This window comes from Myotis yumanensis, unplaced genomic scaffold (assembly GCF_028538775.1).
Source record: "Myotis yumanensis isolate MYYU_CA2020_CCGP unplaced genomic scaffold, mMyoYum1.0.hap1 SCAF_4, whole genome shotgun sequence".
In the NCBI taxonomy this organism is placed as follows: Eukaryota; Metazoa; Chordata; class Mammalia; order Chiroptera; family Vespertilionidae; genus Myotis; species Myotis yumanensis.
The window spans coordinates 23,894,355-23,966,443 of NW_027223755.1; positions in this window are offsets into that span (position 1 = coordinate 23,894,355).

Consider the following 72,089-nt stretch of genomic DNA (forward strand, 5'->3'; position numbering starts at 1 on the left):
TCGTGACATCTACAGCGATAGTGGGATAGGTGTCAAGAAGTTAACAAGTGTCAGAATGTTTTTTTCATTAGCACATGACCTTCTGAGGAGATGATATTGGTAGCCTTCCTTCTCCAACAGCCAAACTGGGAACCACTGCAGTAGGCCACCCAGGTGAGAGGGATCTAAATTGCACTACTACTTCAGTATTATAAACTCCAGATTACCATCGCAGTCCCAAAGGAAGAATGCAGTAGAAAGCTGTATATATAAAGGCAAGATAAGATGAATAAATGTGGCCCAGCAGTAAATATTGTAGGGATAAAATCCCTTTGGGACAACAGAAATGCAGAACTGTAAAAATGTACAATAGGTTTGATTGATGGTTTTGTTAGCAACAAGGTATGTATTAAAGAGAGAGAGAAAGAAAAGAGGCAACAAAATAAGAAAAAGAAATATAAGACAGCACTTTTAAGAAAATATGATTTGAGAAAGGAAAGGAAATGGGCTCTGTGCAGAGGAGGCTCAGGGACGGATAGATGAACCAGGACCTGCCGGTACCAACTGCCTTAATGAAAGTAGATCGCCTTAATTTAACTACGGTCATGATTGGCCTTAGAATTTAAGATGCAACCACGCTGTCCCTGGTAAATAATTCACCTCTGCAGCAGACATTAGCTAGAGTTTCGCTTCCCATGTGATACACACTTATAATACTACATAGATATCACGTTGTAATGTTTTCATACAATGTCCTATAAAAATAACATTAGAACACTTAATTATTTTAAAATTTTCAAGACTCAAACAGAGAAGGTGACTTTCTATCCTCATGAAATTAATGTGCCTGAGAACTGGGGACTTCACCAGATAACCTTGCAAGGTCTCTTCCATTTCTAAACCTGTCTTTATTTAGTTCATAAGCAAGTTTATGGGGAATCTATTTTTAAACTTATTTTATAGGTTAGAAAATAGAAGAAGTAATGGTAAATGGACTTCCCAAGGTGTTAGAGAGGATATCTATCTGAGTTAAAGTTATAATTTACGGTCTCTTAATTGCCCAACTAATTACCGAGCCTGCTGTTAAAAGCACTAAGTTATATTTTATGAATATAAAGTTTTATGTACATTTTGTCTGATATTAGAATTGCATCAAATAGAAAGCCTGCTCTACTTTTTATGATTATTTAGAATTGAATGTTGCATCAATCACATGTGGTTTTGAGAAATATGCTGCCCACAATATGTAAGATGACTGGTACTGGACTGACGGACACAGTTCTGAATTCTTTAACCTTTGATCTTTCTGTGCCTTTGAAATTCTCATTAGGATGCATTAAGCATCCAGAATGTACTTTCATCAAGGTAAATAAACCAAGAGCTTGGAACACTAAGACACATGGTTATTACATTTTCTAGAGGCCCGATGCACGAAATTCATGCAAGAGTAGGCCTTCCTTCCCCTGGCTGCTGGCACTGGCTTCCCTCCGGCACCCGGGACCCGGGCTTCCCTTGCAGCCCTGACTCTGTCCAGAAGGTTATCCAGAAGGACATACAGTCTAATTAACATATTATGCTTTTATTATTATAGACTAGAAGCCCAATACACAAAATCATGCAAGGGGCTCTGCCCTGGCAGCCACAATGGCTTGCCTTGGCCCTGACAGCCCTGTCTTCATCCAGAAGGACGTCCGGAAGGTTGTTTGGCTGTCCAGTCTAATTAGCATATTACACTTTTATTATTATAGATTACGTGGAAAACAGTGGGCAGAGCTACATTTTATTAAACATGTGTTGCATTAATTTGAAGTTTTAAGAGCACACTTAAACATACATCTGTTCAAGAAGTGCTTCCTCTGTGCCATGCACCAGAAGGGAACGTGCAGGAATGCAAGGGGAGCTCAGACGTGACCCCATATGACTTGTGTTCAGCAAGGATCACTCTGTTTGCTAGTTTGTGAATAGGTTTTGGGCAATTTTATGAGCTGAAATTTTTCTCCCTGAAATTCATGTTAAAGTCCTAAACCCCTGAAGGGAAGCAGAATGTGCCATCCTAAAATATTCCCCTTTGGCATATTGATTATTTTGAGAAAAACATTGATGTAGAGAGAACCATAGATCAGTTGCCTCCCATATGTGCCCCAACAGTGGACTGAACCCACAACCTAGGTATGTGTCCTGACCAGGAATCCAAATCAGAAACCTTTTGGTGTGCAGGACAATGCTCCAACACTGAGCCACCTGGCCAGGGCTTGAGCTGATTATTTTCAAGAAACAGCATACACAGGCAAAGCTCTGAAAACCCAATAAAAGTGACCCTTTTGTAAGATAAATTTACATTTATAAGGGAAATCTCCATTTATTTAAGAGGGCCTCCCTCTCCATACTAGGAAGAGCAGGATGACTCATAAATATTCTTATCAATGAAGACAGTGACTTAAATCTTGATAATAAGATACCCTTGTTCCTTGTTTATTGTTCTTTTCAGCCAAGAACCTAAAAATAAAGAGAAAATTATGTTTTCTCCCTTATACCCCCTAACTCAGAATATGATTGTCTTTGGAGACAGGATCATCAAAGAGGTAATTAATGCCCTGATCAGAGTGGCTCAGTTGGTTGGAGAATTGTCCTGTATACAGAAAGGTTGTGGTTAAAATTCCTGGTCAGGGCACATGCCTGGGTGACAGGTTCGAGTCCCAATTAGGCACATATGGAAGGAAACCAATCAATGTTCTCTCTCACATTTCTCTCTCTCTCTCTCTCTCTCTCTCTCTCTCTCTCTCTCTCTCTCCCTTCCCTTCTCTCTAAAAATCACTAAGCATGTACTCCGGTAAGAATTAAAAGAAAAATGAAAAGAAGTAATTAAGATTAAAAGAGGTTATATGGGTGGTTCCCAGTCTACTGACTAGTGTCTTTATAAGAAGAGATTAGGCCACAGACACAAAGGAAAGACCATGTAAAGACACAGGGAGAAGGAAGACTGGACATTTACAAGCCAAAGAGAGGGGCCTCAGAAGAAACCAACTCTGCTGACATCTAGCCTCCATAACTGTGAAAAAAAATATGTTTATTTTTTAAACCACCCAGTTTGTTATAACTTGTTATGACAGCCCTAAACTAATTCCAGGAGAAGGCCAAAAAAAAGTAATACTGCCCAAGAACCATTTTAATGATTCTAAGACTAAGAGGGTGACGTGGATTCCACCATTTTCTTTGGTTAAAATTCTCTAAATGAAACTGATTTTACTGCCATGCTACACACTGTATAACTGTGCAAAAGAGCAGCACAGGACTTTAGCATAAGTATTTTCTTGCTTTTGATGTGTTTTGTTCATGGGATTAAATTTTTCTGTATAATAAACATTGCATAAATGTTATGAGTAAAATTTTAAAATTAGAAGACAGTGGAAGCAAGAAGTCCTGGGCAGAAGACTGCAAGAAGTTTCAAAGAAAAGTCTACAAAAGTAATTTCTGAGTAGACCTTTAAAGTACCCTGCTCCAAACACTGCCTGCACAGTTGTAGCTGGAAGGGTTAGGTTAGCATTACTCTGGTCTTGCTAATTTTGAATCTACCCTACAAGGAGGGCCCTGTAGTTTATTAATTTGTGAGGTCAATGGAATACTGCAAGGAACAATGGTTCCAGCAGCTGACATGGCTCACAATTTTCTCTCTCACCTTGATTTTGGCTTAGCTTTTTACCCATGATCTTCTGAATCAGGAATTTAAAAAATTAGGGTTAGGAGGGGCAGGATTGTGAAAGTTAGCCCCAGAATGACTCTTCTCTTTGAAGAACCAAGACCTCAAAACTTGCGTCTTCTTTCTCGTTATCCGCATTCCTCCCAAATCAACTACGTAACAAAGAAGAAAGAGGGGTGAGGGAAGAAGATGTCTCCCACACAGCTGGTTATAGATTGATAAGTAAACCCAATTTTTCTCACATGGCAGAATGTGACCACAGGGGATCTTCCTAGTAAAACATTAACAGACTCTGTCCTTATTGAAACAAGGCAATGGATAACAAGGGAGGACTCTAGCTCTAATCCGAAGCCATAAAACAAAGTGTCTGAGGCATGATAATTCAACAGGAAGGAGATTACTGACCCTTCCTAGACTGGCAGCTCTTTCAATTAAGATGGCTCCTAAGAGAAAAGGTGAGGTTACACAGGTCAGGCAGCAGGCTGTCTCATTAATACAGTTGAATATTAGTCCACTGCGTTTCTAAGGAAAACAAAGCAAGTATAAATAAGAAAGAAGAGAATTCTCTGAGTAGCACCGTGGAATATCACAAAATCAGATGGGTTTCTGTGTAAGGCTGAGCTCTCCCACTCTTCAATCGTCCAAGTATGGAAAATTAACGTTTTTGAGCCTCTGTTCCTTCTTATATAAATGCAATGATACTATTCATCTCCCAGAGAAATTGTAAAGGTAAAATAACATGTAAAAAGTTTAGTTTAATGCCTTGCATATAGAGGACGCAGTACATATTACATTTTTATTTCTTCCTTTCTGCCTTTCCCAAGAATCTATTTATACTATGGCTTGCTATGAAGTAATATTTATTGAAGAATATGAAAACCAGGCGCACTGAAGTTTGTCGAAGTGTTCTCCAAACTCTGTCTTAGCAGACCAGAGTGACCTGCCCACGATTTTAATACACTTTCTCCTTCCTACTTCACCTTCATCACTGTTCCTGTCCTTCCTATTTGCTAGGTAGTTTTCTAGCAATCTGGGCCATTCCGGTGGTTGGGTGAGAAAGTATGGAAGGAAAAAGAAATCTTAGTGGCAATATATGAAGCATTGATGTTAATTTAGTAAGAAATAGGTCTAATAGTCAACTGAACATCAAAATGAAATGTAAACTGGATGAAAATTATTTGTAGTCTATATAGTTTCATTCTATTTCAAATAGAAGTAGCTCTCCTGAAAAATTCTAATGCAGGGTTTTATGTGGAAGTTTCCAGCCCGCAGTACTGGGCCTTACGGATTATAGGTATGCAGAAACTATTTCAAATGAAGATCAGCAGTAATAAAGTTAACTAAAAGCATAGATGTACTCCCAAATTTCAGGGAACCTATATTTTGATTTAGACAAAGCACCCAACATAATGACATGTTGAAATTACCATTTCCAAAATAAAAAAATGGCTTGGTAAAAAAATAAACCCTAGCAAGAATGTAAATCCCACTTAGCTTTGGGAATTATAGGAGATAAATTAAATCTTACCACTGGATTAGGAACAAGAAAGACAAGACTATGAGTATAAAAAATAAAGTAATAGAGCTCAGCAGGCATGGCTCGGTGGTTGAACATCGACCTATGAACTGATTTGATTCCTGGTTAGGGCACATGCTCAGCTTGTGGGCTTGATCCCCAGTATGGGGTGTGCAGGAGGCAGCTGATCAATGATACTCTCTCATCACTGATGTTTCTATCTCTGAAATCAAGAAAATATATATATATATTTTTAAAAAAGAATAAAGTAATGGAACTATGAGACAGAAAGTAGCAGAAGGCAAAATGCATGAAAAGAAAGTGTCAAAAAGCTAGTTGAGTAGGAATAAATCTACTAGCTGATTTGGAATTGGAATTGGCAACAAAGTAAGTGGGCAACTTTTGAAGCCTGCAGCAATACCAGGCACTATTCTAAGAGAAGAACATATTACTGAGAATGAGAAGGAAGTACTAATCTTGGGAAGTGGCTTTGGTCATGCCAGGGGTACTAATATGAAGATTAACAAGAATTCCTGACATTTCATGTCTTCTGACAATAGGGAGACAGAATCATGACTCCAACAGCAGGATAGTACCCAAGGATGTCTTGGCCTTTGTTTCACATGAAGTTGACTTTTAGGAATAGCTACATAATTTGCAGGTCCTAGTCCAAAATGAAAATTTGTAGTCCTGGCTGGAATGCTTAAAGGGAGTTGAGCCTCGTGTTATTGTTGACAAAGCAACTTAAAGATATGAGTATTTTACTTAAAGCTACACTGATAACCACCAGTGGAACAAAAAGGAACTAATTCTACCCTTGGAAGTGATCTAGGGATGGGAATTTTGAAAGATGTATGCTTTTCTATCTTTCTGTATGTTTTGCAATGTATTGCACTATGTAAGTATATGATTTATAATAATAATGATAGCGATAAGTACTTTTGAAAAGAAAAAGTCCTGTGTTCTTTGACATAATATCCAAGAAAGCACATAAAATAATTTTAAAAGTTTTTAAAATTTTATAGGTATTTCAGATTTTTGTTTAAACCATTGAAAGGAATAAAGGCAAATAGTAAAAAGGGACAATGGATGAGGGCATGAGGGAAAGAATTACTACAGTTTAGGAGAATTTAGAAACAAGTGGACCATGATCAGGCATTCAGCTCCTGCACCAGGGAAAACATAACAGTCAGGGTCGGCAGGCTTCAGGGTGTGTGACCCAAGCAGCTGCATGGGGCTCCACGCTCAGGAGCATCCCTTGCTTGGGGTTAAATGCTTTACAGTTGCAGTCTTGAAATTCATAATCATTTTATCTTTGCACTTACATTTTGTAAGTGAAGACCAATGCAATGCTGGAACATGGGCTAGGGGGCTCTGAGCCTCAGAGCCTTGGAGCCTTGGCTCAGTCAGGCGTCATCCCTCTTCTCTACCTCCCCACCTCTCTGGAATCCATTACAGATAATGGCGTTTGCCACTTGGTGCTCTGGCGTTTGCCACTTGGTGCTCTGGCCTCTGCGTGGACTTTCCATCCCTGCCTCACTGAGGCTGCCACCCTCTGGGCTGCGTTGGTGGGAGATGTTTGCATTCTGCCCCTATCTTCTGCTTCTGGGGGGGACTTGGGCATCAGTAAAGGGAGGGTAGAGGTTCGGCAAATGCATTCTGGTGTCTCAGGGTGGGATAAACTGTGACCCTTTTTACTATAGTCTGGCCATGCTGTGTGCATTCTGCAGGCAACTTGTCAGGTGCCTTCAATGGACTGAATGCCTGTTTCCCAAAAGTCATATGTTGGAGGTGGGCTCTAGGTAGGTAATGAGGTCATGAGGGTAGAGCCCTCATAAATGGGATTAGTGCCTTTATAAGAAAAAAACAGAGAGCTCACTAGCTCTTTTTCTACCATTTGAAGATGCAGCAAGAGGACAGCCCTCTATGAACTAGAAAGAGGGCTCTCACCAAGAACTTGACTATGTGGGCACCCTGACCTCAGGCTGTGAGAACTAAATGTTTGCTGTTTAAGCCAATTAGTCTATGGTGATTTGTTATAGCAGCCTGAGGTAAGACAGAACCTTTCCATCCCCTACCCAGGTACAAAGCTCATTCCAGCATAGACATTGGGATACACATATCTGTTGTGGGGTGGGGCTACAGGCTGTGGAAAGTTCATGCCAGGAAGATTGGGAGGTGCCATAACTTTAGAGAAAGCAGCTAAGTCATGGATGGGACAATCCTTCAACATGCAGAAGGGAAAGCTGTTTCCAATGCAGCTGTTAATGGGTTTTTCTATAATTGTCCTTTGCCAGGACTATTTGTACATGCCACTCTTTTTATTGGGTATCTGTTCTTAGAGCTTCTCCAGGCTCATCTGGGGGAAAATTAGGCTTGTCCTTGGTCCCTCTGGATATAGTTCTCTCATTTCTTTTTTTTCCCATCACTCAAATTCCATCTGCTCTCTATCTTTGTGGAATACCTCAAAATGAGGTGTTGTTTTTCCAATGCAGTCTAGATTGCATTCTTTTAAATAAAAAATTTCTATCATTTCAATGAGATCTTTGGCAGGAAGAAAGATGGACAGATATCTCAAATTATGTACTTCTCCAACCTCTTAATTAATTCTAATGTTAATTAGCATAACACCTAACCTAAAATTTGTGCCCAATTTGTAATTGCTACAAAATCCCTATAAAAATCTTCTCCATTTCAGTCAGGAAATAACATCCAGTTATGGTTGTGATTGAAATATTGTATTTCTCATCAATTGAAAAAAAGTTTAAAAATAAGTATAGACAAACTCAAAAAACAATTGAGGTGTTCCATTTTTGGAAACAGGCAAAAATGAAATATGGCCAATAAAACACAATGACAGAAGTTAAACTGACTTGGGGGAGAAAATAAGCCATATCTTTTCTAAGGGTAAAAACATCTGAATGAAGTAGTTATTGTAAGAGATAGAAAACACGTGATTGACTCTAGATCTAAAGAGAGCTAAACAGAGAGGGTGGATTAATAATAAATTATGAAGAGATGGCGATTAGAACTCTGTATATTACCTCATTATCTCATACAATGTGAGGATATATATTAACATCTGATTGTTGTTCAAAATGCCAGACACTGATATAAAGCAGCTACAATTAGCTATAGCCTTATTAATTAATAGCTTACATTTTCAAGGTGCCTCATTACTATAATTACTCACAACAGAACAGGAAAAAAATTTTCTCACATCTTACAGTGAATCAGCATTAGAAAGACAAACTTGAGCTCACAATTCTGTAATTAGTACTATGAACATCTGATTTCCTTTTACTTTAACATATTTCCTAAAAAGAAAAATTGACATATTTCTACTTTAGCTATGGAAACTAATAATTTTTAACATAGTTTATATAATACAATTTAGCATTATAGCTTCCAATAAATGGACAAATACAATATATGTGAAAGAACATAAATTAATAGCTAACAGGTTAAAAATCAGCAAAATTCTGCAGAAGTCTATCTGTCAAATGCTGTACCATTCACTGAGGAATTGTAAATCAATGAAGTGACAAATATCAAGCTGTTAAGTTAATACTTTCTATTACATCATCATGGAAATTGAGTCAGTCAGGTGTCTGTGGATTCAGAAGATCTGTATTTTTTGTTGTTGTTTTTCCTTTTTAATTTAGAACCCTCAGAGGTTTTTCTAGAGAGAGAATTACTTAACAATGAGGATAGAGCATGTGATTTCCAACAAGAGATAGCCATGACCGGAAAAGAATAAACAAAACCATACCTCCAAGTACTTCTAGCTAAGAGAGTTTGAGCTCATTATTTTCTTTAAATTGCTAACCCCATGCTTTCATCTTCCTTTGGTCACATTCCTGGAAAATACTGATGGATTTAAGCAATAAAATAATGTGTATCTGTTGTTTCTGAGGAGTGAGGAAATGACAAAATTAGTCTTTTCTCTGGGTCAACTTGTAGTCTATGAAAATTGGATAAACAGATGATGCCCTGAACAAAATTAGAAGCTGGGCAATGGCAAAAGAAAAAACTCTCTCTGATACATCTGAACACTATTAAAGAGGGGGGAAATGAATAGCTATTAACTCACAGACTTCTTCAATACCATGTTCCATGAGGAATAGATGAATTCTTCAATAATGAAAAGGTGGATCCTATCCATACCTGAAACATGGAAGTCTTTAAGAAATGCAAGACTTGGAGGAAGCAAGATGGCGGCGATATAGGCAGACGCGTCCCAGGTCTTGTCCCGGAGCAAACGGAGTAAGCAGCTGAAACTAATAACACCCACCCCGAATTGGCAAATTTACTCAGCTGGTGAGACGGCTTGCAGCCTGGAAGGGCAGACCTCCCCTGGAAAGGTTAAAAACCAGGGATCTGGGCAGGAAAGTTTGCCAGACCTGAGCCCAGAGGGTCGGAGGGAGACCGCATGGCAGACAGCCGCGTCTCTTGGGACAGACACAGACCCTGACCAGGGTAAGGAGTTCCGCGGGTTTGCTGGCGCCAGGAGATTTGAGATTTGGATTTTGTGATTGCGGAGAACTGAGACTAAAGGGGGCATCCTGAGGAACTGATCAGACCGTGCAGTGCCCATAAGAGAGGAGCGTTTCCCAGACCATGCAGTGCTGGTAAGAGGAGCGTTTCCCAGACCGGTAAGAGGAGCGTTTCCGCGGCCGGCCGGCGTTTGTCTGTTTCTTTGTTTTCACTGAACCCTGCTCATAGGACAGTTCGGATACAGACACTCACCTGTGCTGAAGAGAGGGTGAAGGTGCAGACGAGGGGAATCTGGGGAGAGGCTGAGGAAAGAGGGGGAGCCGGAGGAGGTGGCAGCGAATTGAGTGCTGAGACCCCCCTGGGCCCAGGACTGGGGCAGCCATTCCTCCAGAGGGTGGAATTCCTCCCCCCAGCCCCCCAGGCAAGGAGCACAGCCACACCCAGATTCCACCCTGTATGAGATAAAGGACTAAAACAAGCTGATTAGTCCCTGGGAGTTACCAGGGTCTGGCCTATAGAGGGATTTTCAGTCCCACCAACAACACAGAGCAGGGTAAGGATTAAAAAAGGATAGAGAAGCTGTATAGCCTCAGAGGCCAACCCAAAAACACTGCCACCCAGAGGCTGAGCCACAAACTGACTCTTAGGGGAATACAAATTAAGGCAGACTGGATCACAAATACGGCCTGCTTTAAAATCAGGACTGTGATTTACAACACGGAGGAACAGTGTAATGCAGGCAACACTCTCCTAAATACCTGGCAGGACCAAGGCGAACCAGGCTGAAGAGTAGAAGAACCGAAAGACCATCACTACTGCAAATTTTTTCTTTTTCTTTTTCTTTTTAATTTTTTCACCTTTTTACTAAGAAACCAATTTTTTTTTCTCTTTTTCTTCTTTTTCCATCACCTGATTTTACCCTTTCAATTACCACATTTTTATTTTTAACCAGTATTATTACTCCTACCATTTTACCATTTTTTAAAGTGCCATTTTATTTTCTCTTTATTTTCTTTTGGGATTAGTGTTCTCCATTCTATTTTCATCGTTCCTTTAGCATTAATTTTCCCTATCTCAATTCCACCTCTTTGCTAAAACCCTCTTCCTTACTTTTCCCCTTTTGGTGTCCTGTTTCTCTTACCCTATTCCTGCTCCAGACCTTCCCAATTCCCTCTTTTTACCCCCTGTCTAATTCCACCCTACTTATATATCCTATTTCCAATCTACTGCTCTAAATCCTTATACACCTATTCTTTATCCTTCTTCACTTTCCAACCATTTTTTTTTCTCTCTTATCTTTCTATTGTTTTCTTGATTGTTGAATATATTGGGCTTTTTTTTTTTTTTTTTTTTTTTTTTTTTTTTTTTTTTAATTTGTTTGTTTGTTTTGTTTTGTGTTTTTTCTTCTTTTTTAGGACTGGTTGTGAGGTTGTTTTTCTTTTTCTTTTTCTTTTTCCTTTTTTTTCTGCTGGTTTTTCCCTTCCCTCCCCCACCCCACCCCAGCTATTTTTGTGCTTCTGTTTTCCCTTACCCCTCTGGATATTATTGGTGGTTTGTAGTTTGCATTCATCTCCAGGGATCTGTTGCTGGAATTTGTTGAGATTAGTGGCAGTTCTATTGGAGTTTGCTCCTCATACGGGGAGTCTCTTCCCCACTTCTACTTCATTCTCTTTTTTCGCTCTCTTTTTTCCCCCCTCTTTTTTCCCAATTCTATTTTTGCACTCCTTTTTTGTTTGTTTTTTTCTTATTTTTCTTTTCTGTTCTCTCTTTTATCTTCTTCTCTTCTTTCTCCCTTATCCCCTAATTCTCTTAATTCGGTTGGTCACCTTTATTTGGAGTTATTAATATTGTGAATATACTTGTGTTCAGTGCCTGGTACGTTGTGCCTTGCTCTGTTGTATTTTGTGCCTTTAAATCAACGCAGCAGATCCAAGCAACAGCAGCCCCCTGATCACCGCAGCCTCCTGATCACCACAGCCTCCTGATCACCACACCCTCTGTCTGTGGAACAGCAACTGTACGTGAAGCCTCCCCCCACCAGCCAGAAGAGCCAACACAGCTGTGAACAACACCCACCAGAGGAGCTGCTGCCAACTGGAAAGCAGCTGCTACCGCAACCGTCTGAGCAGCAACCACAACCCAAGGAGCCCCTGCCACCCAGGGAGCAGCCACTGAACACCTCAACATCTACATATGTCAGCGAGATCAAACATGGGTAGGCAAAGAAACCCCCAAAGGAAAGAAAAGGAGGACTCGCCAGAAAAGCAGCTAAGTGAGACAGAGATATGCAACATGACGGAAAAAGAATTCAGAATAAGGTTCCTAGAGTACATGCACCACATGTTCAAGAAGCAAGAAGAAACAGATGAAAAACTCAACTACTTATGCAAGAAGCTAGAAGAAACAGATGAAAAAATCAACAACTTAAGTAAGTCCCAAGAAGAAATGAAGAGTGACATAGCTTCAATAAAAAACTCCATTGAAAGTATCAACAGTAGACTGGGAGAAGCGGAGGACCGAATTAGTGAATTAGAAGACAAGGAAGCAAAACACACTCAAACTGTACGGCAAATGGAGAAAAAAATTAAAAGACAGGAGGAGAGCCTAAGGGAGCTTTGGGACAACATGAAACGAAACAACATACGAATAATAGGGGTGCCAGAACAACAGAAAGATGAACATGGATTAGAAAACCTATTCGAAGAAATAATATCAGAAAACTTCCCTGAGGTGGGGAAGAAAAAAGTCACACAAGCCCAGAGAGTCCCAAACAAGGTGAACCCGAAAAGACCCACACCAAGACACATCATAATTACCATGGCAAATGTTCAGGATAAAGAGAGAATCTTACAGGCTGCAAGAGAGAGACGGAAAGTAACATACAAGGGATCTCCCATTAGATTATCAAATGATTTCTCAACAGAAACACATCAGGCCAGAAAAGAATGGACGGAAATCTACAAAGTGATGCAAAGCAAAGGACTGAATCCAAGAATACTCTATCCAGCAAGGCTATCATTCAAAATTGAAGGGGAAATAAGAAGCTTCACAGACAAAAAAGGGCTAAGGGAGTTTATCACCACCAAGCCAGCCATGCAAGAAATGCTAAAGGGACTGGTGTAAAAAGAAGAAATATCAAGCTCAGAAAGAAAACAGCCACACACACACACACAAAAAGAAATGGCTACAAACAAATACCTTTCAATAATAACTTTAAATGTAAATGGACTAAATGCTCCAACCAAAAGACATCGAGTGGCTGAATGGATAAAAAAACATGACCCATACATCTGCTGTCTACAAGAGACCCACCTCATTAGAAGGGACTCACACAGACTGAAAGTGAAGGGATGGAAAAATATCTTTCACGCAAATGGAAAGGAAAAGAAAGCTGGGGTAGCAATACTTATATCTGACAAAGTACATCTCAAAGTGAAGGCCATAACCAGAGATAAGGAAGGCCACTTCATAATACTAAAGGGATCAATACAACAAGAAGATATAACCCTGGTAAACATATATGCACCCAATGCAGGAGCACCCACATACATAAGAAAACTTCTGGAAGATATCAGGGGAGAGATCGACAACAATACAATCATAGTAGGGGACTTTAATACACCACTGACATCACTGGATAAATCCGCTAGACAAAAACTCAGCAAAGAAACAGCAATCCTAAATGACTCACTAGATCAGATGGACTTAATTGACATCTTCAGAACACTTCACCCCACAGCTGCGGAATATACATTCCTCTCAGGTGCTCATGGGACATATTCAAAAATAGACCACATATTGGGTCACAAGCAAAGTCTCCACAAATTCAAGAAGATTGAAATCATAAAAAGCTTCTTCACAGACCACGATGGCATAATGTTAGAAATAAACTACAATAAAAACAACCCAAAATACTCAAACACTTGGAAGCTGAATAGCATGTTATTAAATATTGATTGGGTTACCGATGACATCAAAGAAGAAATTAAAAACATCCTGGACACTAATGACAATGAAAACACAACAATCCAAAACCTCTGGGACACAATGAAAGCAGTCCTGAGAGGGAAGTTTATAGCTCTACAGGCCTATCTCAAAAAACAAGAAAAAATGGTAGTCAATCATCTAACTCTACAACTCAAAGAATTAGAAAGAGAGCAACAAGAAAACCCCAGAGTGAGCAGAAGGAAGGAGATAATAAAGATTAGAGCAGAAATCAATGAAATAGAGACCAAAAAAACAATACAGAAAATCAATGAAACCAAGAGCTGGTTCTTTGAAAGGATAAACAAGATTGACAAACCCCTAGCCAGGCTCACCAAGAAGCAAAGAGAGAGGTCCCAAATAAACCAAATCAGAAATGATAGAGGCGAAATAACAACAGACCCCACAGAAATACAAATGATTGTTAAACAATACTACGAGCAACTCTACTCCAACAAACTGGACAACCTGGAGGAAATGGACAAATTCCTAGAAAAATACAACATTCCAAAACTCAATCAGGAAGAATCTAAAAACCTCAATAGGCCAATAACTATGGAAGAAATTGAAGCAGTCATCAGAAAGCTTCCAGCAAACAAAAGCCCAGGGCCAGACGGCTTCACAGGGGAGTTCTACCAAACATTCAAGGAAGAACTAAAACCTACCCTCCTCAGACTACTACAAAAAATTCAAGAGGAAGGAACGCTTCCAAGCTCATTCTATGAAGCCAGCATCACCCTAATACCAAAACCAGGTAAAGACATCACAATGAAAGAGAATTACAGGCCAATATCCCTCATGAACATAGATGCCAAAATCCTCAACAAAATCTTAGCAAATCGGATCCAGCAGTACATCAGAAGGATCATACACCATGACCAAGTAGGATTCATCCCAGAGATGCAAGGATGGTACAACATCCGTAAATCAATAAATGTGATACATCACATAAACAAATTGAAAGAAAAAAACCACATGGTCATATCAATTGATGCAGAAAAAGCATTCGACAAAATCCAACACCCATTTTTGATAAAAACTCTCAGAAAGGTGGGAATAGAAGGATCATACCTCAACATAATAAAAGCCATATATGACAGGCCCACTGCCAACATCATACTCAATGGACAAAAACTAACACCATTTCCCCTAAGAACAGGAACAAGACAGGGATGCCCACTCTCACCACTCCTGTTCAACATAGTACTGGAAGTATTAGCCATTGCAATTAGGCAAGAAGAAGGAATAAAAGGCATCCAAATTGGAAAAGAGGAAGTAAAACTGTCCTTATTTGCAGATGACATGATATTATACATACAAAACCCTAGAGACTCCATCAAAAAGCTACTAGACTTAATACATGAATTTGGCAATGTAGCAGGATACAAAATTAACCCCAAGAAATCTGAGGCATTTCTATACACCAACAGTGAACTTTCAGAAAGGGAGATCAGAAAAACAATCCCATTTACCATCGCACCAAAAAAATTAAGATACCTAGGAATAAACTTAACTAAAGAGGTTAAAGACCTCTACTCAGAAAACTACAGGACGTTGAAAAAAGAGATAGAGGAAGACATAAACAGATGGAAGAACATACCATGTTCTTGGATTGGTAGAATCAACATCATTAAAATGTCCATACTACCCAAAGCAATCTATACATTCAACGCACTTCCCATTAAAATACCAATGGCCTTCTTCAAAGATCTAGAACGAACTCTCCAAAAATTCATCTGGAATAAAAAAAGACCCCGAATAGCTGCAACGATCCTGAGAAAGAACAAAGTAGGTGGGATCTCAATGCCAGATATCAAGCTGTATTACAAAGCCACTGTTCTCAAAACTGCCTGGTACTGGCACAAGAACAGACATATAGATCAGTGGAATAGAATAGAGAGTCCAGAAATTAGCCCGAACCAATATGCTCAATTAATTTTTGACAAAGGAGGCATGAACATACAATGGAGCCAAGATAGTCTCTTCAATAAATGGTGTTGGGAAAATTGGACAGACATATGCAAGAAAATGAAACTAGACCACCAACTTACACCATACACAAGAATAAACTCAAAATGGATAAAGGACTTAAATGTACGACAGGAAACCATAAAAATTCTAGAAGAATACAAAGGCAACAAAATCTCAGACATATGCCAAAACAATTTCTTCACTGATACAGCTCCTAGGGCAGTTGAAACTAAAGAGAAACTGAACAAATGGGACTACATCAAAATAAAAAGCTTCTGCACAGCAAAAGAAACCATCAACAAAACAACAAGAAAACCCACCTCTTGGGAAAACATATTTGCCAACGTCATATCGGATAAGGGCTTAATCTCCAAAATTTATAGGGAACTCATACAACTTAACAAAAAGAAGATAAACAATCCAATCAAAAAATGGGCAAAGGATCTAAATAGACACCTTTCAAAAGAGGACATTCAGAAAGCCAAGAGACATATGAAAACATGCTCAAAGTCACTAATCATCCGAGAGATGCAAATCAAAACAACAATGAGGTACCATCTCACACCTGTCAGAATGGCCATCATCAACAAATCAACAAACGACAAGTGCTGGAGAGGATGTGGAGAAAAAGGAACACTTGTGCACTGCTGGTGGGAATGCAGACTGGTGCAGCCACTATGGAAGGCAGTATGGAGGTTCCTCAAAAAATTGGAAATGGAACTCCCATTTGACCCTGTGATCCCACTACTAGGAATATATCCCAAGAAACCAGAAACACCTATCAGAAAGGATATATGCACCCAGATGTTCATAGCAGCACAATTCACCATAGCTAAGATCTGGAAACAGCCTAAGTGCCCATCAGTAGATGAATGGATTAGAAAACTGTGGTACATCTACACGATGGAATACTATGCTGCTGTTAAAAAGAAGGAACTCCTACCATTTGCAACATCATGGATGGAACTGGAGAGCATTATGCTAAGTGAAACAAGCCAGTCAATGAAGGAAAAATACCACATGATCTCACTCATTCATGGATAATAAAGACCATTACAAACTTTTGAACAATAATAGATACAGAGGCAGAGCTGCCTCAAACTGATTGTCAAACTGCAGTGGGAAGGCCAGAGAGAGTTGGGGGGCAGGAGGGAGGGGAGTAAGAGATCAACCGAAGGACTTGTATGCATGCATATAAGCATAACTAATGGACATAAGACACTGGGGGGTAAGGGAGGGTAGTGGTTTGTCAAGGGCGGGGGGGGGAAAAAGGATACTTATGTAATACCCTTTGTAATACTTTAAGAGGAAAATAAAAAAATAAAAAAAAAAAAAAAGAAATGCAAGACTTTCGGAAAACCCGTTTTAATTTAATACTAACATGTTCCTTGCCTTACTCATTCTCATACATTTTAACATTGTATTGACATCTCAGAAAGACCAATTAAATAAAATTTTCCATTATTTGAAGCTTTCTATACTTCTGTTGGTTTACACTCCAATGTGATAGTATAATTTAAATTTTCTTTGTATTTTTTTTTAGTTTGTTCTATGGTATGTATGTAATTAAAACAGTTATAGTTGTTTTATTGGTAATTGTGTATCTCCTTTAACATGGTAAAAATAGAAATTATGCTTCCAAAAATCGAGGTCAAATTATTTTAAAGGGTTCTGATCAGTAATCAGAATTATTTTATAACAACTACTATAAAATATTTTACATGAACTTGCAAGTGCAAAGGGAGAGGGAAAAATTCAATAATAGCAGATAGTTCAAGTAACCCCTATATATCCACCATTAGGAATAATTCTAAATGATGTATCAGAAGTTAACCTTTTTAAAATTTTAACCATGAAGAAAACTGAGGACCAGAGAGATTAAGAAATGCAGCTTAACATCATGCGCTATTTTACATAGTTGTAGAACTGAAATTAAAACTCGAGCCTCTGACTTTTGGTTAGCCTTTCCACAATATCGTTGCATCGTCGCATCCTCTTAATTTACAACGATTAAAATATATTAAATGAGGTGGGAAAAGAAATTCAAAGTAACTAAGAGCTTCTGAGGAAGAGGTAGGTTAGCTTTGAAAGGAAGATTCCCCCCCGCCCCTGTCACTCTACTTCCTATGAAATCATGTTTTAGATTTTAAGTTGGGTAATTATGTTTCTATCTATAAAGGGTCATGATCAGATTGCTAGATATGTGTGTGAGGCATAAAATGATTAAGCCCTGAAAGTCAGATTCCTTTGTTTTTGTTCAGAGAATGGCTGCTCATATCCTATTTTTGTGGTGTAACCCACTTTCTAAATGGATGTTCCTGCCATAAATAGATCAATGAAGGCATTGTAATAAATCATTACCAGGTTTTTCAAAAAATAAATCCCCAAACAGACCATAGGTAGGATGTAGTTCTTAAAGAACTAGACACAGAGCAGCAAGTAAAAGACAAGCCCTTCTCTGAGGATGTTAAAGTGGTATTGCCCCTGGCAGAGCTACTAGCTGATAAGTGACAACACATCTTTAAGATAAAGTAAGCTTCTGATGGAAACCTGAGATATTCCCAGAATCCAAATAAGTCATTCAGTTACAGTCAGAAACGGGGAGCTTACTAGGATTCTGAGCAAAAGAAGGTCTTTGGATAAACAATGGAAATCTGAAAGGCAATTCACAGAAAGAGCTCACAGAAAAGAGGGTAAAGATTAGAATATGGCATGTGACACCTGGCACACCTGCTTTCCTCTCAGGGCCTGCTTTAAATTTCACACTCCCGTATCCGTGTTTCAGCTATTTACCCTCCACCAGGAGATTTTCAGAGAATAGAAAATAAATAATGCAGTGACTCCAACAGAGTCAAAGATCAGCGTGGAGAACAGGAAGCCACAGATTCAGCGGAGGAAACACTAAGAGGGTCAGAGACCCTTTCCAGCTCAGAAAGTCTCTTAGTTCATCGTCTGAAGCTAAGAGGAGATTTTATGAAATCCAGTAGAATTTAGACCATGAAGAAAAGGAGAATAATGGCAATGAAGGTATTTTATCTAAAACACAATATATATATATATATATATATATATATATTATACCTGACGACCAAAACGACCATTCAACCAGTCACCATGTGGTGCTAGCATAGATGCATAGACACTGGTAAAGTCTATAGTGAACTAAGAATGAACAAGACAAATGCTTGCCTTCACGGAGCTCGCACTGTAAGGTTAGGTCAGGGATGAGATTTCAAAATTGCCACCAGCACAGACCTGAGGTGCGGCTTCTCAGAGCGGCCAGAGATACACCCGGTAGTGGACTGGGGGTGTAACTGAAGGGCTAGTGCAGACGTGAAGGCAGGGCTATTTTGGATTTCCCAGAGGAGCCAATGGCTGCCTAGGAGGCAGAGCTTTTGATGCTGACTGGCATAGAAACTGACCAATCAGAACCTAATCTGGGTGAACTGTGAAGGCAGAACCTAAGGTGGGGGCTGAGGAGGGGTTTTAAGGGAAACAGCTGTTTAGTGTAAGGTTTAAGAAAACAGTTCAATTTTTTAATAACTGGTTTGGCAGTATAGTGCATATGGCTGGCTATCAGTCCAGATATAGGGGTTATGTATTTTTGTCTGCCAGGAGCATCTCCTCCTGCTGAAAAAGGCTTTCCCCCCACCCCATTTAAGCAATCCTATCCTATATAATCTATCTATACTAATAAAAGGGTAATATGCTAATTAGACCAGGTTGACTACTCATCTTCCTGACATCCGACTTCCTTCCAGACAAAGCCATGGTGGTGGGGGCCAAGGCAGAGGCAGTTAGGAGCAATCAGGCCGGCAGGGGAGAGCAGTTGGGGGCAACCAGGCCATCAGGGGAGGGCAGTTGGGGGCATTAGGCAGGCAGGCAGGTGAGTGGTTAGGAGTCAGTGGTCCTGGGTGCGGGAAGTCAGACATCCCCCAAGGGGTCCCAGATTGGAGAGAGTGCAGGCTGGGCTATGGGACACCCCCCCCCCCCATGCACGAATTTTGTGAACCAGTCCTCTAGTATATATATAAAAGTCTAATATGCAAAGTGTCCCCTCAGGAGTTCGACCAGGAAACTGGGAGTTTGCGTACATTAACCACCAGGCGGTGGTGTGGAATGAAGAAAGTGGCCAGCCACCAGCAGCTGGGGAAGGGAGGCCCTGGCCAGTAGCCAGAAGGCCCTGATTGGCTCTGATCACCGGCCAGGCCTAGGGACCCTACCCCTGCATGAATTTCATGTACCGGGCCTCTAGTAGAAATATAATGATGAATTTAATTCAGTAAGTCTGTAAAAGAAGAACTATGGCCAATAAGAATACAATAGAGAATTAAGTGTTGAAATAAGAATTCTCTCTCATGTATCTATGATCTGATGAAGGAAATATAATTTGTAACCATTCACCAAGTTTTTTGTGTGTTGTTTTTAAACTTTTAGCCTTTGATTTGTGATAAAAACAAGTATTGGGAGGGAATCTCACACAGTATCTTTGTTCTTCAGGTTTCATTTGAGAGAACAGTGACTTTAATTCCTCCCCCTGATATGACTTTAATATGTAAGTCAATAGAATTAAAATCAAAATTGCTTTAAATAACTGTCTGAACAGTCTAAAGTAGTGTTCACATACAAAATGTTCAGCCACAATGTAAGTTAAGCAATTTAATACCATTGGTTTTTTAATATATTTTTATTGATTTGAAAGAGAGAGTGAGAGAAACATCAATGATGAGAAAGAATCATTGATCGGCTGCCTCCTGCACACCCCCTACCACATATCGAGCCTGCAACCCGAGCATGTGCCCTGACTGGGAATCGAACCCTGACCTCCTGGTTCATGGGTCTATACTCAACCTCAGAGCCACACTGGCCAGGCAATATCATTATTTTTTAAAATATCTTTACTTTTTAACTCCTAGATTACCAGTTTACTACAAAGATTATTAAAGGATAGAAATTAACAGCCAGATGAAGAGATACCTAGAAGGTGGTTGAGAAGGTTCCTAAACACAGGAACTCCCATCCCAGTGGAGTTTGGAGTGCACGCCCCTCCTGGCACATGAATGCGATTTGATTCACCAGCATGGAAGCTCTCCAAACTCCATAGCTCAGAGATTTTTATGGCGGCTTCATTATGTAGGTATGCTTGATTAAATCCACCAGGTATTTATCCAAAGAAATCCAAAACACTAATTTGAAAAAATATATGAATCCCTAGGTTCATTGCAGCATTATTTACAATAGTCAAGATGTGGAAGCAACCTAAGTGCCCATCAATAAACAAATGGGTCAAGAAGATGTCATATATGTATGTAGTGGAATATCACTCCGTCATAAAAAAGAATGAAATCTTGCCATTTGCAACAACATGGATGGTCCTAGAGGACATTATGTTAAGTGAAAATAAGTCAGAGAAAGATAAATACCATATGATTTCATTTACACATGAAATCTGAAATACAAACAAAATGGAAACAAATTCATAGAAATAGAGATACAATATGTAATGGTCATCAGATGGGGGGGCGGTAAAAAAGGTGAAAGGGATTAACAAATACAAATTGCCAGTTATACAAATAGTCACAGGGGAGTTTACTATGTGTTATCTTCCTTTCGTTATTGCCTTCTTTGTAGATACAGTCTACCTCCAGGTAAGAGTAAAGAAACCAGCACCATTACTTCCAGTTTCTAAGTTGCCAGATAGGGACAAGTTTTCTTTAATCAAACCACATTAGAAAAATAAATTAATTATTAAATACAAGAGTTGGAAAACTATGTCTGCCCTCCAAATCTGACCTGAGGCCTGTTTTTGGAAATAGAGTTTTACTGGAGCACAGCGGTACCCATTCATCTGCATACTGTGTGTGGCTACTTTCACATACAATGTAGAATTGAGTGACTGAGACAGATCTAAGCTTGAAATATTCCTATCTGGCCCTTTACCAGAAAAGTTTGCTGATTCCCCGATTATGGGAATCATAGACAATGCAAGACACACCTCACTCATCTGCCCTTCTCTGCCTCCCCTCCCCTCCCCTGGGTTTGATTCAAGCCCTGAAATACAACAATGCCTCCACGGGTCCAGCTGGAGTGCTTGGTTGGTTGAGTGCAGTCCGGTGCACAGAAGAGTTTTATTCCTGGTTAAGGCACAAGCCTAGATTGTGGGTTTGATCCCCAGTCAGGAAGTGTACATATAGAGTGCAACTGATCTATCTATCTATTAATCTATCTATCTATCATCTATCTATCTATCTTGGCATGTCCTCAGATGAGGGCCCTAGATTCTCTCACAGAGGTAATCTAGAATGGCTCTGTTGCTTGAAGCATCAATCCATACAACAAAAAGGTGTGGGTTTGATTCCAAGTCAGGGCACATCCCTAAGTTGTAGGTCCCATCTCCAGGAGGCAACCAATCAATGATTCTCGCTCACATCGATGTTTTTCTCTCCCTTCCTCTGTCTCTCAAATCAATTTAAAAAACACATATTCTCTGGTGAGCATTAAAAAAATAATAGTCACCCAACTGGTGTGGATCAGTGGTTGAGCATCAACCTATGAACCAGGAGATCATGGTTCGATTCCCAGTCAGGGCACATGCCCAGGTTGTGGGCTTGATCCTCGGTGGGGGGCATGCAGGAGGCAGCCGATCAATGATTCTCTCTCATCATTGATGTTTCTATCTCTCTCTCCCTCTACCTCTGTCTCTGAAATCAATAAGAATATATTTTTTAAAAAATAATAAGGGATGTAAAGTACAGTATAGGGCATATAGTCAATAATATTGTAATTACTGTGTATGCTGTCTTATGGGTACTAAACTCATTGAGATGGTCACTTTGTATGGTATAAAAATGTCTAATGACTATGGTATAAACTTAAAACTTAATATTGTATATCAACTGTAATTAAAAAATAATTTTTAAAAAAGTTAAATAAAATATTTTAAATTGCCTATGAAATATCTTTCTTATGAGTCATAGTAACCAGATAGAAAAGCATTTGAAAAATAAACAGGAAAATAAAGAAACTTAAAAAATATTATTTTACCTTGACATAAATTTATTTTGCAATATTAAAAAATAGAAAGCAGCAATTTCCAATGCACACACCAAAAAAGTATGCATAAAATAATGTTCAATGATATAAAATAAACGCAAGAAAAGACTTACAAAAACCATAGAAGTAGATATAAAATTGCAAAAATATATTACTAGTAAATTAACAGTATGAGAAAAACAAGTAAAGGATTAGAAGGAGAAAATTAAGTTGAGTGAAAGAATGAGAAGAGAAAACAAAGATGCAAACTAAAAATAATATACTTCTTTGAAGAAGTTACAAGAGTAAATAATTCAGAAGTGAAAAATAAAAGATATAGACAGAAACTTTCCAGATCAGAACAAAATTTAAAAACATGAAGTTTTGCCTAGGCAAATTTAAAAATTAATTTGAACAACAAGAAATATCCCAATAAAATAGTTAAATTTCAAGGATAACTAAGTAATCCAGAAGTATCCTAGAAGAAAAATAATTACAGTATGCTAGCCTCAGCCTTCTCCTCTACAAAAATAAATGCCAGAATATAATTATACAGGGTGAGGCAAAAATAAGTTTATAGTTGTTTTATGGAAAAGAATACAATAATTAATAAATAATAATACAAGAATAAACTCTGTTTCACATACTTACACCTGTAAACCTATTTTTGCCCCACCCTGTGTGTACAAAACCTTAAATTTCAAAACGAATAGTTCACTGATTAACTTTGACACCTAAACTACTCTTTATATCAAAAGGAAACTGGGAGATATTCTAATATCTAAAAGATTTTGAATATTTATCACCCTATGATTTTTTCTGCAGAAATCATAATATTTCAGTATAAGCATGTTCTATACAATATTCAGGACATACTTATCCTATCTAATAAAGAGGGAATATTCTAATTGACCCTCATGCCATCTCAAAGATGGCAGCGCCCACAGCCAATAAGGAGGAAATATGCTAATTGACTTTTCCACCCTCAAAGATGGTGGCACCCACAGCCAATAAGGAGGGAATATGCTAATTGACTGCCACACGTTCAAAGATGGCAGTGCCCACAGCCACAAGATGGCAGCGCCCAGTCCCCTCAGCCCCACCGGGGCAGCAGGCACACAGCAAGGCCTGGGGGTGTGCCTGGCCACTCCATGCGCCCGCCTCTAGAGTCCTCCTGTCCCCTCAGCCCTCCAGCCCCTCAAGGCCGGGCCGAGGCACAGGCAAGCCTCAGATGGCGGCTGTCCAGCTGCCCAGGGCCGCCCGAGGCTCAGGTAACCAGGGCTGGCCGAGGCTTGCACTGCCGGCAGTGGCAGCAGCAGAGGTGTGATGGGGCATCGCCTTCCCCTGATTGCCAGGTCGCCTCCCGCCCCTGAGGGCTCCTGGACTGTGAGAGGGGGCAGGCCGGGCTGAGGGACGCCCCCCTTCAGTGCACCGGGCCTCTAGTGCTATAATAAAATTCATTGTTTATCTAAACTTCAAATTTGACCTGGTGCTCTGTATTTAATCTGGCAACCCAGATTATGTACAATCTAATTGGATTGGATAAAAAGAAACTAAATTGGCTATACTATAGAATTTTTGAATTATCTATAAATTTATACTACTATGTAGAAAGTACCATATTTTGTTTTTTTATTTTTTTTTAATTAAATTTTTATTGTTTAGATTACATTTGTTCCTCTTCCCCCCCCCCATAACTCCCCTCCTTCCAGTTCCCGCCCCACCCTCCGCCCTCACTCCCCACCCACTGTCCTCATCCATAGGTGCACGATTTTTGTCCAGTCTCTTCCCGAATCTCCCATTCCCCTTTCCCCCCCAAGAATAGTCAGTCCATTCCCTTTCTATGTCCCTGATTCATTATAATCGCCAGTTCATTCTGTACATCAGATTATTTATTCACTTGATTCTTAGATTCACTTGTTGATAGATGCATGTTTGTTGTTCACAATTTGTATCTTTACCTTTTTCTTCTTCCTCTTCTTAAAGGATACCTTTCAGTATTTCGTATAATACTGGTTTAGTGGTGATGAACTCCTTTAGCTTTTCCTTATCTGTGAAGCTCTTTATCTGACCTTCAATTCTGAATGATAGCTTTGCTGGATAAAGTAGTCTTGGTTGTAGGTTCTTGGTATTCAGCACTTTGAATATTTCTTGCCATTCCCTTCTGGCCTGCAAAGTTTCTGTTGAGAAATCAGCTGACAGTCGTATGGGTATTTCCTTGTAGGTAAGTGAGTCTCTTTCTCTTGCTGCTTTTAAGATTCTCTCTTTGTCTTTTGCTCTTGGCATTTTAATTATGATGTGTCTTGGTGTGGTCCTCTTTGGATTCCTTTTGTTTGGGGTTCTCTGCGCTTCTTGGACCTGTAAGTCCATTTCTTTCACCAGGTGGGGGAAGTTTTCTGCCATTATTTCTTCAAATAGGTTTTCAATATCTTGCTGTCTCTCATCTTCTGGCACTCCTATAATTCTGATATTAGTCCTCTTGAAGCTGTCCCAGAGGCTCCTTACACTATCTTCACACTTTCAGATTCTTTTTTCATTTTGCTTTTCCAGTTGGGTGTTTTTTGCTTCTTTGAAATTCAAATCTTTGGTTTGATTCTTGTGCTCCTCTGGTCTGCTATTGGGTATAATATTCTTTATTTCAGTCCGTGTATGCTTACTTTCTAATTTCTTTATCGTAGCATCAAGGGTCTCATTAGTTTTCGTGAGGCTCTGCTCAAGTTTATTGCAAGCCCTCAAAATTGCGATTTTTAGCTCCATATCCTCCATTTCTGTCATGTTTTTTTGTCTCCGCATCTTTTATGCTTTCTTGGTGCACCCCCTTGTGGTCTTTGTGCACAATCTTGTTCTAGTTAAGCCTTAATTGTTGTAATTAATACTAGAGGGATTTGACCACCAGGCCGACTGGCTGTGGGAATCAGCTGTGTGGAAAACTTCAGTCCTCTGGGGAGGTGCTAATCTAGCGTTTGAGGCGATCGGCAAATGGCTCTGTGCAGGGCTTGGGCGGGGCGGGATCAACAGGGCGGGGGGAGGGAGAAGCTATGGCTGCTCTCAGTCCGTCCTCAGGGGCTCTGCCTCTCTGTCCCAGCAACTGCTGCAAACCTCGGAGGGACCGTAGCTAGACAGTCCCGCTTCTCCCGTTTGAGTCTGGGTCCCTAGAGACTCGCCCGGATCTGTAGCCCAGAGTCTGAGACTCCCTCCTGATTGAAAACGACAACCACGCCCTCAGCCACCAGCCCGCTTTGCGCGCGCACCACCGCACCACCGTACCTTTAAATTTTCCACACTGCGCCTCCTCTGAGCCTCGTAATGCTGTTGTTTTTCCTTCTAGTTGAAGAGTCTCTCCTCAGCCAGCCTTCCTGTGGTTCTGGTTGATGTCCGTTCCATCTTTTAGTTGTATTTTTGAAGTGGTTGTTTGCAGCCGCAGTCTCCGGTGTTTACCTATGCCACCATCTTCGATTCTCTCCTAGAAAGTACCATACTGAAGCCACTAGGGTGATATCAATTAGTGACTTCTGCTTAAATAATTGTAAGACATCCAGATCCCCTCAATGGTTCTATCCTGTCTGTAATTTCTGCACATCTAGAGTTCTTTTCAACACGTCCAGTGATTGATTGACACATATGGGTGCACCTTATTCTGTATCATAATCAGCTATTTGGAGCCATGTTTGTCATTTGTTTTTACCTCTAAGGGTCTCTCAGGCTTTACCATTGCCTTATTTCAAACAAAATTCTTAAAAGAACCTATTTATTTATCTAACACATAAGACACCGTTATTCTAACAGTCCAAAGTAGGGCCTATATCCTCTTCTTTTCAAATCAAATATTCCTTAGGTGCTAATGCCTCGCTTACAATTGCATCACCTGGTAAAAACTGATTTTATCATTCTCAACCCCTCCCCCAAGGGACTGAAGTTTTGGCCTCTTTCTCTCATAATTCCCTCTCCTGAAGCTTGAACTCCCTTTGACCCAGCATGCACTGCAACACATTCTCCCTGCTGTTAGAAGTGGTGCCAAACCATAGAAATAAATAAGTAGAAAGTCCAACTGACCATTATGACAAAGCTCACTCCACAGTCCATATCATAACAAAACAGCATCAAGCATAACAAAAGCAATGAGTATACACTAGGCTAAGAAAATAAACCAAAACATTCCAATAATCTAATTTAATTAATATAAAATTAGCTTTTACATTCATATCTTGTTGTACCATAGGAGAAATAAACTTCTAATATTACTTGCTATTTGTATCTTTGTTCCAAGATTGTATTAAAATTATAACTTTCAGCTTTTTAAATGTATAACTATAATTTAACAGGATTTAATAACTCAAGAAAATTAAATGCTTTCAATAACATCATACACTGTTAATCAATTAGATAATGATGATTCAGAAACTCTAAAATTTCCAAGTTTAATTCACTCCATCTATACTGATCCCCTAGGACTGAGATCTTCAGAGATATCAAATACATGGCAATGCAATGCAATCTTCCTTTGAATTACAATCTAATTATCAAAAGAATAGTGCATTATGCAATGAATAAATATGTCCAAATTTAAAGTATCTTCAATGACAATACAACATTTTCGATAATTTTCAACTCCTGCTCTTAATACCTCCCATACCTGTGCTTTAAAAAAAAAAAAGGTGTGATATGAGAAAAATTAATTAAGGATGGAATTAAGAAATAAGTAATGCAGTCACACCCTGCCATGCTTTGTGAGATGAGCTCTTCCTAATCCACATATGCTTTTCTTTCCACCCCTCTTGCATAACCAGGTGTGCTCAAGCTGTAATTACCATGGAGTTTGCTGCATAGCTGCTATATCCGATGTGTCATTTTCACATCTCTCACCTTCTTACAGCTGATGACTTTGTTTTCAAATGCCTGCATTCTCAATTCCATTCTGTTAGTTTCAATTAACTACTGCAGGTGACAATATTGGATCTCATGACCTAGTTGTTTCTCCATCTCCTTAGTGACTGCCAAATGGAACAAATACACATAATCAGAAAATAAAGACTAAAGAAGCTATTTGAGCAGAAGATAAATTGAGGGTTCACCTACTACCAAAAAGGATACGGAAAAGGCATCAGCATGCAGAGAATGCAATGATCCCTTATTAAATCTCCCTCAACCTTTTTGATGGCTCACATGCCCTCCATGTGCCCATGAGGCTCCAACAGTTTCATGCTTAAGAAGCTGCTTTGAGACTCTTAAAATTGGATGACTCTTTTGTTTCTATCACATTGTCTTACAGCCTGTACCATGTACTCAGAGGTCTATAGAAAACTTTAAAATTGAAAAGCCTTCTAAAGGAAAAGAGTTATTGCGAACTGAGTAATTTAATTTTTTTATCCTGGAAAATTTTTAATTTTGAGGACCAATGGAAATGGGCATATCATGTTTCATGGTGTGATAAGGGACATTTGTCTATGTCCTTCAAAAATGTATGTTTCACAATTCAAAAAAGAAAGAAGTTTTTAATAGGTCGTTTTTATTGCACTCTCTCACTATGATCAAATTTCACATTGGTTAGTCCTTATATAAGTGTTCTTAGCCAGAAATGCACCTGTCAAAGTTAATATCCTAAATCAATTAAGCTGTTAGTGAAACTAAGGCTAAACCTTACAGTGAAGCAGGAAATCATGATAATTCAATACAATAAAAATGACATACTTACCTATAAAATTGCAGAATTTTAAATGCTCTGGTTGTTTAGTTAATGTAAATAATCAAACAAACTCAGGCCCAAGTTTTCTCCTTTCACTGAACAGTATGATTTTTATTTAAATTAAAGTCTAACTGTCTCAATCCTCATTTCAAAATGCTGCCACAGAGTTGGACTTAGAAAACCAGTTTTCATACTGAGAAAATTTCTGCATTCCATTGACCATATTTCAAAGCAAAAAAAGGCAAATCTTTTAAAATAACAACTTTTTAAAATTTCATACCATTTAAATAGTTAAAGAAGCATTTAATTTACAGATACATTGATGATATGCCAACATAAAGAGATCCACAGTTTTGGTGAAAACAAACAGCAAAGTCAACCAAATAATTTGCATATTTAAAAATTTCTTTCTTTGAGAAAACTTTAAGGTTATAGACAAAGTCAAAGTTCTGGTGTCCAAGATGACAACGAACATTATTTCAGAGTAATGATAAATGCAAAAGTTTGTACATGGACCTTTTATTTATTGTAGTAAAACCAACTGATTTTTTTTTTTTTTCGCTTAAAGTATTACAAAGGGTATTACATAAGTGTCCTTTTTTCCCCCCCCGCCCTTGACAAACCCCTACCCTCCCTTACCCCCCAGTGTCTTATGTCCATTAGTTATGCTTATATGCATGCATACAAGTCCTTCGGTTGAACTCTTACTCCCCTCCCTCCTGCCCCCCAACTCTCTCTGGCCTTCCCACTGCAGTTTGACAATCAGTTTGAGGCAGCTCTGCCTCTGTATCTATTATTGTTCAAAAGTTTGTAATGGTCTTTATTATCCATGAATGAGTGAGATCATGTGGTATTTTTCCTTCATTGACTGGCTTGTTTCACTTAGCATAATGCTCTCCAGTTCCATCCATGATGTTGCAAATGGTAGGAGTTCCTTCTTTTTAACAGCAGCATAGTATTCCATCGTGTAGATGTACCACAGTTTTCTAATCCATTCATCTACTGATGGGCACTTAGGCTGTTTCCAGATCTTAGCTATGGTGAATTGTGCTGCTATGAACATCTGGTTACATATATCCTTTCTGATTGGTGTTTCTGGTTTCTTGGGATATATTCCTAGTAGTGGGATCACAGGGTCAAATGGGAGTTCCATTTCCAATTTTTTGAGGAACCTCCATACTGCCTTCCATAGTGGCTGCACCAGTCTGCATTCCCACCAGCAGTGCACAAGTCCAACTGATTTTTTAAAAAAATCAAATTCAGAACTCTCAATCAATGAAACATTTCTGTTTTGTAAATTTGATTTTTCATTATTTTAAAAGGTTGAAATATTGCACAGTTCACAAGAAGGATCAAATGGTACTTGAAACTCTAAACCTCTTTGAAAGTCTCCCCAGGAACGGGGCAGATAGGCGCCTGCCAGTACCAGTCAGAGATACCATCCTACTGTGATGTTAATAAGATAAAGGATGCTAGTACAAAAGGCCTCAGTAATTATAGGGGGAGGTAAATACTTTTTTATTTCATGAACTGACTCTCCACGCTGCCTATACTTAAAGGCAAGAGCTTTGTTATACTAAGTGCACATGTTAATTAAACATTTCTTTAGGATTTTGCCCTTCACTAATAGGTCAGAGAAGAGCCATGATAGGAACAAATCACTGTCAGTTGTATAAAGCAATGGAAGATGCTTGACCTCTAAACCTCCTAATTCTTTTGTTCTGCTTTTCAAAAAAAAAGATGTTTGGTCACCAGTTTTTCAAATACCTCCCACAAATGTCAATGCCAATTGGTTACCAGGAATGGCATGTAGATTAAAGGAGTAATAGACTAACTGGACCATTTTATGTACACCTGGAAGTAAAATAGGAAATGTGGAAATAGAATGTAGCCATAGAATCCCTATAAAATTATTTGGCTCTTCATGGATCCCCTTCTGCAGGTAATTCGTGTCAGAAAGGAGACGGAGACAACCTTGGCAATCAGCCAAGTGTAAAATGCTCTATTTAGTTGTTATAAATTGTCATAATAACCATGTTTATTACTCAGCTCAATGTGGTTTCCTGACTACAGGACTGAAAAGGAAAGAAGTGAATTCTGATTTGCTGAATCCAAGAATGTCTGAAATTCTAAAAGGGTGTTCTGGTGTAGAAGCTGGGCGTGAGGACATTTTCTTAAATGTATCAAGTGAGAAGCATGGGGATTATCAGGAAGGAGGGATTTTTAGCAAAGGGAAAAAGCCTGTATTTAGATGCCTACTTGGTTTAACTAATTGGTGTGGAGTGAAGTAATTAGTGGCCCTACTGCAGGCAGTTCAAAGCCTGACCGTATGGGAGCACATAGGTTATAAGCTGATGCTTCATAATAGTGGCTGTGACCTAGACGCACATTCTGGAAAGAAGTTAGATAAATGAGCTTGTGTCCCTGACCTTAAGAAGAATCACACTCCGAGGGCACTGTTTCAGCCCTCTGCACATACGATTTACTTAACACTTAACTGCTTACAGAGCTTAAAAAATGGGATTTTTTTCCCTTCAATGGTAGAGAAAGGTTGAGCCACAGAGATGTAATCTAATACAGATAATAAATGAAAAGAAGCGCTAAATATGCCATAGAGTCTTTCCCACAACTCTTCAGGGATGTGCTCTGTGATTTATAATTGCTTCACAGAGTGAGGCTCCAGGAGAAAAAGGGTGAGGGGTACACTCCTTTAGGGAGAAGAGGTCAAAGGGAACATCATTCTTATGGCAAGTTCCTTATTTCACTCTTATTGCAAAGAAGGCATATCCTGATTGTTCAGATATAGGGAATATCCTTAGAATAGAAATTGTTAAAACTAGAAAAGAAAGTGGTGGCCACCTAACCCAAAGCCTCCCCATGAGGAGAAAATGACCCTAAGCCACCCAGGGTTTTACACCACTAACACCTCCAGTGATGAAGAGCTCTCTGCCATTGACAGGCCCAAACCATTTTTGGACAACTGACTGGGAGACAGTGCTACCTTGTAGAACCAGTATCAGCCTCCCTGTGGCTTCTCTCCATTGGTTTGTTCCCTAGGACTTCATCCAAACTGCTGATAACAGTATTGAACAGGGTAGGGTTAGGGTCCTCCCTCCAGATTTGCAATGATCACTAAATCATCACCTAGGGCTCACCTAATGGTGAGAAAGCGGCTCCCTGAAATTCCTGAGCTGTAGGTAATAACACAATCCAACTCAAAAGCTGGATTTGAGATCATTCTGAGCAATTTCACTTTGGCTGTGAGTTATTAGCACTTTCTCTTTTAAGTGCCAGCAGACAGACCATCTTTTCTAGAATTTGGCTAGGGATGGAGGAAGGGTGCCAAAAACTGACTCATACACATCTCCATGTAGTCAAGGTTAACCTTGGGCTTACCAAAAAATAAAAGTTCAAATATTAGCATACTTATAAAGTTATAACTATGCCATGCCTTGAACATTTGAGAGGACAACTGATTTATTTGATACCCAGCATTTCCACACAGGACAAAAATCTCTTATTAGGGCAGTGGTTCTCAACCTCCCTAATGCCATGACCCTTTAATACAATTCCTCATGTTGTGGTGACCCCCAACCATAAAATTATTTTCGTTGCCACTTCATAACTGTAATTTTGCTACTGTTATGAACCGTAATGTAAATATCTGATATGCAGGATGTATTTTCATTGTTACAAATTGAACATAATTAAAAGATAGTGATCAATCACAAAAACAATATGTAATTATATATGTGTTTTCTGATGGTCTTAGGCAACCCCTGTGAAAGGGTCATTCGACCCCCAAAGGGGTCGTGACCCACAGGTTGAGAACCGCTGTACTAGACTATATATACCTTTAGTGATAGTGTCTTAAAACAATAACAACAAATAAATAAAAATTGTGCTGGAGAACCAATGTTTTAAGATACTGTTTAAGATCTATTTCCACAGAATGTACATATCAACCACTTTTTTGTTCAAGTGCTTTTCTTAGCTTCGGCATCTCTACTCTAGCTTTTTTCCAAACTTCTCTGACTTATCTTTGTTAGTCCCTTTCACTATCTTTACTTTCTCCAACTATCTGTTATTATTGGGGATTTCCTCATTTTCTCTACATTCTTTTCCTCAAATAATGGCTTCCCATGGCTTCAGCAACTACCAAGAAGCCAATACCTCTGCAATCTGTACTTTGAGCCTCAACCAACCCCTGGCGCCCTGGACTCATGAGTCTAAAATCTCACACTGTCTCGCCCCTGCTGTGATGATCATGCTGGTTATCCTGCTGGTCTGTCCATGGGAGGCTCTTTCCTCCCACCTTTCCAAGTGACATAATTTACTCACCCTTCATAGTGCAGCATAAATGTCCATTCACATAGACATATTAATTTAGCTAATACCTTCCATTACACTATATCTACTATAGGCGTGCTATTCTCATTCCTATACCATAAGCTCCTTGAGGACAAGAACTGTATCAGAGCCATCATTATATTTCTATGATGTATCACAATGAATAAAAAAAATATATACCAGGGGCAAATAAAATACAACTTGAATAAAATGAAATAGGAAACGAGTTTCTCATGAAGCGGTTGAGGGGCTGGTGCTTACAACCCAATCACTGAATATATTAAGGCAGTGCTTTTTCATCTGAGTACCTGGCGTGCAAGCCTACAGAGCATGCATGGTTTACTCTGTCAATGGCCTGTGCGTAATGCTCCCTAGGGCCCCTGAGGCATGGTAATCGGTGAAAGTGTGCACCAACGTTAAAATCCTAGCAAGCATGAACAGATAATGGCATTTAAAGCTAGACCCTCGCCTCTTTCGTAGAATAACCTGACTACCACACCCTCACAGTAAAGCTGAATATTTGTCAAAGTGCACATGATTTCTTAGTGAAATGGTCTTCCAGCTATGAAATGTAGCCAACTGTGAATAAACAAATAGTTCATAGCATTTCAAAGTAAAGCAGAGAGAACCATATCTTTTTAATGCAAATTAATGTTGAGCATCTTATGTCCCCAAGTACTTCTTGTGTTTTCTAAATTCCCAAGATAAATGCTCCAAGTGTTTGTGCTCTAGATGTTAGTGCTAGTGCTGCAGGGAGATCCATGATAACACACAGAGGACTCCAGGTCCTGAAGGGGCCACAGAGAAGTGTGTGATGAGAGGTTGCAGGGACAAATGGTTAAGGACAGACGGTAAAGTGATAAGTGGAGACAATTTCCCAGTAAAAAGAATGAAAAGAGAGATTCGTGGAGAGCAGAAGAGCATTAAAAGGAAGGAAACTCATAGGATATCATGGGAGAGAATATCCCTCTTGGGAGTATTATACACAATAGTGGGAAATACATTGGAGTAAAAAGGATGATGGGGTTAGGAACTAAGCACAGCTCTGCCTCAGTGATCTGCTGGGCATGGACTGGGTGCTCTAAACACAGGCTCCATTTTTCTTTTAATGAAAATTTTATTTTGAGAATAGACCTTCCTGTCTGATAAATTTTGTTATAGACTGAATGTTGAGCCCTAACCTCCAATGTGATGGCATTTGGAGTGGGGCCTTTGGGAGGTGATTATGTTTAGATGTAGTCATGAGCATGGAATCCCCAGGATGGATTCTGCCCTGATAAGAAGAGACCAGAGCTCACTATTGCTCCCCCATGTGGGACACGGAAAAATGACTATCCACAAAGTAAGAAAAGGATTCTCACTAAGAACTCAACCACACTGGCACCCTGGTCTTTGATCTCTCAGCCTGAAAACTAGAAGAAATAAATGTCTATTGATTAAGCAGTCTAATCTGATATTTTGTTAAGCAGCCCAAGCTGACTAAGATCAATTTTATGTATCCAACTATATGAATACCATCCTGCCATAAATGAAAAAAACCAGACTAGTGTTGCTGAGTATCTCACACTTCCTATACTGAGGTTCTTGAAAATGATATTCCAATCATATAATTTCTTATCTTTTCTTTAAGTTATGTATATTTGCATAAGATGGAAAGTAAACACCCAAACATGGCAGAGGATGAATCAGTTTATATATGAGTATAAAATATTTATTAGAATCTCACACCTGTCAGAATGGCTACCATCAATAAATCAACGAACAAGTGCTGGCAAGGATGTGGAGAAAAGTGAACCCCAGTACACCACTGGTGAGAATGCAGACTGGTACAGCCACTGTGGAAAACAGTATGGAGATTCCATAAAATAATTAAAAATGGAACTGCCTTTTGTTCTAGCAATCGTACTTTGGGGAATATATCCTAAGAATCCTGAAACACCAATCAGAAAGAATATATGTTCATAGCAGTGTTATTTATAATAGCAAATATTTGGAAACAGCCCAAATGCCCATCAGCAGATGAGTGGATAAAAAAGCAGTGGTACATTTACACACTGGAGTACTACTTGGCTGTATAAAAGAAGGAACTCTTACCCTTTGCAACAACATGGAGGGACCTGCAGATTACTATGCTAAGTGAAATAAGCCAGTCAAAGAAAGACAAATATCATATGATCTCACTTATATGTAGAATCTAACTAACAAAATAGGACCAGAGACATGAAACAGACTGACAGATCTCAGAGAGGAAGTGGGGAGGGTTGGGGGGACACTGGAAGAGATCAGTGAAAGAACATACATGCATATATTCTTAGCCCATAGACACAGACAACAACATGGTGAAGGCCAAAGAGAATCAGCAGTATTAGATGGGGCAGCAAAAATAATATGTACCTATACATGATTAGAACAAGCACTTTCATCTTTCTCAGTTCCTTTGGCACTCAAGTCCACAAGAAAAATTCTTTGAAGTTGATGAGCACCGTCTACCAGATTTGGAAGACATGATGTTGAGAACAATTCAAAGGAGTCCCATTTTTCATATAAATGTCTTAAGAATTAACAACATACAATAGGTAAAAATGAATAATGTAATAAAAACAAACTTGAGTATGCCATTACATGGCCTTGGATTTCTGATAATTGTGCCCTTTCTCCAAACCTCCTTGGGGCTCAGTACTTACTGACGACAGCAATATTTTCCATCATAGACATTTGAACTAGCAGCAGCATAGATGAGAATAAATGTAAAGATTCGTTTGTTAAATTCCACATGATGTTTCATACCAAATAGCATTTTTTAAATCTTATTTTTGAATTATAGTTTACCTTCAATATTATTTCGTATTAGTTTCAGGTGTAAAGGATAACTTTTTAAAAATATATATCCTTGGATCTATAAAAGCAAGTACATTAAAATAGAACTTTCAGTGGAATGTTCCATATGACATTAACAACCATCTCAAATACGATGGCAATGGATTTTTTTAAACTTCATTTTTCCAGCATTTAGTGATCAGAATGGAAGGAAATCCATACTGGCCTGCTCCTACTTTAGACCACAGCCCGGGGGCACGCTGCTCAGCCTCCGGCATGAGGTGATAAATCTGTTCCCCTGTACCCTCCTCCATCTCTTTTCCCCTTCTACACAGGAGAGTTATGAATGTCTAAGACCAAAGTGAGCATTGTCGCCGGCTTCTAATCAATGTGCCTCATTGCTTTCTGAAAGACAGGCTGACCCCGGTTCTCCCTTCAAGGTGACACCTTTTCTAATCCCTTGTCAACCTCTTCTCCTCACAGCTTTCCAGTACAGGTTGACACCATTTCATGGACAGCATGAGTCCCTTAGGGACTGACGACAAACGTTAAAGGATAATATTACCAATGCCGCAAGTGTGGTGAGGAAGTGCAGAAGCTAAATCTCCAGCCCACTGCCATTTCCTTTTATAACAACTTGCAGTTGTGCAAATTAGTATAACTCCCGAACACCTTGAACGGAGCAGATATGAGTTTAGCGGGAGTTGTGGCTCATTGACTTTAGTGAGAGCATGCGACTCAAACCCTCTGAGTTTTATAAGGTGATGAGTTAGGTTAGGTTAAAGCAAACCTTAGAGCATAATTTGATTGGTTTCCCCTCCATCAGTGATGGATGCTTGATAATCACTTTCTGCCTATTATATCAATAAATCAACTGCAATTCAATTTTAATCGGTAAACAAAGTTAAATCAGGGCTATGAGGATATTACATGCCTGCATTAGCTACTTAGAGGTGTCATTACTGTCTGTGGTTATTGAGCTGAATGCAGTCATTTGAGTTTTTAAGTTCTAGTTTTAAAGAAGCTGAGACAAATTTGCTGAATGTTCTTACAAGAAACACCATACACTCCGAGAAATTTGTACCTGCCTGAAATTGCAAACATAAATTATATAATATCAGAACAAATAAGGATTTCTAGCTTCAAGCACCAACTGATATTATCTTCAGGTTGTCAGTAGGGATGGAGGGAACACAATATAGAATAAAGTTAAATGCTCCTCGCAGAGAAGAGGAAAAATGGGCCAATATTCCCATCTCAACCTGAGACATTAAAGCTAGAAAAAAAATCTCCTCCATCAATCTGCCCTGCGGTACTGTGCTCACAGCCGGACCCATCACCCAGACAGTATTACAGCACTTAGCACATTATGGGTGCTCAATAAATATTATAGAACACTATTCTCCAATCTGGACACGTGGCAAGGCTCTGCGGGCTCTAAATCTCTGACATCATGAGACGTGTCTGTATGGATGTAAAGCACAGGAAGCTGGCTGGAAGCAAGTGTCAGCCAAGGGGAGGGAAGGAGGGGCTGGCCAGACCTCCGTGAGAATGGTGAGAGAAGAGGGACCATGGAGACCACTGCCTTTGATCGGTTCCTTCGCCTTCTGTGTCCAAAATCAACTAAAAAATACCAGAGCATAGTTTTACAGCAGTCATCTTTGACTCGCCACACTTGTGTGCCAAGTTACTGAGAGGTAAACAGAATGGTATTCTCCATTTAAGTTGGGTTATAGAAAGTCACACACACACATTCTGAATAGGACTATTTATGTGTGGGGTTTTTTTTAATCACACGAATAAAAGAAACTCCAAGAAATCACCCATAACACCTGTTAAAAAGCTGAACTTAGCACATGTGTGCTCCAAATTAAACTTGAACACTATTTCATAGGTATTTCAGGATATTAAGGAGAACTTACACTAAAAAGAAAAATAGATTCATCAGACTTCTAAAATAAATATACTCCTAAATCTTGTTTAACCTTTGTGTTGTCAAAACCACTTCCTTTTGAATTAATTCTTTAAATTAAATGATCAAGCCTTAATTAACTTTTTTTTTTACTTCCTTGGTTATATTATGGGAAAAAGTTGAGGAAAATAAAATTCTCCACCAGGATACCTGGCACCGATGTAAACAAACTAAAAATCTAATTCCACTGTTGAAGCAGCAAAGAAAACAAACCCTGACCTGTGTGTCTGTGTGGAGTCCACAGCACATAAGAGGGAGCTAAAGAAATCAAGAGTAGACTTAAAAGGGATTCATAGCCACAGGGTCTGCATCTGCCTTTCTGGATTGTATGTTAATATGGGCTCACAAGTAAATCCTAAGTGGGGGGAATTTTTAAAATTATATATATGGAGTATGCACATATATAATATACATGGGGATACACATACATATGTGAGTATGAATATATCTACACTAATAAAAGAGAAACATGGTAATTGGCGTACGACCGCTACCCTTCTGATTGGCTAATCAGCGTATCCTTATGCAAATTAACTGTCAGCCAAGATGGCGGCCAGCAGCCATGCACTGAAGCAAGCAGGGAGGCTTCCTTGCTCCAGTGACTGCAGGCTCCAACGTTCCCCGCCTCACTTGCAGGCCTCTGAGCTGGCAGTTTGAAACATTCTAACAAATATAGCTGGCTGGGATCTCAGAGCTGAAGTTATACATTGTTTCGATTATAGAACGGCAAACAAACCAGCAGTGGAAGCCTCAGAGCTAGAGCCAGAGCTAAAGCTGGCCCAGAAGAAAAAGAAAAAAGAAAAAAAGGAGTGGTTGGGAGCTTCCCGCCAGCCTGAAAGCAGTCAAAACCGCCAGCCTGAAAGCAGCCCTCAGCCCCTCACCCAGACTGGCCAGGCACCCCAGTGGGTACCCCCACCCTGAAGGGTGTGTGACCAGATGCAAACAGCCATCATCCCCTCATCCAGGCTGGCCAGGCATCCCAGTGGGGACCCCCACCCTGATCCAGGACACCCTTCAGGGCAAACCAGCCGGCCCCCAGGCCTCTATCCTATATAGTAAAAGGGTAATATGCCTCCCAGCACCGGGATCAGCGGAGCAGTGAGGCCTCCTGGCACCAGATCAGTGTGACAGGGTGCGGCGCCCAAACCCCCTCCCCCCTCCACGGGCCCTGCTATGTGTGTGACAGGGTAGAGCCATAACCTCCACATCGGCCCTGCCCTGAGTGTGACAGTGGTGGTGCCCAAACCCCCTGATCCGCCCTGCTCTGTGTGTGATAGAGGGCGGTGCCCCAACCCCCTGATCCGCCCTGCTCTGTGCGTGACAGGGGGCGGTGCCCCAACTCCCCTATTGGCCCTACTCTGTGCGTGACAGGGAGGAGCTCCCCAACCCCCTGATGGGCCCTGCTCTGTGCATGACGGGGGGGGGGGGCGAGGGGGGGGAAGTGCCCCAACCCCCTGATTGGCCCTGCTCTGTGAGTGACAGGGGGCAGCGCCCCAACCTCCTGATTGGCCCTGCTCTGTGCGTGACAGGGGGTGGCACCACAACCTCCCCATCGACCCTGCCTTAAGTGTGACAGGGGGCGGTGCCCCAACCCCCCAATCAGCCCTACCCTGAGCATGACTGAGGGTGGCATCACAACCTCCCAATCCGCCCTGCTCTGTGCATGACGGGGCAGTGCCCCAACTTCCCAATCAGCCCTGCTCTGAGCCCGACCAGGGGCTGCACCTAGGGATTGGGCCTGCCCTCTGCCACCCAAGAGCAGGCCTAAGCCAGCAGGTCATTATCTCCCGAGGGGTCCCAGACTGCGAGAGGGCACAGGCCGGGCTGAGGGACCCCCCCGCTTCCCCCCCGAGTGCACAAATTTTTGTGCTCCGGGCCTCTAGTATATATATATATATAGATATATATCTATATATCTATATATATATATATATATATATAGAGAGAGAGAGAGAGAGAGAGAGAGGAGAGAGAACACAAGCATCTCAGATATAATGATTAAACCAATTAGAAGGCTTGAGTGGCACACTCCACAGCATTTAGGACAGGGTATTAGAAATACTTACATCCAGCTTACTTCACAGAAATCCCTGGGGTTGCCACTAAATTCAGACTCAGTTATAAGCATGACCCCCTTTCAAAATGTATCCAAAATAGCCAAAGCCCCAAGACAGCCTTTTTAAATCAAATTAAGAATAGGAGCATAAGAAGGGTTCCGAAGCTATGCCTCCCAAATGATCAAGGTCATTATTAAGTTATGCTTTGGTCATTATTAGTAACAGTAATATTCCATTTCACAGACCAGGATACACTGTTAAAACCCAAAGCTTTTCTAAGCCAGTAGAAGAGCATATCAAACTCCTTAGTTTTCCATTCATCAGTAAGAGGAAGGTGACGTATAGGCAGAAGACTACTCCCCTGATGCCACTCACTCCAACAACACTATAGAAATATCTAATGTGTGATTTCCGTGCATCAGATTTATTGCCCAACACTGTCAACACCCCTCCACTCACCTGCAGTCTTAGCTATGTAGCCCACCCCTTCTGTCCTCACCTCTCCACAGTGATTTCAAGTCTTTGGAAAATATGCCATACTTCAAAATAGGATGGGACCCCTTTTCATATACGGCAGTTTTCAATTAGCTAGCATTTTAACTTGGCCAGAAAACTCTATAGCTTTAACTACTTTTGGAAAACTGGTATTTAACAAATTCATTCCTATTTTGCTTATCTGGCATTCCTTATGCTCATGAGCAACCACATCCTATATTAAAAATCTTCCATTCTCCTGCCTGGGAAAAATGCCATATAAAAAGAATCAATATACAATCTCCTTTTGGAGAAAATAATATGATAATGCCCTCTGTTCCGTGACACTAGCCACCAATCTTTGTCAAGTGTGAAACATTAACGAAAGTGGAAATGTCATATTCCATCTACATGATAGAGCAAACTAACAAAGGGTTCTAATTTCTCATTACCATTAGACAATGGTCTCTACCCAGATATAAGAAAGTTAATGAGTAAAGGATATTGAAATCTTTCAATTGGAGATATTTCTGTTGCCCAAATGTTTCAGCACCACTAGAAATAATGATTGCTTGCTTATAGTTATGCTGGTATGTATCACACACTTATTAATTTGTCCTTAAAATAACAATGAAAGTAATTCATAAACTGAGTAATGGCACAAAACCTTAAATTTACCAGAGTTGTGGAATTTAGGTGTTGGAAGGGGTGTAGAAAGTATTGTGTCAACTATAAAAGTTGTGGATCAGCTTGTCTGTGGTAAGAAAATAGTTCCCAGAAAAGTTGATTATATCATTAAAGTGAAGGTCTTTCCTTTAATCAAAATATAAATAGTAGTTACCCCTAGGTAAGTGGGATGAGAGAGAACTTCATGTCCATATTAACTAAATTTTAATGACAATAGATTAGTTTATAATTCAAAAATAAGTGATTTAAAATTCAACTTCAGTTACTTTCCACTCATTTATCTTTGTTTTACCTAATGGAGCATAGATGAAAGTCTTTCCATCTGGTTACATGAAGACAGATCAGTTCTCCTCAGTCTATGTTTCTGTACAAAGGACAGTCTCAGTTCCTCCACAAGACACTGTCCTGGGTACTGTTGGGACACAATTATCTGAGGGTCTCTCACATTTCTGCATATCTTGTGAGCAGAGACAGTTACTGCCGCTGTTCAAGACAATTTTCTAACAATGTTGGTAAAATGAAGAGTCTTAGAAGATGGAAAGCATGTCTCCCTCTGGAACAAAAGGCAGGCATCCTTGCCACCCATTATAAAAGACTTAGGTTCCTTAAAATTAGAGTTCCTCTCCTGTAGAGCAAGCTACTGTAAGTGCCAGTGTCCCTTGGCCCTCTGTACATTACCCTGTGGCATCTGGGGCTTGAGAAAGGCACCAGAAAATCCAGTGTCCTGGGTACTAATATTGCTTTTAGTAATAAAGTCCTTTATCTATGGCCTGGGAATCTCCTGCCTTCTGCCAGAATCCATGAAACTGTCAGGCTAACAGATAAGCTTGCAAAGATGGCAAACTCTCATCCCTTTCCCACATTCTGACATGTACTGTACACAATTGAGTTGAAAATGTGTTCTTGTTTCTAGGAGATTATATTCCAAAAGTGCCAAATTTGTACATTTTTTAATGAGGTGTAATTGGAGGAGCTTAGAACTATATTTGAGCACTACTAATAAAAAAAATGTAAAGAAAGAGCAGAGTTATATGGTCAGAAAGTCTACTCAGCAAAAAGTAGAATCATTTTCTATCTTAAGGAAAGATGGAATGCCCTATGATTGTGAAAGGGGCTTTTTTTTAAATTTTATTTTATAAGACAAACCTGAGGGGCTTTAGAAATGGCAATGATATTTTATCCCCATAATCTGTAATTCTAAAGCTCCTAAACATCTTGCCATTTTTGCTTGTTTGTAGGATGTTCATGAATCATATTGGGAAAGGCCCTTTCTCAACCTGCTCTCTCTCTCTCTACAATCCAGTCACCACACCAGGAACCCCTCTGCTCTTCCAGATTTGCTGATCTAGCTCCCTCTTGAGGTCATTCCCTGGGGTCAGTGAAGCTGGGTGAAATGAAGCTAGGGCAGTAGCTGACGCAGGTAACTTGGAAGACTTAAATTTCAATCACGCTTTGCCACTGCTGAGTCATTTACCTTGTCAGCCAGTACTTGGGGAACTCAAATTCCTTAAACTAATTGAGCACTTAATATACAGCTATATATTAATCACATAGAAATAGTGCTAATTATTTCATTAACTTCAAACCAATTCAATCTAAAGTGTCACTTCTTCAAAGCTCCACTGCTAAATTTCTTCTTTATTTAAACCATTGATTAAAAATATGCTATGAATTACATATGCAGATGAATAAAGATTAAGTGTCTGTCTTACTTTTTGGAAATTCAGGTATATTATGAAGGAGGTATGTGTGTGAATGTGTGTTTGTTTCTGATCAAAATTATTATTTTTCCCTGTAGTATATGCAGCATTAAACTGCAATCTGTAGCCATGTGAATAAAGAGAGGTCAGAACACGTTTTCATCGCATTGGGCCTATGGCAGACTGATGAGCAAAAAAGCTCCTTGCTCTCCTGTTTTTTTCCCTTTTCCCAGGCTGTCTTGACTGGCAGGCTGGTAGATAATCCTGTTCAGAGTTAATGTGTAGTAACAGGATTGAGGAAAACTGACTTAAGAGGCTTTCATCTGGGTCAGGACATATCGATGCCATATTTAAAGATGTTCTCTCTGTTCACCTCTGTGAAGATAAATGTCTGAACATTGAGCTTAAAAGCAAAAAGGAGCGAGGCACTCGGAGATGGGTGATGAGTTGTCAAACAGTGGAAAGGCGCGTTCACCAAAGAGGCATGTTTGCTTTGTAAAGAGGTTCAGTGCAAAGGAGAAATAGAAAAAATAATTAACATGCATTTCCTTCTCCAGGCTGTGTTAGCTGGAAACCAAATTCTTAGCGGGTATAGAGAAAGCTTAGCTGTTTTAACTGATGCAGAGGAGCCTCTTGAGCAATCAGGGTGATAGAATTCATTCTTCTGGGCCCAATAAAATGGGCAAAGGCCAGGCTAGACAATTCATCAGCAACTATCCTGTGAAAAAGCATTTATAATCATAAAATGCTACTTCAGTATTTTATCAGCATTTAAGCTGATAGTCGCTTTTATCTCAAGAGTTGTAAAATATACCAATCTCAAGAGTAAGAGACTGCCTAGTGCATGTTTGTTTTCTTTCTCTTCAAAGCCTAGCTCAATGTCTTTTCATTAGCACAATCTCAACCAGTGTATGTTCATGGGATTTGCTAATGGCATTTGAGAGTTTGTATGGTGGCTTAATGGTGGTATTTAAGTAGGTTCATTTATAGGTGAGGAAAGACCCTCCCCTTAAAACCCTAAAAGCCACCAATTAACCATCTGGTTTGCCCCAAGAATCTGAAGATACAGACAGCAATAGGGCGGCATGGGGATTGTGAACATGAAAATAGAGGGACACCAACATGAGCACTCCCTAGTTTCCTTAAGGTCTGGATTCCCCATCATTTCGACTATATATGTACTGTTCTACTCTACTAAACTGGGATGGAATGTGGTTTGTTATCAGTAAATAAGAAAATTAACAGCAATCGTAAGGTATTCGTCCATGCAATAATCTGACCTACTACACAGTCAGGGTATGTGTGAACTTCTTGAATTCTCTGAATAAATCTACATTATCATTTTGCAGTTCTCTCATTACCAGTATTTGCTCTTAACTTTAGTGACTTTTTTCAACAAGATGCCACTCTTCATTTTACGAAGTGTGTTTTAACAGCGCTAGTAAGCATCAAAGTGCAACATGCTAATGTGCTGCCTATGACATGAGATAACATATCATCATCATCTTTTTCCACCAGATAAAAATGGACCATACCATAAGCTTCATGAAAGAAGGTACTGTATGTGGCTTATTTTCTCTTAAGAACCAGGCACCTAGAATTGTACTTGACTCATATAAGACATAGCAAATATATACATGAGTGAATAAATTAATAAATGATTAAACCTATGCGACTGTATTTGTGCTTTTTAGATCCTAAATTTGTCTGCTTTACTGGATAGACTTTCGTTATACCTAATCAAAATGGGAGTGTTTCTGTTTAAGGCATTTCTTTCCTGGAATTCCTCCAAAACTTGAGCTCTCTGATTCTGACAACTTCAAATATCTTTAATGATTTCTTTAAAGAGCAATAAAACATCAGGCTACTAAAAAGGAGATAGCTGTACCATCCCTGCTCGTGAATGGACTTAGCAAGCCTTTAAGGAGCCTTCACATCAATCTTCCACGGTTAGATTTATAACGCATCCATTTCATGAAGCGCTTTGACTTGGATCCTAAAGCCCCTAGGCACAGTTTTGCAAGGAGTTCCTATGACACACACACATTAAACTGAGAAGCAGGAAATATGATTCTCCTAGAGGCTGTATTCACCTACTTTGATTATTCTGCATAGTAAGTCAGGTTAGGTTGGCAGGTCATTATCTGATGGGTGTTACCAACTATCGGAGAAAAACAGGGCAAAGGGGTCTCACACTGAATTGTCCTTACATCCAAGCCATTACACCACAGGCAAAAATTAGAGTTAGTGCCTTCAGCATTTATTCTAGCCTAAGCACTGAATATTCACTTGTGTCTTTTTTGGGTATTTAATGAATCAATTTTTTATGAAGAAAATAACACAGTAAAAGGAGGCAATAGACTTTTCATTTTGCCTCTGAGATTGCAGATTGATTTGTTGAGTTCCTGAGGTCTCCCTGAATAGATAACAATTTCTAAAAGACAGATGTATTGACCAGATGTGACCTTAAATGAGTTACCTGTCAGCTCATCTCTTAATAGTATACAAATCAAGTATCTTTACCAGGTTTATACAATTTTTAAAACACTGTTTTGATATATACTCCTTGATATGCATATCTGACAAGCCCATCACCACTCCCTCCAAAACACTTTATAGTTAAATGCAATTGTGAATGAAATCAAAGGGTCATAGAGGTTTATAGTTGGTAGATACTATGTAATCATCTTGCCAATCGTCCCCTCCATTGTAACTATCATTATATAACAACTCTGACAATTTCTGCTTTAATTTACCCATATATAGGGAATCAGTAGCTAGGTAAGGTAGCCTACTCCATTACTAAGCAGCAGCAGATGTGAAAAAGAATTTCTTGTAAAAATAGCTTGCACTTATACTGCACTGTATGTAGTTTACAGAGTGTTTATATCTGTTATCCCATTCTACCCTTAAGACATTAATGATAACTAAAATTATAAGCCCACTTTCAAGATGAGAAAATTGAAGCTCAAAAATATATAAATGTAGCAAAATAGAGACAAACTCATAGAAAGAGAGCAGGCAGACAGCTCTGGTTGGTAGGTAGGGGTTGTTGGGGGATGGGGAATGAGCAAAAGAATAGAAAGAACTCATGGACACAGATGGACAACGGTGTGGTGATTGTGGGGTTTAAAGGGTGGAGGTGGAAGTGGAAGAGGGTATGGGGGAATAAATAGTGATGGAAAAAATAAAATAATAGAATGGTCTTTCAAATTTCAAGCTACGTAATAAAACAGTTTAAGATCTGGTAAATATATGCCTTTGGGATCTGCCTTCATTCACTCAGCCCTGGTTTGAGGCAAATGTTGCTTATTTTGATGCTCATGAAGATTCCAGAATTTGCACATCCTTCCACCTGCAGAGCTCAGAGAGTATGACTGCACCACGGGAATAAATCCGATGCCACAAGAGCTGCTTCTGCAGAGACCAGTGTGGATTTGGCATGTGTGTATAAGGTCCATAAGACATTTAATGATTCCTCATGCCTTCACAATCAAGAATGCTACATGCAAGACAGAAAACTGAGTAAAAGAAAATGCCCTTTGGGGAGGCTCTTCCTAATAACTTTTAAAGCGACAGCTAATAAAGTATATCTTAAGTGCAATCACCATCTTAAAGGAAACTTCAGAGTAGAATCCATATGTCATAGCATTTTCTTTCATAGGTATTTTTGCGTGTGTTTGTACTGTTCACTATTCAACCAGGAGCTACATATATGGAGCCCAGGCACAGGCTTACTGATTTTCCAACGTAGGATGCAAATGAAGTCACTTCTTCAATTAAAGTGCAATGACACTAATGAATGCACTCTGGTTGTTCCTTTTCTTACAAGCCTTTCTTATCTGGCAGCTCCAGTGATGTGATGAGAGGGCGATTTGCAAGTCTGATTTGGAAGTTTTTGATCACAAGAGACTAGGGAGTATAAAGTTTCTGCTTACAGTCTTAGGGACATTACAGAAAATTAACTCTGGTAATGTATTGAAATTATGCAGATAGAAATAGACTCTTAACTTTGTGATCCTTCTTCCTTAAACCTGCACAGGGACTGTCATGGAAATAAAAACATTTATGGTTACTCTCTAGAAATTTCTGTTTAGTAACTGGATCTCTTCAAATTTTTCATTATTCAGCTATCTGGTCAGTGGGCAGAACTAGAAATAGAGATATTTTCAGAGTTTCAAATATGCTATTCTCCTCTTGATGAATTTGAGTCAGTAGTTTAAAGAAGCTTTAATAATCAACTGCAAGATTATTTTATGCAGAAAAATAAGCTAATTTGTTATTTTGTGCACACGCATAGTGGTATATCCATCATATTACTCTCTCTTATTATCCTGATTTTAAAACACTGAACATATTGGAAGTAAAATAAACATTCACATCATTAAAAGAAGTGTTATTTCTCATCGACGTATATTAGCAGATAAAAAATGCTACTTAAATGCTATATTAGGCAAGCTATAGCACTAAAGTATTATTCATGAGACTAGACACAATGATAAAAGCAATCTACTGATAATATTATGGGTAAGTAAATGTGGAAACAGTCAGAAAAATATTTTTTTGCTTTATGGTGCAAAACAAGAATATATGCAGCCTATTGGTCCCTGAAAGACCGATGCATATAATGCAGATTGTTCCACCATAGAGCACATTCTATTAGACCAGCAGTGAGGCTGAACCTCATCAGTTTTTGAAGGGGCCACCTAAACTCCCTCTCCATCTGGGTGATGGAGAGCGCTGTCTGATGGAGACTGGCCAGGTGCAGTGAAGGAGAATAAGATGTCAGAGAGGCAAAAGGTAATTTGTTTTCTCCTCTGGGTAACCTGGATATATTCTTTTTTCTCCAAACTGTTAAGTTTCAAGGAAATATGTCTATGCCAAGTTTTGAATTATTATTAACAAGTTTAATATCCATGTGCCACCTAACGTGGATGCATTTGGAGACTGGTGAAGATCAATTTTCTGTCCCTAATTTTTAATTGCATCTAATGACCAGAAATGACCTAGAAGGCCTCCAGCCTCAGGAGGAAAAGCATTAAGCAGACGTGGGGAATGAGCTACTTCTACCTGCATGAATATTTTTTATTTCAGACACTGTCCCTGAAACTGCCAACATGACAATGCTCTTCGATAATAAAAGAGATGTGTTCCAGGCTTTTGCAAAGATGACACCTGCTTGACTGACAGCCTATTCCCGCACTCCATTTCTTCGGCTCTAGTTACACAGCAATCTCTCAGCCACTTAAATGACATGAACTCTTTAAACCACTAAAAAGTTAATGTATATTATTTTTCATCTCTCCATAATTCTTGGGGGTGGCAAAATAGCTCTCCAAAATAAATAACACTAATTATAGGCTGATTAGTTGATTACTGTGTCTTTCTATGATACGTGCTCTTTATTTACACAGACAGAAGAATCCCCCACTGTACCTTGTTTTAAATCTCTTTATTCACTTCCTTTGTTTGGTCCAAGAGATAATTTCTTAATGTGTTCTCAACACAGAAATCAAAACATGTGTCCTAGTTTCCTGTTACTGTTGTTTAAAAGATCTGCTTTTTTTTTATTGACATGCAAAGAACTTGATTGAGAGTGGGTGAGCCATTTTTCACTCCCTTCCAGCTGGGTAGAGCTGGGAATTATTTCTCATCATTAAGTAAAAAACATTTTACTTTTGGTTGGCATGACAATGACATAAGAGCTCTCCTTGGCTCTTTCTGAGGCAGCTGGAAAGTGAAAGCCTTTCAGCTCAAGACAGTCGATCCTTTACACTCTCATTAACACTAAAGGCAGCCATGTGGGCAAATCCACCATCAGAATATGCTTCATTCAGAATTGGTATTATACTGCTTTCCCGGAGCAAAAATGAAAGCATAAAATAATGCCACAAACTCATGTTGTGTGTTTGGAGAGCACTGTGGGCAGTGAGGGCAAGATACCATCTATTTATTCCCTGTGAAGATTTTCACAAAATCAGACAATGACGAAACAGAAGACACCCAGAAACATCTTTTATAGATAAACTAGAGGCCCAGTGCATGGATTTGTCTAGGGTGTGTTGACCCATCTCACCTAGTCCCAATCGGCTGGACCCCAGCTGCAAGCTAACCTACTGGTCAGAGCATCTCCCCCCTGGTGGTCAGTGCATGTCATAGCGACTGGTCGAACAGTCAAATGAACGGTCAGACACTTAGCATATTAGGCTTTTATTATAAAGGATAGAGAGAAAATCAGGATAGAAAATTAACATTAACAGGTATTATGGAAACAGAACCTGGGAAACTTTTTAAATTTACAAACTAACATAATTTGCACCCATTCATCTCGAGTTACTCTATAGAAAGAAAAAGACAGAAAGAAAACCAAAAACAATAGCCTCACTGATCCTGTTATATTAGTTTTCTGTTGCTGTGTAACAAATCACCCAAACTCAGTGGCTTAAAACAACAAACATTATCTCATATATTCTGTGTGTCAGGTGTCTGGGCACAATCAACTAATCCCTCTACTCAGGGTCTCACAGGGCTGCAGTCAAGGGGTGTCCCAGGCTGCATTCTCATCCAGAACTCAGGCTCTTCCCGTCTCAAATGGTTGCTGATAGAATTCAGCTCTTTTCAGCTATAGGACTGAACGAAGGTTTCTAAACCTTCTATGATTTCAGCTTTTAGAAACCACCCACATTTTCCTGCCATGTAATCCCTTTTGGTCTGTTCAAGCTTCTATAAAAAATGCTATAAATTGGGTAGCTTAACAACAACAGAAATGTGCTTCACACAGTTCTGCAGGCTGGGAACCAGGATAAGGCACCAGCAGATTTTGTGTCTGGTAAGAAGCTGCTTCCTGGTTTACAGATGGCCACCATCTTTTCCTATGTCCTCACATGGTAGGAGAGGCAAGGACCTCTTCAATATCAACTCTTTAAACCCTTACTCAAATACTCCACGCAGAGTTTGGCCACCATTATATTTTGGGCAGCTCTTTCTTATTGCACAAATTTTGTTGTATAAGTATTTAATGAATCCCAAGTGCTGGCCTGGATTCTACTGAGACAATGGTAAGTAAAATAGTGCACTGTTATTTCTTTGTTCATTTACTTATTGTCCCTATCATTCTGTGAACTCCTTGAGAGCAGGCACCATATCTTATTCATTTTCATGTCATTCTTAACTATCTAATGCAGTGTACTTGTTTACTGAATAGATGCCTAAACATCAATGACATTAAATAGAATAGTGTAGTTTTATAAATTTTATAAATTTTATTAGAAAGTTTCCTTAGGGTCTTAGGACATAAATGGTGGCAACATTCTAAACTGAATAGTCTTGTGCTCACTACCTTGGATTTTTTGTTGTAACACAAATTTTCTTTTCTTATAGAATTAAAATAATATGCCTTCACTAATTTAAATATCTAAATGGATAAACATGTCTTTGTGGTATTCCCACAATGTTTTGAAGAGTAGAAATTATAGAAATCAACTGGCCCACCGTTTGGTATTACATGAACATGGGAAATAATCAGATTAGGATGAATTGGCTATTTCTTTTTTAACGGTGGTCTTTTAAGTCACATTTACCCTTTCTAAATCTCCTGTTCTGTTTGGGGTAGAAGGTAAATTAATGAAACTTTTCATTTTCAAATTTCAACTCAGGAGCACTCTTAATTTCTTTACTTTTATGCCCTATACCACTTCTACAATATTTACTATGCTGATGGTATAATTGACATTTGGTCAGAACTCCTCTATTCATTTTCCCTTTCAATCAACTGAGGTTTACATCAAAGGCTTTGAAGATAATTAAATATCATAACTTTACTCAGTTTCTTAAAAATCTCATTTACTTTTGATTGATATCTGGCAAACCTTTAACAATAGGTGTTAATTTAATTGTATGTCTTAATACCTTGCCATGTGTGTAGCCAGCAGTTTTAAGACAATCCTTTATCTTTCAAAAGAGTAGAGAGGAGAAGTGGTAAAGAGCCAATATTCCTAAATTAATCCTTTATAAAAATGAATTTTCTGTTAATTCTGAATATTTTGGCAGAAAACTGTAGTGAAACCTTGGCTGTGAACAACACTAAGATGTTTTATTGACTTGGAAACATACATTGCTCAAGACCAACTCTGCTAAAAATGTGTACTTCTTCAGGATGCGTTGCCTAAATAACAATTTGATATGTTTGGTTATTTAATTAAATCCCTGAAGATGTTGGAACATTTTGATCACAAGAGCTTGCTGTGACTGTTAATTTTGCAGCACTATTTTCAAATACTTGAATTAGTGTCCTATGAACACTGAAAAGCTTCATTTTTAGAGCTAGAATTTTGTTGTGGGCAATGTAAGGGCCTTAAATAGTGTATCATAATAGCTATTTGCCAACAAGAAACAGAGTGATCTTTCTAAAAACTAAATTTAATCTTGATATGAATATTCTATTCATTATCTAGAATTAAAATGTATAAAAGTATCCTTACTGAAAATCAAGAACTGATGAGTTGATAGCACCAGCTAGAAGGAACAGTAGAAAAATAAACCCTGGATTATCCCAGTAGAGTAATGCACGCATGTGAAGAAACATGGAAGAGACCACATATGAAGAAATGGTTGCGAGAGGTTGACAATTCCCACAAGAGTCTGATTATTGCCGGGCCAGTGTTGCTCAGTGGTTGAGCCTCAACCTATGAACCAGAAAGTCACAGTTTGACTCTCCGTCAAGGCACATGCCTGCGTTGTGGGCTCTATCCCCAGTGTGGGGCATGCAGAAGGCAGCCAATCAATGGTTCTCTCGCATCATTGATGTTTCTATCTCTCTCTCCCCCTCCCTTCCTCTGAAATCAATAAAAATATATCTTTTAAAAAAAGAGTCTTTTGGTTTAGTTGCATCCAACATCTATTCTAAACTGCCCCTTGGTACACATGCAAATATCTGTAGTAGTTTTTTAAATGGCTAAATGAAGAGCAGCACAAATAAAATTAAAAGCTGCTGTAGATCCTTGAGCAGAATATTGACCACAGAAAACCAAACTGCTTTAAAATATAGGGTGTCCCCCAAAAATGTATACATACTTTAAAGCTGATAGCTCAATTGTTGTTTCTTTCTTTTCAGATTTAAACCACTGAAATTAATGATAATTCAAAGTGTACACTCATCTTTGGGACACCCTGTATTTACATTCCTTGCACTGCCCTAGCTTAGAATTCTTACATAGCAAACCAGTGACAACTTTCCAGAGTGGGTGTGCTAGAAGATTTTCTAAATTGGACCATATCTGAGATTTCTCTTCAAAATCTTTTTTTTAATCTATACATGACCCCTCAACCTTAAGAAGCAGAATCCTCTGGGGCTGAAATGCTGCTATACATAATGAAGATAGTAGAGGAGAGAACGGAGCTAAATAAAATCTCACTGATTCTTATCACCCAAGTTTGTGGGCAGTCCTGGAGTGTAAAGTTTGAATAATAAAACACAATAATATATTATTGTGTTCACATTTATTTAATAAGTTGATCTAGGTTACGGACATGTTTTCTGGGTAAAGTTTTGGGAGAATGCACAAATAACATTTCCTATAAAACAGCACTATCTGAAGCATTGTTGACCACCATGTATCTGTCAGTTGCATTGCTCATATGTAATTGCTTCCAAAGTAGTTAAAAATGTATTTATTGTGATTATTACCCACACCAAGAATTAGTCAGGACTTCTTTGGTTGCAATGAATTGAAAGCCAGTTTGAAGGAACTGAAGTTAAGAGGAATTACTGGAAGGATGCTAAGATAGTTTTCTGAATCAAAAGACGGGCAGACCAATAGGAGGGCAGCCCTCACTTATAGGTACTCCAAATAGCAACATTACATCTGCCCCCAGGTGCAGTTCCCTATCATCCTGGGAAGGGCCATTAAAACTGCTGTGAAGTGGGGAGCCACCCAGAATGTGCCCATTATACTCCTCTTGCCATCTTAGTAACACTATTTCCAAATGGTGTTTTCCTTTGTCACCTCAAGCTTTGGAAGGGCAGAAAGTAAAAACACACAAAAATTTAATAGAGAAATAATCCTTCTCTCCATTCCCCTCCCCAACCTGACCACACACTGTACAATGGTGAATATTAGAAGAAATGTCAGATTTAACACAAATACTGAGGAAATGAAGATCAATTTAAGAAAACAATGAAACGCCCAACTGTATTCTTTCATAGTTTCAGCTCCCCTAAACATTTTCTCTTCCACATGTTTTAGCTAACTTCTTCCTTTAAACAATACATATCCTTATACCAATATAATAATATACATGGTACATACATCTGTACTTGGCACCTTTTCATTATTATCTAATTATTCTCCCTAACTTCTGCTGCATGTGGCAGCCTTACACTCTACTCAGATGTTCAAATAAAACGTAACCTCTTTCTTTCTTATAACATTGTTTATCAATCCCACAAGCTACTGGTTAGTTAGGATTAGGGACAAATTTTAATTTGCCAGTTTATAGTATCACAAAGCAATCCCTGGAGGATAAATATTTGGGCCTCTGGGTTCCTGTTCCTTCCCTTCTCTTTTGCCTGTTCCCTTTCAACAGGGCACCGAGACCTGTGGGGCCAGGGGCAGAGGAGGGTGTTAACTAATCTTCACTAGTCCCTGCTGGAGGATGATTAGTCTGGTCTATTATAAGACTGTTGGCCAGCAAATGGCTGGACCACGTGGACAGGGAACATAAGTGCCCACATAGCCACTGTTGGCCCATGGTCCTGCCCGCTTAACCCATGCAAGTTACACAGACTCTGTGGAATTTTAAGCTCTCCCCGGGTCTTGTTGGTCCAGATCCTCCACCATCTCAGGCTCATCCATCTCACTTCCCTCAACAGAAGGCCAGCCTACTGCTTCCTGAGATGCCAGAGCTGTGGGCACTGCTGCTGAGGAAGCATGCCAGGGGCCTCTCCAACCCCAACAGTCTCAGCTTTCTTCATGCTTTTAGAAATAGTTTAAGCATCCCAGGAAGCAAATGAAAGTGGGGCTCTGTGAGCCTGAGCAACCCTTACGTCTGTCCTCCCCCCAGTCCTCAGAATTGGCAAACTCTGACATAGGGTGAAGGTGAGCTTCTGCTTCCTCTTTGGTATCATTAGTTCTTTCTAGACTAGAGACGAAACTCTGTGATATGAACACACCACTTAAGGAAACATGTTTGGGATGAATAGATTCTTCTAAAATTAACCTCATTACTATCATCATCTTCTAGACCCCAATGCATGCCTTAAGTTAGAGCTACCTTTAACCTTATCTTTCTGCTCATTGCTCTCTGTGCTTGGAACATACCTGTCCCATTCCCCCACGTGAGTAATTCTTCCTTGTCCTCTGAGAAATAGCTGAAGAGGACCTTCCCCACATGACTTTTTTTGGTTTATTCAGGCCAGAATATGTGCTCTAACCAACCCATCCTGTCCTTGGCTCCCATAGTTCTGGGTCGGCTGTCTGTACCAGTGCTGAGCAGGACAAATACAACACAAGCCACAAGTCCAGGCTGCATAGATAATTTACTTTCCCTCATAGCCACATTTAAAAAAATTAAATAGCTGAAATTAATTTCTAGAACATTTTATGGACCCAATATATCAAAAGATTATCATTCCAACATGGAAGCAATATAAAAATTATTAGTGATATTTGGGGGGGGGTCCAAATCTTCTAAACCCAGTGTGTATTTAGATTGATAGTACATTTCAATTCAGACTAGCCACATTTCAAATGCTCATAGCCACATGAGACTAGTGGCTACTATATTGGACAACTTGTCTCTACGTGGTAGAGTCTACATAAACTTGCCTGGTACCACTAGGCACCCGGGACATGTTTATAGAATAAAATGTTAATAGGAGTTCCTTTTAGCAAAGAGTATAAATCTAGGTGAATATTAAGCACTTCTGTGAGTTCTACTTTCAGAAAAGAAAGCTGATTCACTGTTAATGAAGTCATTAGGAAAAAAGAAAGAGAGAGAGAAATCCAAAAGAAAAATAGCAAAGCACAAAATGAGTCTAATATAGTATCTTTGTCACTCAAGAGATTTCTTTTCCCCAAAAAACATTCAAAACACTGAGAGGGTTGGTCTGCTCAAAAGAGATAGGAAGCTATATTGTTTTTCTTCGTCTATTTGTTCTAACTTGGAAGAGGAAGAAAATTTAGTGATGTGGCTGGCAAAAAAATATGTGGCAAATTAGAAATCTTGCTGGAACCAGCAGAAGACAGTTCTCCAGAGAGGTGTTAGCTCACTTGTGGGGTAAGCTCCTAATTAGGGATCTGCTGCCAAAGGGAACAGACTGGAGCTAGCACAAGAGCCTTTGAACACATGGCACGCATCAAGGTTTCCCAAATTTAAAGTTGTTTGAAGCTACCTTCTGCCCAAGTCACATGAGTGAAACTCTTTGAATATCTGGATTCTGAGTGAAAGGGATTCTGACTCTGATTCTGACTCTGAAATAGAAGTTTTTTCATTAAAATTAAAGTATGAATGGAACAGAGGGCAGATGTGATATTAGGGGAGGAGGCTCATTTGTGTCTTGGTTTTTATTTTATTGTTCTGATTTTAAATTGTTAATGTCTATACCAGTCTCTTAGTAGTCTTTTAAAATCCTTATGCTATCCAATAAAGTCATACCTTTGTATATGAAAAGCAAAAATTAGCACCATGGAATGGTTTTATCTCGACAATTTTGAGTCTTTTACTTGAAATTCTTGACATAATAGGAAAAGAGCCAGCTACTTGTAAATACCTTACAACCTGCAGTGTAATTCTTTACAAGAATTTGAGGAAAGCCTTAACAAAGTCAACCCATTTCATTTTTGAATAACATCACAGAATTTTTTCTAGTAAATTTTAATAAAAGTGTTTGATTTGCTTTGTTCACCAAATGCTAACATTTATTCAATTCAACAGAGAGGGGGAAACAGGCTATTGTTTAGATGTTATATTTTTATTTTCAAAATCCAACAAGGCCCTTATCTCTTTAAGTATCCAACTTTTAGTTATTGAGGAAAAAACTGGAACTGAAACAGCATAGTAATTGAAAGCTATACACAATCTGAAATTTCACTCTAGCAAAATGTTTGCCATCACTACTAAGAAGCAAAAAAAAAAAATAGCCTGATTTAAATTCCACCATGGATTTCTTATGGACTTCATTACCCTTGTTATCACTGTCCCCATTAGCACAGATAATTGAGAAGTATGTGTATCTCACCACTAAATGATGAAATCTCATTCTTTACCTCCCACCCAGCACAAATTGCTGCTCAGTCTTAGTAAATAGCTATTTACAGAAATGATTTACATGCGTATGCACAAAGCTCCATGCTCTATATTATGGAGACATTCTTTGTAAAATGGTATTAAAACTGGTGATATGGAAACTGGAAGAATAAGAGTCCTCCTGAATTAGAAGGTTAATTGTCTAAGAAGATACTCTTTTGGAAACATGTCAAAGATTTTTATTCCATAAGGCACAATCGCATCTGGGAGATAAGGAATGCAGCGCAAAGGAGCAATATTTGTGTTCAAATGCAGTCCAAGGCAGAACAGGGTAAGAGAAGAAGCAGTTAATTAGAAAGGGTTTATCTTGCTCTTGTATTACACTGTTCATCTTTAAGTGGTCCTGCCACTCTGCCCTAGACATTAGACATGAGCTAGGAATGAGATTTTGTTGGAAGGTCAGGGAGATTCCCAAAAGAGCAATACTAAAAGGCAACCTTGGAGGAGGAGCAGTGGGATGCCAGAGAGTAGCAGATCGCTGGTGGCTGATAATGACTTGGTTATGAGTATGTTTCAAAAAATCAATAACAGATGGAGAATTGACCACTCACGCTCAGGCCTTTGGAGTAATAAATAGATCCAGGATATTAATACAACACAGAGGACTAAAGCAGAGGAAATGACTGAAGGAAAGTTTCCAGGAGACCAACAAACTAAGAGCCTTATGTAGAAATAGTTTAATTATTTTTCTGGTTTAAATGACAGTGTCTAACTATAATAATAATTGCTCAAATTTCTCTCAATAATTTATCCACATGCTCTGCCTGGTAAATATCTTCTTTGAGCTATACAATTGCCATGCCTGCCTTTTACTAAAAAGTTAGGTTGGTATGGTGAAATAAGGTGAGGCTTTGCAGTTCAATGACCTAGAATCTCATCCCAGCTTTGCTACTTACTGCTCTGTTGAGACTCAGGGCTTCAGTACCATCCTGTGTAAAGAGGGAATACTAATGATATCACAGATGGCTGGTTGGATTAGAAATCGTTCCACAGGATTGATGGTGGGATTAGAGATCGTGTTTATAAACTCTCTGTCCTTTAGACAAAAAGCATCCAGAAACTTTCCTTCCCTCCCTCATCTGTCTCTTCTCTTTGGTGCCTCCATCCTTGTTCTAAGTTGGTATTTCCTACCATTTCGGCATCCTTCTGAGACTTGCCCTCCTACATTTAAAACAATTCCCCAAATTGTACTCATTTCAGGCCATAAGACTTTGCTCAATTAAGTCGATCAGCACCTAGAACCACAGACATCCCTTCCCCAGCAAACCAGTCAGAACTCTGGGAACTACAGATCTGCCTTTGAATCAAAGGAGGTGGTTCATTCTGTGGACTCCTCCCAGCCCAACTGGGCCCTTTAAACAAGTGACCTTAGGGGGAAAGTGCTAAGGCAGCAGTCACAGTCTGGGTAAAGGCCAAGACTTTTTATTTCCCCTCCCTCCATCTGCTTCCATTTGGTGCCAGGAAATACCTAGGGGAAGGAGTTTCTGTAGGATTTAATCAAGAAAATGCACCTTTCCTCTAATAGAATTAAATTTTTTTCCAGGAGGGAAGGACAGATAATTTAGCATGTTAACCCTTGTAGGAAGATCTGTCTGCTGTAAGAGTTCTTGTCCAGAACTCCATATTTCTTAGTAGAATTTCCTATGAATTAGCTCATTGAGTTTTTCAGAAAAAGCCTATGTAGGTTTTAAGAGCCACAATTTCCCATTCAGATGTTGTGCTAGTTCTAACCTGTCAAGTTATAAATATCCAAGTGAGCTCTTCTCTATTTTTAAATGAATTTTTTTTCAATCAGTTGCCCTAAAAATATAGTCAAGGTACAAAGCCAGCAAATCTAGTAAATTCCTCCAGTTGCAGTTTTTCAGATAACATTTCTTTGCGGCTTATGTATTCTTTGTGAATCCAAAATAATCATAAATCCACATAAATGCTATAACTAATGGAGGAAAATTAGATTCATTGACTTATTTATTCAGTGCCATACGAAACTTTCTAATAAATACTAATTGCCATCAGAAGTAGGCGAAGGACAAATGGCATAGGTACAGGTGAAAGTCACTAACACGCAAACTCTAATCCTTTCACTCCATGACATGCTCCCCAGGCTTGCAGCATCAGCAAGGAACCTGTCAGAAAAGCAAATTCGGAGGACCCAGCTCAGACCTACTGAATCAGAGAAACTCTAGGGGTGGGAAGGATTAATCTGCTTTAGTGAAGGCCTCCAGGTGATTCTGGTGCACACCAAAATTTCAGAACCACTGCTCTAAGATTTTTTTCCATATTAAAGGTATTTTGCTTTTATATGGACTTCTCGATAGAGGACATACAGAAGGCCAAGAGACATATGAAAAAATGTTTCAAGTCACTAATCATCCAAGAGATGCAAATCAAAATGACAATGAGGTACCATCTCACACATGTCACAATGGCTATCATCAACAAATCAACAAAGGACAAGTGCTGGTGAGGATGTGGAGACAAAGGAACCCTTGTGCACTGCTGGTGGCAATGTAGACTGGTGCAGCCACTGTGGAGAACAGTATGGAGTTTCCTCAAAAAAATTAAAAAATGGAACTGCCATTACACCCAGTAATCCCACTTCTAGGACTATATCCCAAGAAATCAAAAACACCAATCAGAAAGGATGCATGTACCCCTGTGCTCATAGCAGCACAATTTACAATAGCTAAGATTTGGAAACAGCCTAAGTGCCCATCAGTAGATGATGGATTAAAAAACTGTGGTATATCAATACAATGGAATATTATGCTGCTGTAAAAAAGAACTTTTACTATTCACAACAGAATGAATGGACCTGAAGAGCATTATGCTAAGCTAAATAAGCCAGTCAGAGAAGGGTAAGTATCACATGATCTCACTCATTTGTAGAATATAATGAACAACATAAACTGATGTTCAAAAATAAATCCAGAGACATAGAAGCATCGAAAAGATGGTCAAACCTCAGAGGGAAGGCAGGGGAGGAAGGGGGAGATACGAGATCAACCAAAGAACTTGTATGCATGCATATAAGCATAACCCAGGGACATAGACAGTAGCAGGGTGAGGGCATGTGCTGTGGGATGGGAACAGCTTGGAAGAGGTCAATGGGGGAAAAAGGAGACATATGTAATACTTTCAACATTAAAGAATTTAAATTAAACTTTGTAAAGTATTTTGCTCTTATTCTTAATAGCCTTATATCTACATGATAAATACACCTGCACGTTATCAGAATTGAACTATATAAAGGTTTACATACTACTCTGGCCTCCAGGTGGAACCAACACAGCATAAAGCCCACTCTGCAAGAATAGCCTTTTCACATACCTAACCTTGCCCACCTTTATGGACACTTCCAAGGAGATGTTCTTAACCCTGTTGGAGTCACCTGCCCCCTAAATTCTCTTACATGCCTGTATTAATCCCATCTTGGCCATTACTGCACTTTCTGGTAACTTCTCTGTGAAGGTACAAACTCCCCATTGGATCTCCTGCATCCTATATAATAAAATCCTAATATGCAAATCGACTGAACGGCAGAACAACCAGCGAAACGACTGGTCACTATGATGCGCACTGACCCCCAAGAGGGAGGCGACTGGCAGCGGTGGTGGCAGGCCTGGCCAGCAGGCGGCACCAGGCCACCAGCCAAGGCGGGTGCCAGAGGGGGCCCCCAATCACCCTGCCCACTGGTCATCCCACAAATTGCTGGCCAGGCCTAGGGACCCTACCCTATATATTGGGAACAGTCTCTTAGATTTAAAAATTAAAACCTGGCAAGGCTACTCTAATACTGAAAAAATAAGATGATGCAGCGATGACATGCATGGACTCTGGCTGGCACATTTTGTGGTCAGCCCTGATTCTGACACTTATAACTGTGTGACAAAGACAATGACTTAACTTCTCTCTGCTTCAGTTTTTCCACTCATAAGATAGGGAAAATGGCACTACTGCCTCAGAAGGATCATGTTATGCACTACTTTTTATAATCGGGGCAAAAAGTATAGCTGCCCATACAATAGCAAGATGCCTTTCACCTGTAGGAAAAGTATGGTCACTGGTGCATGCAGCATCCGGATTGCAAGAGGGATGTCTGACTGCTGGTTTATAACTTAACATGTTATAAGTGATGAATATGTATTTAATGAATAAATAAATAATGCCATCTATAATAATAAAAGCATAATATGCTAATTAGACTGGACGACCTTCCAGATGAAGCTGGGGCTGCAAGGGAAGCCCAGGTCCTGGGTGCCTGTTAGGCCCGAGTGCCCGGTGCCAGAGAAAAGCCAGTGCTGGCAGCTGGGGGAAGGAAGGCCTACTCTTGCACAAATTTCGTGCATCGGGCCTCTAGTATACTATAAGCAAGCAGATATAGTTATGAGATTTATAATTCAGATACAATATAAATCATATAAACTGTTTTCAGAAACTCTAGGATAAGAAGGAATAAAGACTTAATTTGAGAGAGAAGCAAGATGGCGGCGATATAGGCAGACGCGTCCCAGGTCTTGTCCCGGAGCAAACGGAGTAAGCAGCTGAAACTAATAACACCCACCCCGAATTGGCAAATTTACTCAGCTGGTGAGACGGTTTGCAGCCGGGAAGGGCAGACCTCCCCTGGAAAGGTTAAAAACCAGGGATCTGGGCAGGAAAGTTTGCCAGACCTGAGCCCAGAGGGTCGGAGGGAGACCGCATGGCAGACAGCCGCGTCTCTTGGGACAGACACAGACCCTGACCAGGGTAAGGAGTTCCGCGGGTTTGCTGGCGCCAGGAGATTTGAGATTTGGATTTTGTGATTGCGGAGAACTGAGACTAAAGGGGGAATCCTGAGGAACTGATCAGACCATGCAGTGCCCATAAGAGAGGAGCGTTTCCCAGACCATGCAGTGCTGGTAAGAGAGGAGCGTTTCCCAGACCGCAGATCCAAGCAACAGCAGCCCCCTGATCACCGCAGCCTCCTGATCACCACAGCCTCCTGATCACCACACCCTCTGTCTGTGGAACAGCAGCTGTACGTGAAGCCTCCCCCCACCAGCCAGAAGAGCCAACACAGCTGTGAACAACACCCACCAGAGGAGCTGCTGCCAACTGGAAAGCAGCTGCTACCGCAACCGTCTGAGCAGCAACCACAACCCAAGGAGCCCCTGCCACCCAGGGAGCAGCCACTGAACATTTCAACATCTACATATGTCAGCGAGATCAAACATGGGTAGGCAAAGAAACCCCCAAAGGAAAGAAAAGGAGGACTCGCCAGAAAAGCAGCTAAGTGAGACAGAGATATGCAACATGACGGAAAAAGAATTCAGAATAAGGTTCCTAGAGTACATGCACCAGATGTTCAAGAAGCAAGAAGAAACGATGAAAAACTCAACTACTTATGCAAGAAGCTAGAAGAAACAGATGAAAAAATCAACAACTTAAGTAAGTCCCAAGAAGAAATGAAGAGTGACATAGCTTCAATAAAAAACTCCATTGAAAGTATCAACAGTAGACTGGGAGAAGCGGAGGACCGAATTAGTGAATTAGAAGACAAGGAAGCAAAACACACTCAAACTGTACGGCAAATGGAGAAAAAAATTAAAAGACAGGAGGAGAGCCTAAGGGAGCTTTGGGACAACATGAAACGAAACAACATACGAATAATAGGGGTGCCAGAACAACAGAAAGATGAACATGGATTAGAAAACCTATTCGAAGAAATAATATCAGAAAACTTCCCTGAGGTGGGGAAGAAAAAAGTCACACAAGCCCAGAGAGTCCCAAACAAGGTGAACCCGAAAAGACCCACACCAAGACACATCATAATTACCATGGCAAATGTTCAGGATAAAGAGAGAATCTTACAGGCTGCAAGAGAGAGACGGAAAGTAACATACAAGGGATCTCCCATTAGATTATCAAATGATTTCTCAACAGAAACACATCAGGCCAGAAAAGAATGGACGGAAATCTACAAAGTGATGCAAAGCAAAGGACTGAATCCAAGAATACTCTATCCAGCAAGGCTATCATTCAAAATTGAAGGGGAAATAAGAAGCTTCACAGACAAAAAAGGGCTAAGGGAGTTTATCACCACCAAGCCAGCCATGCAAGAAATGCTAAAGGGACTGGTGTAAAAAGAAGAAATATCAAGCTCAGAAAGAAAACAGCCACACACACACACACAAAAAGAAATGGCTACAAACAAGTACCTTTCAATAATAACTTTAAATGTAAATGGACTAAATGCTCCAACCAAAAGACATCGAGTGGCTGAATGGATAAAAAAACATGACCCATACATCTGCTGTCTACAAGAGACCCACCTCATTAGAAGGGACTCACACAGACTGAAAGTGAAGGGATGGAAAAATATCTTTCACGCAAATGGAAAGGAAAAGAAAGCTGGGGTAGCAATACTTATATCTGACAAAATACATCTCAAAGTGAAGGCCATAACCAGAGATAAGGAAGGCCACTTCATAATACTAAAGGGATCAATACAACAAGAAGATATAACCCTGGTAAACATATATGCACCCAATGCAGGAGCACCCACATACATAAGAAAACTTCTGGAAGATATCAGGGGAGAGATCGACAACAATACAATCATAGTAGGGGACTTTAATACACCACTGACATCACTGGATAAATCCGCTAGACAAAAACTCAGCAAAGAAACAGCAATCCTAAATGACTCACTAGATCAGATGGACTTAATTGACATCTTCAGAACACTTCACCCCACAGCTGCGGAATATACATTCCTCTCAGGTGCTCATGGGACATATTCAAAAATAGACCACATATTGGGTCACAAGCAAAGTCTCCACAAATTCAAGAAGATTGAAATCATAAAAAGCTTCTTCGCAGACCACGATGGCATAATGTTAGAAATAAACTACAATAAAAACAACCCAAAATACTCAAACACTTGGAAGCTGAATAGCATGTTATTAAATATTGATTGGGTTACCGATGACATCAAAGAAGAAATTAAAAACATCCTGGACACTAATGACAATGAAAACACAACAATCCAAAACCTCTGGGACACAATGAAAGCAGTCCTGAGAGGAAAGTTTATAGCTCTACAGGCCTATCTCAAAAAACAAGAAAAAATGGTAGTCAATCATCTAACTCTACAACTCAAAGAATTAGAAAGAGAGCAACAAGAAAACCCCACAGTGAGCAGAAGGAAGGAGATAGTAAAGATTAGAGCAGAAATCAATGAAATAGAGACCAAAAAAACAATACAGAAAATCAATGAAACCAAGAGCTGGTTCTTTGAAAGGATAAACAAAATTGACAAACCCCTAGCCAGGCTCACCAAGAAGCAAAGAGAGAGGTCCCAAATAAACCAAATCAGAAATGATAGAGGCGAAATAACAACAGACCCCACAGAAATACAAATGATTGTTAAACAATACTACGGGCAACTCTATTCCAACAAACTAGACAACCTGGAGGAAATGGACAAATTCCTAGAAAAATACAACATTCCAAAACTCAATCAGGAAGAATCTAAAAACCTCAATAGGCCAATAACTATGGAAGAAATTGAAGCAGTCATCAGAAAGCTTCCAGCAAACAAAAGCCCAGGGCCAGACGGCTTCACAGGGGAGTTCTACCAAACATTCAAGGAAGAACTAAAACCTACCCTCCTCAGACTACTACAAAAAATTCAAGAGGAAGGAACACTTCCAAGCTCATTCTATGAAGCCAGCATCACCCTAATACCAAAACCAGGTAAAGACATCACAATGAAAGAGAATTACAGGCCAATATCCCTCATGAACATAGATGCCAAAATCCTCAACAAAATCTTAGCAAATCGGATCCAGCAGTACATCAGAAGGATCATACACCATGACCAAGTAGGATTTATCCCAGAGATGCAAGGATGGTACAACATCCGTAAATCAATAAATGTGATACATCACATAAACAAATTGAAAGAAAAAAACCACATGGTCATATCAATTGATGCAGAAAAAGCATTTGACAAAATCCAACACCCATTTTTGATAAAAACTCTCAGAAAGGTGGGAATAGAAGGATCATACCTCAACATAATAAAAGCCATATATGACAGGCCCACAGCCAACATCATACTCAATGGACAAAAACTAACACCATTTCCCCTAAGAACAGGAACAAGACAGGGATGCCCACTCTCACCACTCCTGTTCAACATAGTACTGGAAGTATTAGCCATTGCAATTAGGCAAGAAGAAGAAATAAAAGGCATCCAAATTGGAAAAGAGGAAGTAAAACTGTCCTTATTTGCAGATGACATGATATTATACATACAAAACCCTAGAGACTCCATCAAAAAGCTACTAGACTTAATACATGAATTTGGCAATGTAGCAGGATACAAAATTAACCCCAAGAAATCTGAGGCATTTCTATACACCAATAGTGAACTTTCAGAAAGGGAGATCAGAAAAAAAATCCCATTTACCATCGCACCAAAAAAATTAAGATACCTAGGAATAAACTTAACTAAAGAGGTTAAAGACCTCTACTCAGAAAACTACAGGACGTTGAAAAAAGAGATAGAGGAAGACATAAACAGATGGAAGAACATACCATGTTCTTGGATTGGTAGAATCAACATCATTAAAATGTCCATACTACCCAAAGCAATCTATACATTCAACGCACTTCCCATTAAAATACCAATGGCCTTCTTCAAAGATCTAGAACGAACTCTCCAAAAATTCATCTGGAATAAAAAAAGACCCCGAATAGCTGCAGCGATCCTGAGAAAGAACAAAGTAGGTGGGATCTCAATGCCAGATATCAAGCTGTATTACAAAGCCACTGTTCTCAAAACTGCCTGGTACTGGCACAAGAACAGACATATAGATCAGTGGAATAGAATAGAGAGTCCAGAAATTAGCCCGAACCAATATGCTCAATTAATTTTTGACAAAGGAGGCATGGACATACAATGGAGCCAAGATAGTCTCTTCAATAAATGGTGTTGGGAAAATTGGACAGACATATGCAAGAAAATGAAACTAGAGCACCAACTTACACCATACACAAGAATAAACTCAAAATGGATAAAGGACTTAAATGTACGACAGGAAACCATAAAAATTCTAGAAGAATACAAAGGCAACAAAATCTCAGACATATGCCAAAACAATTTCTTCACTGATACAGCTCCTAGGGCAGTTGAAACTAAAGAGAAAATGAACAAATGGGACTACATCAAAATAAAAAGCTTCTGCACAGCAAAAGAAACCATCAACAAAACAACAAGAAAACCCACCTCGTGGGAAAACATATTTGCCAACGTCATATCTGATAAGGGCTTAACCTCCAAAATTTATAGGGAACTCATACAACTTAACAAAAAGAAGATAAACAATCCAATCAAAAAATGGGCAAATGATCTAAATAGACACCTTTCAAAAGAGGACATTCAGAAAGCCAAGAGACATATGAAAACATGCTCAAAGTCACTAATCATCCGAGAGATGCAAATCAAAACAACAATGAGGTACCATCTCACACCTGTCAGAATGGCCATCATCAACAAATCAACAAACGACAAGTGCTGGAGAGGATGTGGAGAAAAAGGAACACTTGTGCACTGCTGGTGGGAATGCAGACTGGTGCAGCCACTATGGAAGGCAGTATGGAGGTTCCTCAAAAAATTGGAAATGGAACTCCCATTTGACCCTGTGATCCCACTTCTAGGAATATATCCCAAGAAACCAGAAACACCAATCAGAAAGGATATATGCACCCAGATGTTCATAGCAGCACAATTCACCATAGCTAAGATCTGGAAACAGCCTAAGTGCCCATCAGTAGATGAATGGATTAGAAAACTGTGGTACATCTACACGATGGAATACTATGCTGCTGTTAAAAAGAAGGAACTCCTACCATTTGCAACATCATGGATGGAACTGGAGAGCATTATGCTAAGTGAAACAAGCCAGTCAATGAAGGAAAAATACCACATGATCTCACTCATTCATGGATAATAAAGACCATTACAAACTTTTGAACAATAATAGATACAGAGGCAGAGCTGCCTCAAACTGATTGTCAAACTGCAGTGGGAAGGCCAGTGAGAGTTGGGGGGCAGGAGGGAGGGGAGTAAGAGATCAACCGAAGGACTTGTATGCATGCATATAAGCATAACTAATGGACATAAGACACTGGGGGGTAAGGGAGGGTAGGGGTTTGTCAAGGGCGGGGGGGAAAAAAGGACACTTATGTAATACCCTTTGTAATACTTTAAGCGAAAAATTAAAAAAAAAAAAAAAAAAAAGAACTTCCACTATAAAAAAAAAAAAAAAAAAAGACTTAATTTGAGGAATCATTTTAACCTGTGATTATTTTCCTCTATCAATTAGCTGATTTGTTACATTTTTAATGTGATCAACATACAATGTTATATTGACTTGAGTGTAATATTTGATCCGAAAGAGTTCAGTTTTCATTGGGTATCTTCAATAATAAATTAAATCAGGACATTGTTTGATTTTATCAACATCAAAAAGATAATAGAAGTGATAGGAATGCGATATGTAAAAAAATAAACACTGGACTTGGATCCCAAACTGTTGATTTCTGTTACTTTGGGAAACTCAAGTAACATTAACTATTTAATTTGCAAATGGAGCTTAATAATATCTGCCCAATACACAACAAGAGGTAAGTGAAAAATCAAAGTAAATGGTGACTATGAAATTGCTTTACAAATATAAAAGTACCGTGTAAGCATGAGGCATTGTTATTTGTTACCATTTGGAAAATGATCAAGTTGGGAGAACCAAAGCTTAATTAGTTTAATCAGTGAAAGTGGAGAGTCAAGACTCCATGAGGAATCAGACAATCTTTCTTATGCAAGATGACCTCTAGTTAAATGTGCCTTGGACTATTTATGTAGAAGATCCAGAACTTTCCATGACTGACATAACTGGTTTTCCACAAAATGACATTTTTCCAAACTTCCAAGCATTAGTGTTGCCTAAACTGTTCTAATAATCTTAGATTAGTAGCCATAAATCCCTGCTGAATTTTTAATGAGAATTCTAAACTAAATGGCTTTTTATTAATTTGTTTTAAATCAAGCAGTATAGTACAATTATGAATCCAAAAGTTAAATAGAAACTAGAAACTCATCTGGAATTAAACCAGAGTCTGATTATACTCTAGGTCAAAAAAACAAAAAACTGGAATCTCTTCTCTCTTTCACTATCTAAATTCTAAACTTATTTCAAGTTCAACTTAAGCACCATTTCAGCCACAAGACTTCCCCCAACTCTGCTACCCCATAATGACATTTTCATTTCACACTCAGTTCTTCACTGTGTTGGGGCTGAGATTGGTAATGTTCTCCAAATATTGAAATTCATCCTTCTATTTCCAATCTTTCTTCAGAGTTAGAATCCATGGATTCTGAGAAGTGATATGATAACCTACCTTGGTAGCCACAGATGGAGTTTCCTCAAAAGAGAAACAGGCTGTATCCTGGAAACCTGCACAGAGGAAACGTCCTAGAAAACAGCCCAACATGTGCTGGCTCATGTGAGTTGGAATACGCTTTATCATATAAATTTGCTACATTTAGAGATGTGTTTATTATCACAGCATAACCTTGCCTATCCTCACTAATAGAAGTGTGTAACAGATACTGCACAAATTTGCAGTTAGTTATTCTGCAATGTACTCAATTTCAAAACTTTAACAGAAATGGAGAGCTCAATTCTTGTCCTCAAGGATCTAACCTAAGGAGACAAATTTACAAATAAGTGGACTGATCATGCAATGTGATACATGGCCAAAGATGTATACATCCTATATAATAAAAAGCTTAGTATGCAAATTGTCCCCTCAACCAGAGTTCTTCCAGGAGTTTGACCAGGAGGTGGGGGCAGGGCTGGCCAGGGGAAGAGAGGGAGCTGCTGGGGACCCTACCAGTGCATGAATTTTGTGCACTGGGCCCCTAGTATGATAATAAAAGGAATACTCTGAGAGAGCACTTATTATCTCTATAATGGAGAAGGGGAGAGACCCCAGAAAAGCTTACCAAAGGAAGTCATACTAAGTAAATGTTCATTCAATCCAATGATAAAATATGAAGTTCACTTGGTTTGTGCCAAACACTGAACTAGTTGTTACACTTTGGATAGAGTTTATCATAGGAAGGAAGGAAGGAAGGAAGGAAGGAAGGAAGGAAGGAAGGAAGGAAGGAAGGAAGGAAGGAAGGAAAGAAGGGATGCATGGCTGCAAGCAGGAATTCTAAACACAAGAAGCAATATACACAAAACCCAGGAGATAAGAAACAAGTGGGTTTTTTCAGAATCTAGACACCATTTCGTCCTGACAGTATAAAATACAATATTAATGGGAAATGAATATGAAGACATGACTAGCCCAAAAAATGTCTTATGAACCCCAATAAGAAGTTTTTATTTTAACCTGTTGATGACAGAAAGAAGCAAGAGGAAAATCAAGTCTATGTTTTAACACATTTCATACAGCTCAGTTTTCTCGTGTTTCGAGTGCCATCTGTTAAGGACCGCTCACGAGTGTTCTCGTTCATGCCCATGGAAATAGGAGCGAATATAGATACTTATGTAAATTTTGTTTGGTCCCTCTTCATAGAGGAAAATGTTTTATGCAGTACCATACGTTAAAAAAGTACTAGGAACTTTGTTTAATTGTTTTTGTAAATAAAAATGTTATAATTATTGAAAAACAACACCTAAAGTGCATTATGATGATTTAAATAACATGCAGTTTGCCCAAAAACGTGCGGTCCCTGGTGTATGTCTTAGAGATTTCTATGTGGTACACAATGTCTTAAAAAGACCACAGTCCTGTTGTTTTTGTGTAGGAGGTAATCATGAAATGGGAGAACCAACTATGAGGATGTTCTAAGAAAAGAGGTGTGGGATTAAGAGGTGTGATTAATTTCCTAGGGAAGGAAACTCTAATTTGTGGCCACTTTTAGCTTCAAAATGATGTCACTGAACTGTGTGTAGGGAAGAGATGCTCACTGTTATATGAGCCAGCTTCAGTACACACTGACATTGAGATAGCACCACTGTATCACCTGGAAGTGACTGACACACATCAAGTGCATAATAAACAAACACCTGTTGAATGAATGAAGAAAGAAATGCTTCTGGGATAAGAAAGAGAAAGGGAAAAGTAAATTACAAAAATATTTATAAGTAGAATCAAAAGTACATGGTGACTAGAAACAAAAATGATTACTAGGTTAATTATTAATAATAATAATAATAATAATAATAATAATAAATAATGATGAAAGCTATTTAACCTCGCTAAGCCTGTCTTCTTATCTATAAAATAGGTATAATAATATTTTCCTTTAGCATAGTGCATGAAATATCTCCACACTGAGGGAACAGCATTTGAGAAGAATCCTAATATATATAAAGAGCTAGGTGCCATCATGACCAACGGTTGACCAGTCACCATGAAGTGCATGGAGCACCTCTCGGTCCCCACCCCCACGGCCCCCAAGCCGCGCACCATGATGCGGGGTGGGGGGTGCGCTGGCGGCGGTTGGGACTGGGGACTGTTGAGCAGCGGTGGCGGGCTGCTTCACGGGGTGGCCGTGAGCTTAGGAGCAGTTACCTGGGCAGCAACGAGTTTTTCGAGGCAGTAACGGGGCGGGGGAGTTTTGCAGAGCAGTTTGGGGGTGGGGGGTGGGGGGAATTTCATGGAGCGTCCAGTAGCAAGCTTCAGGGGGCGGCAGAAAGCTTCGTGGAGCAGTTGAGGGGAGGGGGGGAGCCTGGCGGAGCATCCTGGGGCAGGGAGCTTCACGTGCAGGGAGGCAAAGGCCGTGCGACGGAGGCCAGGCTAGGCCTAGGGACCCTAACCGCACACGATTTTGTGCGTGTTGGGCCTCCAGTATTATAAATAAAGTAGCTTAACTTTTTAAGGTAACCATGCATAATTTGTTATAGTTGGGATGTCAGATATGAAGAATGACTGGACATAGAAGAGGCTGAACAGAAGTTAGGGTCCAGATCTTTGAGGGATTTTAGGCCACATACTGGCACCGTGGACTCCAGACTTTAGGTAATAGAAGACCCTTAATAAAGAGCATGATGCTGCCTCACATAATCAAATGTACATGTTTGGATCACTCTGGTACCAGGAGAAGTGTAACTTGCTGTAGAGAAGCCTGGAGAAATAAAGCTACTGCAGTCATTCCAGCAGTTCAACTAATGGATTTGTAGAAGGTTTTGAGAAGGGGAGACATCAGAAAGGCCCAGAAAACAGGATCAATGGGACTTGGAATGTTAGATATGGAGAGTAGTTAGAGGCCATAAATGATGAAGGCTGTTCTGCATGCTCCTCCGCTGGAGACTGAGGAGATGTGGACACCACCCAGCAAGAAAGGTGGTGGAGGAAGAAGAGGAGGTTGGATGCAGATACCCGGGAGCTTATTTTTGAATTTGCTTAACTTGATGTGCTCATAGGTATTTGAGCAGCAACTGCAGAAAGTCTAGAATTCTGAGAAGAGGTTTTAGGTTGAAGTTCCTTTCAATAACAAATGTCTCCTTCTATTGTTATAAGCTTCTTACAACCATTCTATTAAAAAATGTGTAAAATGATTATCAAGAACTACTGGAAATGTACCTTGGCCATCCTAAGATTCCAAGATGCTAAAAAGAGGTGGGGGAGAGGGGGGAATCATACATAAGTATATACTTCCTACCATTAAAGGAAATAATGTTATCCAAATACTCAGAGTCAAGTTACAAAGATGAAATTGGCTGAAAAGCCCTAACATGTCTCTTCACTCATCTTCTCCAATTCTAATCCTACCTTTAGAGAAATCGGGGGGAGCCTTCCTGTATTTGCCTTCTTCAATAAGCCTGGGAACAGTTAGAGAGATAATAGTTTCCTGGGTAGCTCTTCAAAACCGGAAAGTGGGGCAGGAGAGATCCAAGAGGGATTTTTTTTAAGTATGCTTATTATAGCCCACCAGGGATGTTATTGGAACGGTAGCAAAAAGTCTTTAGAAAGCAGAGAAACGTTCATTGCTTATTTTATAAATCTCCCCCAAAGTTCCTGAAGGCTAATTCTATTCTCACCCAGGGTTCAAAGTCTGACCACCAAACTGTGTGGTTTGAAATATGAAAGCAGGATGGAACAATTTCTGTACTTTGAAGTCCAGAGAAAGGAGGATCATTTCAGGGGTTTGCAGCACACACACCACTCTTTCTTCCCATCGCCGCTGCTATCAAAGAGTGAGGCTGAATGAAACTTCAAAAAACCTTACAGGAAAATTATCTTGCTGCTTTCATATCTAGATTTGCTTCCTCTCAAATTCTAATTCTTTCCCAATATGTAAGGCCCATGTTCATTGCCCTAAAACGCATTCAAGTCATAAAAATGAGTAAGTGCAAAACACCGTTATTCCATACATCTGGAGAAGCTGAAATAGTTTGTGTTGTTGTGTTTCCAACAGAAAGATAATTATGTGTATTTTAAAGCCAAGAGAGCTGGAAAGTTACTAGTTATCGGGAGTGTTATAAAAGGCCCAGTAACAGTATCACCCTGCCATTATCCTTTCCCCCAGCCCACAATGCACTGGGCTGTGTGCGTCCCACCCACCGCATTGTGCCAGGTTTTTAACAGATCTTCCGAGTCCTCCTCCTGCACTCTGCAGCCCACCTTTTTAAAGACAGCCAAAATTATTTAAATTGCACATCTTTATAATTAATGGTTCCAAATTGACTATCAAGCAATTAATGGCTTTCTAGAAACTGTGCAGCCATGGTAGGGTTTCAAAAGACTAACCCACAATGTATTTGATTAACAGTCCTGGTGGTTTTCGTGTAAGTTGTTTAATAGCAGGAATTTGATTGTAGTCTTTTGGATTCATGATATCATGAAGCCACATGCCTTGTACATAATTGACCTTTAGTCTGTCTTTTAAAGAGTACTGATATCACCACTCGAAACATGCCTATGCATTCTACACCTCCAGGTGGTCTCTGCTAGTTATTTAAAAAAACAAACAAAACAAAAAAAAAATGATGAAAGTTACTTCTGGCATTGGCAATTACAGCTCCCAGACCAGAAAATAAACGCTGGCATTCTCTGAGTGGATAGCTGAACTAGGAGAAAGGTGAAGGTAGCAGAACTGTGAGATCAAGTGGACATTCGCACAAACCTTAAAAGGAGGAATGCAACTTTTAAGCATTACCGCGAGGGAGTTGCCTCTTGTGATGCATGTCTCCAGAGACCCCACTCATCTCAGCATGATTGTCGTTTATGAGAATGACCTTAAGGGGGTGTGAGGCTGGTGTTTTTTTGTTGCTTGCTGTTTCTAGGACTTAAAGGAAAGTAGTT